The 61,577-nt window shown below is 38.2% G+C and overlaps 5 protein-coding genes, 1 long non-coding RNA gene and 2 other non-coding genes across 11 annotated transcripts; 5 read left to right on the forward strand and 3 right to left on the reverse strand.

Annotated features, from left to right (window-relative positions):
• Positions 1-17,038: 17,038 nt before the first annotated feature.
• On the reverse strand, positions 17,039-19,594 carry LOC133799392 (uncharacterized). The gene has a single exon (XM_062237412.1). The coding sequence runs from the start codon at positions 19,592-19,594 to the stop codon at positions 17,039-17,041; it is 2,556 nt and encodes an 851-aa protein (XP_062093396.1).
• On the forward strand, positions 18,933-19,036 carry LOC133803026 (small nucleolar RNA R71). The gene has a single exon (XR_009877759.1). It is a non-coding gene; the product is annotated as a small nucleolar RNA R71 (small nucleolar RNA).
• Positions 19,595-24,133: 4,539 nt separating the features above from the next.
• Positions 24,134-28,477, forward strand: LOC133801059 (disease resistance protein RPM1-like). 4 transcript variants are annotated; one of them, XM_062239187.1, is made up of 3 exons: positions 24,134-27,021; positions 27,280-27,390; positions 27,844-28,477. In XM_062239187.1, exon 1 carries the CDS (start codon positions 24,243-24,245, stop codon positions 26,511-26,513), a length of 2,271 nt encoding a protein of 756 aa, XP_062095171.1. In that variant the 5' UTR covers positions 24,134-24,242; the 3' UTR covers positions 26,514-27,021; positions 27,280-27,390; positions 27,844-28,477. The 4 variants fall into 4 exon arrangements, with proteins under 4 accessions (XP_062095171.1, XP_062095170.1, XP_062095172.1 ...); XM_062239186.1 differs by having other exon boundaries at positions 27,280-28,477; XM_062239188.1 differs by lacking the exon at positions 27,280-27,390 and having other exon boundaries at positions 27,849-28,475.
• An 879-nt stretch (positions 28,478-29,356) lies between these two features.
• LOC133801395 (protein DETOXIFICATION 42-like) lies at positions 29,357-30,206 on the reverse strand. The gene is made up of 3 exons (XM_062239586.1): positions 29,909-30,206; positions 29,695-29,816; positions 29,357-29,589 (listed from the first exon to the last, which is right to left on the reverse strand). The coding sequence occupies exons 1-3, from the start codon at positions 29,989-29,991 to the stop codon at positions 29,372-29,374; spliced, it is 423 nt and encodes a 140-aa protein (XP_062095570.1). The 5' UTR covers positions 29,992-30,206; the 3' UTR covers positions 29,357-29,371.
• Positions 30,207-32,405: 2,199 nt separating this feature from the next.
• Positions 32,406-34,610, forward strand: LOC133799393 (disease resistance protein RPM1-like). The gene is made up of 2 exons (XM_062237413.1): positions 32,406-33,621; positions 33,775-34,610. Exons 1-2 carry the CDS (start codon positions 32,406-32,408, stop codon positions 34,608-34,610), a joined length of 2,052 nt encoding a protein of 683 aa, XP_062093397.1.
• A 2,054-nt stretch (positions 34,611-36,664) lies between these two features.
• On the reverse strand, positions 36,665-37,796 carry LOC133800905 (uncharacterized). The gene is made up of 2 exons (XR_009876652.1): positions 37,473-37,796; positions 36,665-37,015 (listed from the first exon to the last, which is right to left on the reverse strand). It is a non-coding gene; the product is annotated as an uncharacterized LOC133800905 (long non-coding RNA).
• A 1,570-nt stretch (positions 37,797-39,366) lies between these two features.
• Positions 39,367-43,884, forward strand: LOC133799394 (disease resistance protein RPM1-like). The gene is made up of 3 exons (XM_062237414.1): positions 39,367-42,157; positions 42,369-42,418; positions 43,176-43,884. Exon 1 carries the CDS (start codon positions 39,367-39,369, stop codon positions 42,151-42,153), a length of 2,787 nt encoding a protein of 928 aa, XP_062093398.1. The 3' UTR covers positions 42,154-42,157; positions 42,369-42,418; positions 43,176-43,884.
• Positions 43,885-60,852: 16,968 nt separating this feature from the next.
• Positions 60,853-60,959, forward strand: LOC133802770 (small nucleolar RNA R71). The gene has a single exon (XR_009877516.1). It is a non-coding gene; the product is annotated as a small nucleolar RNA R71 (small nucleolar RNA).
• The last annotated feature ends 618 nt before the right edge of the window (positions 60,960-61,577 follow it).

Raw genomic sequence — 61,577 nt, forward strand, 5'->3', positions numbered from 1 at the left:
AGGCCCCGGACTATCTAGTCGAAAGTCCTTGGTGGACGTAGCAAAAGTGTAAAATGTGGAGATCATCCTCCCTGCTGTAAAACACGTGCCTAGCAGGCTAATTTAATGAAACACGGATAGATTCACTCCACTTTTACTGCACTTTTTATCCCTGTGTTCGAAGCTGCGTTTTAACAAGTGACCACGCGGTCCGGAGACGTCCGGACCCCACGCTCACTTGGGGGGGTATACATGGCTAAGGCATAGCCATACGCCCCTTGAACAAAACATACACAGAACACCACTTATGTGCTAGTATTGTGTTTGAACATTTTAAATTGTTAAGCTTAGGTTAATTTGTTGCCATGAACATGCTTGCATTACGTGTCATGTGTGCATTATGTGTTTATATGAAAATTGCCATTGAAATGCCTGCCATTATGCATCATGAAAATTATCTCCTGTGTAGCCCAGCGATGAACAGGACTGGGGGTTGGGGCACATTCAGAGAGCTACGCCGAAACACCCCCAACTCCCTGACAAGTCCTTTGCAGAATACTCCGCGATCGCTGTAGAGCTTTGCTTCGCAAGCTCTAGCTCCAGGTCCCGCAAGGCGAAAGCTGGCAAGATCCGCGACCGTTGTAAGCCTTGCTTCGCAGGCTCCAGCTCCGGATCTCACAAAATAATGCATGGCGAGCTCCTCGACCACTGCAAGTTTCAGCTCCAGGAGCAGATATGATCGATCCCCCAAGTACAGCAGGCCTTGCTTCGCAAAGCCCCTGCTCCGGGATCGCACATGGTGGGCGTGGCAATTTCCCCGACCGCAACGAGCCTTGCCTCACAGGGCTTCATGCCAGGTCCCTGAAGTCAGCCACCATGAGGTTCGCAACGACAGTTAGTTTTGCTTCGCAAAGATCTAACCTTAAGTCTAGCGACGCTCACCAAAAGAACTCCCATTCCGAGCCATGGAACGGCTCACCTTAGCAATCCCAGCGAACGGTATAACTATAAGTCCCGGGATTGGCTATTCGCCTTAGGAAAACTAAAATACGGTGGAAGGAGTCTGGCCGTTGGAACCAGGAAACCTTCATAACCTAGAAACTACGTGGGAAAAGACATCAGCTGTTAGAGCTTCAAGTGGGAAGTGCATAGGTTCTGGCCGTTGGAACCAAAGCCTCATGCGCCCCTACAACAGTTTCTACCGTATAAAAGTCTACCCTAAACACAAAGTTAAATAAAGAACTCGGCAGAAAATAAAGGAGAATGCTATAATTATGGCAAATATGTCTACAATGAAAAACTCAAATGAAAAGTAATTAAAGATAAAACCCCTTCAAGCATTGGGGGTGGCTGCAGCTTCCACGACCGCGGCCTCGGGGACATCGGCTTCGACTGAGGCTGGTGGAGTCGGCTCATTGGAAGGCGGAACTTTGTCACGAGAAGGTTCAGAGGTCCCCGCCTCTCCGGGATCACCTGCCTCAGGAGCTCCAGCACGTTCGTCAATGTTGTAAGTTTGGACGTACACCTCTGGGCCTTGATCCCACACCTGTAGCTTCTCCCTCATGGCGTCGGCATCCTCTCCCAGATAGCCTAGTACCTCCGGGTTCACTTTCCAGAGTTGATGCATGAGGACCACATGCGATATATTAATCGTCCTGTTCAGTATCACCTCGGCATTCTCCTTCTCCTTCAAGCGCTCCGCCTCGGAGGTTGCCAGCTGTGCCTCCGCGACAGCTAAGTGAGCCCTTAGTTTGTCCATCTCGGCCTTGGAGGCATCCCGCTCTCCCTTAAGAGAATCAATCTCCTTGCGCTGCTCCCTATTTTGGCTCAGCACGGATTGCTTCTCGGTCACATGCCCCCTGGCAGTGAATTGCAAGGCTCCGATCTCTTTATCCTTCTCGGCGAGCCCCAACTCCAGCATAGACACGAGATCCTTGCTCCTCTTATGAAATTGCTCCTCCTCGTGCAGCTTACTCTGAAGAATGGAATATTCCTCTTGCTGCTTAAGGAGGAGATCATTTTTTGATTGCAAGCGGGCTTCCAAGGTATCCTTCTCCACCCTGGCTTGGGACAGCTCTTCCCGGAGCTGGGAGTTTTCGGCCTTCATCTCATCCGACCGCTGTCTGAACTCATTCTCTGCGTTGGCCCGGTACTCTCGATATTTGGCAAGATATTTCTTCTCCGCCTCTTCCTCAGCCGTGCGCCGGACCTGATCAATCTTCTCCGAAGCCTCCAAGGCCTGTTGGGTCAGTTTCTGCTTCTCCGCCTCCAAGGCCTGGCGAGCCAGATGGCTCTCCTCCAGCTGAACCAGAACTGCACCGACCTCCCGGAAGATCGTTCTGCGATCATAGAGGCCTGCAAGGAAAGACAGCAGAATGAGGTAAGCCGGACCAAAAGACAGATGATCCCAAAAACACAACAACTGACGGCTTACCCCGGACAATTGCTGCTTCACGGCATGTGTCAGCAACAGCGGATCCTTACTGCTACTGATGGCCCATTTCTCAGAATTGAGCTCGCACAAGCTCAGGGCCATGTCCTCCATCATCTCCGCTCCGAACGGTGCCAATGCACCTCCAAGCCTAGGCACCAGCCTCTTCTCCAAGGCTGGGCCATCCAAAACCGCTCCAGCCGGGTGAAGAGACCTCACCCCCTCGGCCAACTCAGCCCTCTTCACGGCAGACAAGTTGTCTGCCCTTCCCTGAGTAATGGCCTTCTCAGCCTCCAACCGTCTCTTCAAAAAATTATCGGCCCGTCTTACACCCTCCAGGAGGGTAGCGGGGAAACGGGTTGGTTTCTGCGGGAAGTGGAACTTCAGGCCAGGCAGAGGAAGGTTTGTTGGCTGAGAAGAAGGAGACCCCGAAAGGGTGGACTCCCTTTGGGCTGGAGGAGGAGGCAGACGGGGTATTAAGGCCCCGGTCTGTTGTTTTTGCTGCTGCGGTGGCGGAGGTGACTGCCTTTGTTGTTTTTGTTGCTTTTGCTGCTGCGGCAGCGGAAGTAATTGCCCTTGTTGCTGCTGCTGGTTTGGATGTTGTTGTTGCTGCCGCTGTGGCGTTGGTGATTGTCTCTGTTGTTCTTGTTGCTGCTGTTGTTGTAGTTGTGGTTGCTGTTGTTGCTGTTGTTGTTGCCTTCGACCAGGAGAAGAGTGTCTAAGGCGTTTCTTCTTAGCGCCCTCAGCATCTTCTCCGGGACGCTTGCTCACCCCAGTTGTCTTCACGGGGAACACAAGCCCTTCCCCGTCGCTGCTGCTACTCGAGACCATCATAGTCTCGGAAGGCCCGTCGACAGGAGACTTCTCTACCCCCGGAGACGCTTGCGCCTCGCCACTTGTCTTCTTGGGGGTGGCAGCTTTACCTCCCCTACCAGCCTTGGTCTTCCGTCCTTTCCCCGTGGACGGGTCTTGGCTGGTGGCAGCCTTCTTAATGAGCAAAGTAACTCTCCCCAACATCTTGGCTTCTGGATACTCTGCAAGAAACATACAAAGCAAGGTTAACGAACCAACAAGCAATGAGAAAGAAGATAAGCGGAAGACAAGACAATCAACAACATAAAAGCACAAACAAGCCCGCCAGCAGAGAACAAGAAACAAAAAAAAGAAAAGTTTGAAAGGGACGACCATGCACGAGAAACGTGGATGGCCTTCCCCGAGCAAAACAAAACACCACTTCCTGCTCCAGGAAGCTCCCGTACTCCTTGAAGTCCGGGAATGACATGCTGAGGGAAGAAGGGTCAACCATGATGACACCTTCTGGCAGACTACCGTCACTCAGACACCCGAGGAGCTCATCTACCCTATCGCAATATCTGTCAAAGGGTATCCTACGCGGATCTAGCCTAAGGAAGCGGGGATCGAACCCCATCTGAGAGGTCCGGGAAACCTCAGACAGGCTGGGGGTGTGGATCAATCGAAAACTAGTCTTACCTCTCCCGGAGGTACTAGCCCCCGGAGCCCCTTCGTTAGGGTAAGCCGCGGCGTGGCGAGCCTCGATCTCCTCTTCCTCTGGCTGGGGGTCGGGGAACCTCTCCGCCCAACTAGGAGATAAAGTATTCTCATCCCAGGCTGCTTGGGTAATCACCTTGGACAGCTCCAGGGCAATCTGCTCCCGGATGTCCGCTGACACCTGACTTTGCCCCCTGCCACTCACTGGCTCAATGTTTTGGAAAGAGGCGAGTAGCCCATACTCCCTCAAAGATTCGGAGGTCACAAGTCCCTCCACTTTCAACTCTTCCTCCGAAAGCCCTTCGTAGAACTTGGACCTCCTTATCATCTCCGCACAGCGAGGTGTCCACGGAGCGACTTCTGCAAAATTCAAATACAAGCATTAGAGATCCTCCCAAAAGGCAAATCAAACGCAAAGAAACAAAGTTGAAAAGGAGAGGAAGGAGCACTTACCAGGGATTTTGAAGTCCAAAGATAGGGCTGGTACCCTCTTCAGTGGGAAGCCAGTCGTCAGGAACCAGTACTCTCGAAGGTCAGGAACCCTCGCGGTATGACAGGTGGGACACATCACGTCCGGGTGCCTTTCCAGCCTGTAAAATCTCACCTTGTCTGAATGACCCCTCATAGGCTGAGACTTCAACCCGTAGAAGTACAGCACCTCCTCCGGGGTAGGAGCTTCCAGTTTCCGGGACTTGCAAAAGATGAACCACCCCGCTAGGAGCTTGTAGCTGGGGGGAATCAACTGGAAGGGGGCAATCCCCGCCTTCGCACAGAAATTGGCAAAGTAACTTCTTAGGGGCAAGTGCGCCCCACACACTATGTGTGCCCAGCTCCAGGCACCAAAGCCCTCGTGACTCTGGCTAGCCGACTCGCCCAGCACCGACAGACGGTGCCACATCAGACCTGGGATGTTCTTCAGGCCTGCCTCGGAGGAGTACAGCTCCAGCATGCCGTAATTCCTGAACAGGTTCGGCTTCTGGTCCATCTCCCAGATTGAACTGTTGGAAGCCGGCGGGCTAGCCGCGACCACTTTTGCCTTTCCTTTCCCCTTTGCACCAGCGACAGGGGAACCCTTCTCCTGGGCAGAATCAGCCTCCACCACAGCAAGGAGTTGTTCCTTTGAGATGTTCGTCACTGAACAAAAGAAAGAAAGAAGAAAACACTCTAAGCAGTCAGCACCCTTGTCATACCCTAGTGGTATCAAAGGCGTCGGGGAGACCCTCCCCGAAAACTGCTTGGAGAGGCTCCCACCGAGCTTGCCGAGGGGTTGGCACCATGCCACCCGAAGGGCAGCAAGGAACCAGACTCAGACTCCGAGCCTAAGCCCACCAAAAGAAGTGTTTTTCCAGAGAAAGACACCCTAAAGGCGTTCATGCTTATGCCCTAAAACAGCAAACCAGAACAATGCAAGCAAAACAAGGAACGACTTTCCAAACGCAAATCGTCAAAGCATGCAAAAGAGACTACTTATCGACTCACATCAATCACATGCCTACCAAAGCCCTATTCACGCATGCACATAGGCGATAATGGCAGAAACCTCAACTCTAACAACTACCAACAACCTAAGGTTTGGGAGGAAAGAGCAAAGTAGAAATACTTACTGGTATTCGAGTAGTTGGAGGTTGAAGGAGTAACCGGATCACTGCACAGCACGATCGCGAGAAGTAAAAGCTGCAAAGACGAACGGCGATTCAAACCCTGAACTTCGGCGAATAAACCCACTGCCAAACCAAAAGAAAAGTTTCTAGATCCCTTACCAAAAGAAGTGGCAAGTTCGAAGGAATGAAAGCTTGGAAGCCTGAGAGTTCGAAGGTTTTCAAATCTGAAAATCCGAAAGATAGAGAATTTGAAAGCGTAAAGAGGAAGAAAGGTCCGTTCCCTCGTTTTTATAGCAGGGAAGAAGTCGTTTCGAATTCCTCAAATGGACGGTCCCGATCTTCCCATTCCGTGTGCATCAGATCCAACGGCTGGAGATGAAGCGACGATCCTATTTATGACTCCTCGGATGGGAATAAAGTATTTATTTCCCATCATTATACCACCTCGGGCCCGGAGTACCATTAAAAACCGTCAAATCATTACTCAGATGACTGACGCACGCATACTCAACCAGTCACCTCACGCACACGTCTGGGTCGCAGAACCATTCCCAGCATGACGCGTGGTCCTTGCCGCACTTGAGTACTTGAGTTCAAACAGAAGAAATTCCCTTTCTTTTTCATACTAACACTCAGGCGGGAAAAAGGAACCCATCCGGGAACACAGAAGGTGGCCCCTCGCCTAATCTAAGAAACCGAAATACCCGGAGGACTGTACAAGCTCCCGGATCTCTCAAAGCTCCGTGACCTTGGGGGGCAAATGTTATCCAGATTTTCGGATAGCGTTTAGATTGATATCCTCGGGGAAGCAGAATTACCAATGTCTTTCACGGTAGGTGACCAGAGCTCGCGGATGGACAGAAAGGCTTCGCCTCTCCTGTTTAGTGTCCGGATTACTCTTCCAAGCAAACACGACACGGAAACTCGTCAACCCTCTCGGACTCCCGAAGGGGTATCCTTCGGGGAAGCTCCTTCCAGGAGAAGCTCTTCAAGTGGTCTTCGCGGAAACAGTTCCGTGCCTCGCACGGAACAAAACCAAGCGGTCGAGTCATGGAGGAGGCATATTTGGAATGATATCCACCTGACACAGGATCCCGCTTGACACGCCCGACAGGTCAAAGCCGCACACATCCCAGCACGCCTAAGGGTACCTTTTCGCCTACTGTTCCGCTGACAACTTGGAAAAGACGGCTGACTTTGTGTGTTCCCCATACTTTCACGTAAATATACCCACATAGAGTCTTGTAGCCATGCTACTACAGTAATTGTATCCCCTATTTATGGCTGGTGTAATTAAGACTCATGTACGTAGAGAAAAACCCTAATCCAAAACCCTAGCTATAAAGACCCCTTCATTTTACAAGAAGAGGGAGAACCAACAGATCACATAGCAAGAACTCTACAAAAATCTCTCTAGCTTCATCTTCTTCAAGAGAACCCGAGAGAAACACTGTGAGTGTGTGAAGTTCTTGTACACCAGCCATCTTACTGTAATCCTTTCCAAGTATAATAACATCGACTCGTGGACTAGGGCTTGTTAACGCCTGAACCACGTAAAAACACTGTTTGTTTAGTTACATTTCAGCACTTCTACAGTTCTTATCTTTTTATTATTCTGTTTGTATTCGTTTCCGAAAAACTCGGTAAACACACACCTATAAGAAAATTTGCCTACAGAAAACATTATTGGAGAACATAAATTAAAGCAATAATCTCCATATATAGACAGAACCAAATAAGTAGTGATTTTCAATCAAAGAGTAAGATCAAGAAACTTTTCTTACATGATTGAATCACCAACCAACCATCACTATAATAAAGTATAGTTCTTTCTCTAGTTAAATAAATTATATCTTCAAATATAATACTCCAGCTCCACTAGGACGAGAATATTTTTATTTATAAAATGGAGTTGGTAATGGTCATGCACTTTACAGTTGTCTTACACAATAATACACACCATTAATTAATTCCTCCATTTATTTTAATTAATATATATTATTAGAGTAAGAAGACTTATTATTGAGTCAAAAAGTATATGCAAAAGTGAGTGAAACAGGGACCAAATCAGCTTAAATAAAGGTTGAGTAAGGTCCAAGTCAAAGATAACAATTCTAACTAACAAGAAACAGAATTGGTTAAAACCAAGAAAGCTAACAAACCAAGCCTAACTAATTAACCATAAGCTGGACTCTAATAGACCCCTCAAGATGAAATGTACAAGTTTTTAACTTTCATATTGGATATTAAGTCCTTAAAATGAGCTGGAAATAAAGGTTTGGTGAGCAAGTCAGCTAAATTGTTCTTTGTAGGGACATGAATTAGTTTGATGCAGCCTTCTTGAATTTTGTCGCGGACAATGTAACAGTCTATGTCGATGTGCTTTGTTTGCTCATGAAAAACAGGATTTTCTGATATATGGATTGCAGCGGTACTGTCACAATATAAGATAGCTGGATTGTTGTGAATGACTTGGAAGTCTTTGAGTAAGGCAATCAACCACGTTACTTCACAAGTAGCATTGGCCATAGCACGGTACTTAGCTTTAGCGGAAGAGCGGGACACAGTGGTTTGCTTTTTGGACTTCCATGAAATGAGAGATTGGCCAAGGAATATGCAGTAGCCTAAAACTGAGCGACGAGTATCAAGACAAGATCCCCAATCGGCATCTGAAAAAATTTTAAGACTGAAATCTGAAGTATAATTAGATTGAGCATGAGCACTTAAGTGGGGTGTAGAAGATGAGTGAAAAAAAAGGCCTTGGCCCGAGGTACCCTTTAAGTATTGAAGGATACGATGGGCAGCTTGCATGTGAGGCATTCTAGGAGAAGATAAAAATTGACTTAAATGATTCACAGCAAAGGAGATGTCAGGACGAGTTATGGTTAAGTAAATTAATTTGCCAATAAGTCGTCTAAAAGCTGTAGGATGAGATAAGAGAGGACCTTCATCCTTACTGAGTTTAGTATTTGGCTCCATAGGAGTGGAGGAAACTTTGGTGCCCATATAACCTGTGTCATTTAAGAGCTGCAAAGTAAAAGGACGCTGAGATACAGAAATACCACTATTTGAGCGCCCAATTTCTAGTCCCAAAAAGAAACGTAAAGGACCAAGGTCCTTTAACTGAAAAACTAAGTTTAGTTGTTTTTTAAATAAGGAAACAACATCGTCATTGTTAGAAGCAATAACTATATCACCAACATAAATTAATATAGCAATGAAGGTGTTGTAAGTACTCTTGATGAACAAAGAGTTGTCAGAATATGATTGCTTAAAACCATTTGAAATAAGATATGTGCTGAGTTTTGTGTACCATTGTCTTGAGGCTTGTTTTAAGCCATATAGACTCTTGGTTAATTTACAAACAACATTGTTTGGTAGAGGTATTTTGGGTTGATAACCCTTTGGTAGTTTCATGTAGACATTTTCATTTAAGTCTCCATGAAGGAAGGCATTGTTAATGTCTAACTGAGATAATGACCAATTTTTTATTGCAGCAAGAGCAAGTAATAATTTGAGGGTATTAAATTTTGCAACAGGGGCAAATGTGTCAATGTAATCAATACCTTGTTTTTGGGTGTAGCCTTTGGCCACTAATCTAGCTTTATACTTGTCAATGGAGCCATTGGCTTGATATTTTACTTTGTATATCCACTTGCTGCCGATGGTATGATATCCAGGAGGAAGAGAAACTATTGTCCATGTGTTGTTATCTTCTAAAGCCTTGAGTTCAGCAGCCATCGCTTGCTGCCATTCAGGAATGACAGAGGCAAGTTTGTAGCTAGTGGGCTCCATAATAGTATTGGCAGCAAGAATGGCAGCCCGAAAAGATTCATTAAGCCTATCATAAGACAAAAGTTTGGGGTAGGGATTTCTTACGAAAGTTTTCTTTTGTTTTGTAAATATGTGTTTAGAGTCGGGTTGTTGTGAGTCGTGTTCGAATCAAGTCAATAATAAAAGTCAAGGTTAAGTAATGAATGCTATGAACATAAAGTTAAGAAATAAAACCACTTTGAATCCGTGTGCTTGATTTTGTCTGTTGCCATGGTTGACTAATATATGAGGAAAGATTGAACTTTTTGCCATGATTATTAAATTCGTGCTAATTGACTGTGTTATGCATGTTAAATGGGATTTGTGGAAAGATTTGGTTGATTACTCTAGAATTTGTGTTACTTGTTATTTGAGACGAAATCCTAGATAATGTGTGCTTAAGAAGATGATGTAGGCAATTTTGTTTGGTCCGTTTGAGCCTTTCTAGCCAACCCGAGACAAAATTGTATCCTTAGTCACCCTAATTGAGCCTAGGCCTATTTTTGTTGAACTCCAAAACTGTTGAAACCTAACGAAAATCTTATCAAATATCCTAACCATATTAATATCATGAGCATACAAAGATAATGTGGGAAGGGGTTTTGTAATGGAAAGTAGTTTGGGTTTTCAAGAGAGGAAAAGATGAATGAGAGAAAGTTTCTTCTAAAAAAAAAAAAAAAGAGAAAAATTTCATCATGGAGCCTCACTCCCTTAAGGAAATATATTGTATACACAAATTTTTGGGGAGTGAATGTTAAAAAAAAAAAAAACTTATGGAATAATATGGATTGTGGTATGACTGTGAGAATTTGATGTGCATAACTATGTCAATTACTTGAGTTTTAATCATTATGGTAAATAGTTAAAGGATGTGAATGATAATTAGTTGATTATGGCAATAGTTGAGATTGAAATTCTGGATTGTGTTGTTGGGATATTTCTGAAGCTTTATGTGAGCATGGTATTAAGGAAATTGAAGCTTGATTATTATTATTGGATTGATTCGCATTGTGTGAGTGTGTTTAGTTTTTCTTATTTAGTTTTTGTTTTGAGTATTACTCGAGGGCGAGTAATTTTCAAAGTTTGGGGGAGTTTGATAAGTGAATTTTAGATTCACTTATTAGTGTCATTTTATATCTAATTTGTAGGTGTTTAGGGTGTTTTTGTTTGGTTTTATGCTTGTGTTTTGTTTGTGTAGGGTTCAAGGAAAAGTGGCGAGAAATTGGTACAAAACGGGAGTGAAACGAAGAAAAATGCAAAATTCGTGAATTAGGGCCGCAGCCCCATATTCAGGGGCTGCATCGCTATTTCTGGGCTGAATTAGGGCTGCAGCGCCTGACTGAAACAGAGGCTCGTTTTTGGCACAGTTGAAGCGCAGCAGCGCCCTTAAGGATGGCGCTGCAGCCCTAATTCAGCCCAGAAATAGCGATGCAGCCCCTGAATATGGGGCTGCGGCCCTAATTCACGAATTTTGCATTTTTCTTCGTTTCACTCCCGTTTTGTGCCAATTTCTCGCCACTTTTCCTTGAACCCTACACAAACAAAACACAAGCATAAAACCAAACAAAAACACCCTAAACACCTACAAATTAGATATAAAATGACACTAATAAGTGAATCTAAAATTCACTTATCAAACTCCCCCAAACTTTGAAAATTACTCGCCCTCGAGTAATACTCAAAACAAAAACTAAATAAGAAAAACTAAACACACTCACACAATGCGAATCAATCCAATAATAATAATCAAGCTTCAATTTCCTTAATACCATGCTCACATAAAGCTTCAGAAATATCCCAACAACACAATCCAGAATTTCAATCTCAACTATTGCCATAATCAACTAATTATCATTCACATCCTTTAACTATTTACCATAATGATTAAAACTCAAGTAATTGACATAGTTATGCACATCAAATTCTCACAGTCATACCACAATCCATATTATTCCATAAGTTTTTTTTTTTTTTTAACATTCACTCCCCAAAACTTTGTGTATACAATATATTTCCTTAAGGGAGTGAGGCTCCATGATGAAATTTTTCTCTTTTTTTTTTTTTTTAGAAGAAACTTTCTCTCATTCATCTTTTCCTCTCTTGAAAACCCAAACTACTTTCCATTACAAAACCCCTTCCCACATTATCTTTGTATGCTCATGATATTAATATGGTTAGGATATTTGATAAGATTTTCGTTAGGTTTCAACAGTTTTGGAGTTCAACAAAAATAGGCCTAGGCTCAATTAGGGTGACTAAGGATACAATTTTGTCTCGGGTTGGCTAGAAAGGCTCAAACGGACCAAACAAAATTGCCTACATCATCTTCTTAAGCACACATTATCTAGGATTTCGTCTCAAATAACAAGTAACACAAATTCTAGAGTAATCAACCAAATCTTTCCACAAATCCCATTTAACATGCATAACACAGTCAATTAGCACGAATTTAATAATCATGGCAAAAAGTTCAATCTTTCCTCATATATTAGTCAACCATGGCAACAGACAAAATCAAGCACACGGATTCAAAGTGGTTTTATTTCTTAACTTTATGTTCATAGCATTCATTACTTAACCTTGACTTTTATTATTGACTTTATTCGAACACGACTCACAACAACCTGACTCTAAACACATATTTACAAAACAAAAGAAAACTTTCGTAAGAAATCCCTCCCCCAAACTTTGAAACAAACATTGTCCCCAATGTGTAACTACAAAGAAAAGGAAAGAAACTTACAAAAAGTCCATGCTTACGGATAAGGAGAAGGTGGTGGTGGTGGTGGTGGATCTTGCATCCCTTGAAACGGAGGAGGATAAGAGAAATAGTTATTCTGTCCTCTGTTCAACGTCCACTGAGCTACCAACAAATTTAGTTGATCCACCTGATTATGCTCATATGCCTCCCGAGCAGCCAAATAGTTATGAGTGATCGTGTTTTGTTGAGCAATGTAGCGCAGCATGTCATGCGAGTATTGCATATTACGATCAATTGGACCACCAAGAGCCAAAGGAACATCCACATTCATTGGCTCCTCTACATTCTCCGGAACACTATCATCCTCTTGATTGTCAAGGTCCTCGTCATCACTCTCCCTCCTTCGTCGTTGGCCTTGTCGTCGTGGAGGTGCGGCTGGTGCTACTAAAGATGCATTAGGATAACGCGCAATTCTTGCTTTAGTAAGTTTCCCTTTGACTGGCACCACTATATCAGTTTTTTCCCTTGGTACTTCATACACTACACACATATCGGTGATAAATGATCCAAACGGCAATCCCCCAGTAGTGGTGCCACGAAGAACAAACCTCATACCCTGACGAATAATTCGTCCAACATCGATGGCCTTATAACTCCCCACTGGTAGCCATTTTCCTCTCACAAAACATTCCCCCTTCTCATTCAACTCCGGAAAATTCGCATAAAATTCATACACCCAAGAGATATTCATTTTGATTTCCGGTTGTTTCACAACAGATTCCCACTGCCTACCTTCTATGTTGGCTCTAATTGGCTCAAAGATAGCACACGAACTAGGTTGAGGATCGTATTCAATACCTCTCTCCTTGAGCACCGGTTTCCCCATAAAAGAAGTATATCGATCTTCCGCCTCCTTACTAACGAATTTGGTGGTATCAAATGGTGGTGCCCTAGAGGATGAGGGTCTTGAAGATGATGGTCTTGCACTATTTCTCTTAGGTCCCATGGTTACTCGGAACAACCCACCAAACACCCAAACAATACCTCACCTCTCAACTAATCACGTATTTACCCCCCTAACAACTAAACAATCCCGCCAAACTTAATTCATAACTTCTTCCTTACTATAATTAAGCAAAAATCACCAAGAACAGTCACTTAGGCAATTTCTCAAACACTTGGTGGGCATCAATTATTCTCACTCTTCCCTTCCACTTTTCTCTCAATCTTAATTCCCCAAATCACAATAGAACTTCAAAAACTATCCAATAATCATCAATTTCAACACATCAAGTCACACATTCATCAAAATCAAAATTGCCCCTTACATGAAATATCCATTCAAGAACTTAAGTGCTCCAAAGAGATGAGTGAATGACTTACTTGATGAATGTGAGTGTCTTGTGATCTTCAATGAACTACTCCCCTCATAAAATTCGGCCAAACACCCTTTAAAGGTCAATGAAAACTTGATTACAATGGAAGTTGATATGGTATTGATGATTAGGGTAAGGAAGAAAAAAAACTTTGAAGCAAAAATGGGATGAGAGATTTGATGATTTGGGATTAGGAATGGTGATGAGAGGAGTAGAATTGGATGATTTGAAATTTAGGAATGAGGAAAGAAAGTAGAGTTAAGGGTGTGGGATGTTGATTTTTCGGAGTAGGGGGAAGAGAAGAAGAAAAATGGTGGTTAGAGAGAAAGAGGGAAACAAAAAGAATTTAAAAAACAAGGTTTTTTTTTTTTTTTTTCTGTTCGAAGTGGCGCTGCGGCGCCACTAACTGGCGCTGCGGCGCCATAGGCCCTGATGCTCCAGATTCTCCCTCGCGAAATGGCGCTGCGGTGCCTAGGAATGGCGCTGCGGCGCTTGAGAGCTGCTCAAAAACACCCTCTCTGTTTGGGTGTGGCGCCGCAGCCCTTAAGGGAGGCGCTGAGGCGCTAAATCTTCCCACAATTGCGCTGCAGCGCTATGAAGTGGCGCTGCAGCCCCTGGAACATGCTTTTCATTCATTTTTTTTTTCACGATTTTCACGGCTCAAAATAAACTTAAAATTTACAAAATAAAGTCTACTAAAATAAAATAAAATAAAATAAATTAAATAAAAATAACAATACTAAAACAATGGGTTGCCTCCCATTAAGCGCTTAATTTATCGTCTTTAGCTAGACATTGATGACGCTTCAGTTGCTGTCTTGGAGATACATCGTCTCCACCTTCTTGTGAATTTCACCAAAATAATGTTTCAACCTTTGTCCATTCACTTGAAAAAGCGAACCGTCATTATTTCTTAATTCCACAGAACCAAAAGGAGAAACTTTGGTGACAACAAACGGACCAGACCATCTTGACTTTAGCTTACCGGGAAATAACCTCAAACGAGAATTGAAAAGTAAAACTTGCTGCCCCGGCACAAATTCTCGCTTTAATATCATTTGATCATGATATTTCTTTGTCCTCTCCTTGTAAATACGAGCATTTTCATATGCATCATTCCGGAACTCCTCCATTTCATTCAGCTGCAATAACCTCTTCTCACCCACTGCTTGGTAATCAAAATTAAGCTTCTTGATCGCCCAATAAGCCTTGTGCTCCAATTCTACTGGTAAGTGACAAGCTTTGCCAAATACTAGTCGATAAGGAGACATACCGAGAGGAGTCTTGTACGCTGTTCTGTAGGCCCATAAAGAGTCATCAAGCTTTTGAGACCAATCTTTTTTATTTAAATTCACTGTTTTCTCCAAGATAGACTTGATCTCTCGGTTTGATACCTCAGCTTGGCCATTAGACTGGGGGTGATAGGCCAAAGCCACCTTATGTCGAACTCCATATTTCACCAAGAGTGGTTTAATAACTTTGTTGCAGAAATGTGTTCCTTCATCGCTTATTATCGCTCTTGGAGTTCCAAAACGATTAAATATGAACTTCTGCAGAAAATAAGAAACCACCTTGGAATCATTTGTAGTAGTGGCTATCGCTTCGACCCACTTTGAAACATAATCAACAGCGAGTAAAATGAACAAGTTCCCGAAAGATGGTGGGAAGGGCCCCATGAAGTCAATGCCCCACACATCGAATAATTCCACCTCTAAAATCACATTCATAGGCATTTCATTTCTTTGCGAGATATTTCCAACTCGTTGACATCTATCACAGGTCTTGACAAAAGTGTAACAATCTTTAAAAATTGAAGGCCAATAAAAACCTGATTACAAAACTTTCGCTGCTGTACGCGATGGCCCGAAATGCCCACCGTAAGGCGCCGAATGACACTGCTCTACTATTGATTGAGTCTCTTCCATTGGTACACAACGACGAATTATTCGATCCGTACTCATTTTGAACAGGTATGGATCATCAAAGAAGTAGTATTTACAATCATGAATCAATTTCCTCTTTTGATGTGCATTAAAATCAGGAGGTAACTTGCCACTAACCAGATAATTCACGATATCGGCATACCATGGAAGTTCTGTTGATACAACCAGCAGTAACTCATCCGGAAATAATTCTTTGATCGAGTCTTTACATTCAGCATCTTTATTCTCTAATCGTGACAAATGATCTGCCACAAAGTTCTCTCTCCCCTTCTTATCCATAATCTCAATGTCAAACTCTTGAAGTAACAATACCCAACGTATCAGTCTTGGCTTAGCCTCCTTCTTTGCAAACAAATAACGCAGTGCTGCATGGTCTGTGTATATAATAACTTTGGAACACAAGAGATATGGTCTGAATTTATCGCATGCGAACACCACCGCTAATAGTTCTTTTTCAGTGGTTGAGTAATTTCGTTGAGCATCATCAAGAGTCTTGCTCGCATAATAAATAGCTCGAAAAATCTTCTCTCTTCGCTGGCCCAAGACAGCCCCTACCGCATAATCACTAGCATCGCACATAATCTCGAATGCTTGACTCCAATTCGGGACACTCATAATAGGGGCTGAAACCAACTTCTCTTTTATCGACTCAAATGCCTTCTTACACTCTTCATCAAAAATAAAATCAGCATCTTTTTCTAGGAGATTGCATAGTGGCTTGCTGATTTTCGAGAAATCCTTGATAAACCTCCTGTAAAAGCCCGCATGCCCCAGAAAACTTCTTATCCCCTTGACATTCACCGGTGGAGGAAGCTTCTCAATGATGGCTATCTTGGCTCGATCTACTTCAAGACCTTCCTTTGAAACTCGATGCCCCAAGACAATCCCCTCTTGAACCATGAAGTGACACTTCTCCCAATTTAGCACAAGGTTCTTCTCTTCACATCTACAAAGGACCAATGCCAAGTTGTGCAAGCACTGGTCGAATGACGACCCAAAAATAGAAAAGTTGTCCATAAATACCTCCATGATCTCTTCTACCATATCTGAGAAGATGGCCATCATACACCGCTGAAAAATGGCAGGTGCATTACAAAGTCCGAAAGGCATCCTCCTGTAAGCAAAAGTGCCATAAGGACATGTGAAAGTTGTCTTTTCCTGATCTTCAGGAGCGATTGCTATTTGATTATAGCCTGAATAGCCGTCTAAGAAGCAGTAATGTGTATAGCCAGCCAAACGATCGAGCATCTGATCGATAAATGGAAGTGGGAAATGATCCTTTCTAGTCGCCTTGTTCAACTTCCGGTAATCAATACAAACTCTCCACCCCGTCACTGTTCTTGTCGGAATCAATTCATTGGCTTCATTCTTGATCACTGTCATTCCCCCTTTCTTTGGTACAACTTGCACAGGACTAACCCAACTACTATCCGAAATAGCATAAATGATCCCAGCATTCAATAGCTTCAGTACTTCTGCCCTTACTACTTCTTTCATGGCTGGGTTCAATCGCCTTTGATGCTCAATCGAAGGCTTATAATTTTCTTCAAAAAGAATCTTGTGCATACAAACAGTTGGGCTTATTCCCTTCAGATCTGAAATTTCCCATCCTATGGCAGATTTATATCTCCTCAAAACTCTTAGCAATTTTTCAGTTTCACATTCTGAGAGTTTTGATGAAATGATCACTGGGCAAGTGAAATTCTCCCCAGATACTCATAACGCAAGTGCTCTGGGAGTTGTTTCAAATCTTTCTTTTCCACCACTTCCCTCTCGACTCCTCCTTCCTTGGCTTGACAAAGAGTTTCTTCCACTTTAATACTGCTAGCACAAGGAATAGCACTGAGAGCCATCACACATTCAGCCACTTCGTCACCCACAAGCTCACCATTCACCTTTTTCAAATCAGCCTGAGTAATACTAGAATTAAGGCAGTGTTGTAAAGGATCAGCACATAATTCTTTTCTCATCGTCTCTTCTACTACTACCTCAATAGAATCCACACGGTGACATGTGCTCGTGTTGTCATGCTGCTGTAGTGCTTGATAAATGTTAAATTTAACCTCTTCATTGTTAACCCTCAGTGTCAAATGACCACCTTGTACATCAATAAGAGCTCTTCCAGTAGCTAAGAATGGGCGACCAAGAATAATGGGGATTTCATGGTCCTCCTCCATATCCAAAATCACGAAATCAGCGGGAAAAATAAATTTGTCCACCTTAACCAACACGTCTTCAATCACTCCCCTAGGATAAGTAAGTGACCGATCTGCCAATTGAAGAGTAATGGTTGTGGGCTTCACCTCTCCTACCCCCAATTTCTTGAAAACTGAAAGTGGCATCAGATTTATACTCGCTCCAAGATCACACAAAGCCTTATCAAAGGACGACCCTCCAATAGTGCATGGTATAGTAAAGCTACCCGGATCTTTCACCTTTTGAGGCAACTTCTTCTGTAGGATGGCGCTGCATTCTTCTGTTAACTTCACAGTTTCAAAGTCTTCTAATCTTCTTTTCTTAGACATAACTTCTTTCATGAATTTCACATAATTAGGCATTTGCTCAAGAGCATCTGCAAAGGGAATGTTTATGTGAATTCGTTTGAAGATTTCTAGAAACTTTGCAAACTGTTCATCTAATTTCTTCTTCTGAAATCGTTGAGGGTATGGAATGGGAGGTTGATACACTGGAAGGCTATCTTTCTTCATGTCATTCTGGTCACTTCCACTCTGCTTCTTGGCTTGCTCTTCTTTGTCTACCTCTCGTACCACTGGCTCAACTTTCTTCTTTGAACTAGCTTGAACATCACCCTCTTTAAGCACCTTACCACTTCTCAAAGAAACTGCTTGGCATGATTCCTTTGGATTTACCACAGTGTCACTAGGAAAACTTCCCTTCTGATTCGAATTCACCGCATTAGCTAATTGCCCCACTTGAGTCTCAATTTTCTTCATTGAAGCACCCATGTTAGTCATATGGGTTTCTATATTGTTGAGTCTTGCTTCATTCTTTCCGAACCTCTTGTTAGACTCCAAAATAAAAGTGCCCAAAATGTCTTCCAACGACTGCTTTTCCTCTTGTTGCGGTTGAGAATTGAATCCCGGAGGTGGTTGCAGCACATTTTTATTATTGGCATAAGAGAAATTCTCATGGTTTCGCAATCCTGGATGATAATAATTAGGCATGTTGTTGCTTCTGTAATTATTGGGGAAGGAGCGGTTTGCCATAAATTGGGCTTGTTCTGGACTCATTTCTTGCCCCTGCATTGCAGCAGCCGCTGCTACACTCTCCATAACCGTTGGATTATTTTGCGCTGATAGAGCAGCCATTTGGGTTTGTAGAGCAGCAATTTGGGCATTCAAGGCTGTCATTTGATCAACTTCATACAACCCAGCAACTTTCCTTGGTCCTGACCTCTCATTAGGCCACTGATAACTGTTGGTGGCCATTTCCTCCATCAAAGTGAAGGCTTCATCCGCAGTCTTGGCTAATAGAGCACCCCCTGCAGCAGCATCAACTATTGTTCGTGTTGGAGCGTTCAACCCTTGATAAAAAATCTGAACTTGCATCCAATTTTGATAACCATGTTGTGGGCAACGTCGTAATAATTCCTTAAACCTCTCCCAAGCCTCATAGAATGGTTCTTGATCTAACTGTCGAAATTGTCCAATATCGTTGCGTAACTGGGCTGACTTGGAAGGAGGGAAAAACTTAATCAGAAACTTTCTTGCCATCTCATCCCATGTCGTAATTGTTCCAGGCTGCAAAGATTGCAACCAACTCCTGGCTCTTTCCCTCAAGGAGAAAGGGAAGAGACGCAATCTGATGGCGTCATCAGTAACGCCATTCATCTTCACTGTGGCACATACCTCCAGAAATATGGCCAAGTGAATGTTGGGGTCTTCAGTAGCTAGACCCCCAAACTGATTTTGTTGCACCATGTTGATTAGTGCAGGCTTCAGTTCGAAGTTGTTGGCAGCAATGGCTGGATTTGCTATTCCAGTGAGATTCTTATTCACAATAGGCATGCAAAAATCACGCACTGCCCGCTGCGCTGGATTAAGAGGAGCCCCAGCAGCTGCTGGTTGATTGTTATTATTGCCATTGCCACCGTTGTTGTTCACCCCGTTGTTGTCCATATTAAGCTCTTCAGTCCTTTTCTTAGTTCTCAACTGACGGAGTGTGTGCTCAATTTCAGGATTCAGAGGCTCAACAGGTGTAGAACTCCTAGTCCTTCGCATATACTGAGAACACAAGAACAATCTATAACGTTAGTAACAAAATAAATAAAAATCTAATTTAAAATCAAGACTTAAAGTTTCAATATTAGTAAAATTAATTTTAATCCCCGGCAACAGCGCCAAAAACTTGATACAGAATTTTTCTACCGCAAGCGTACGGTGTATTGCAATATAGTTTTAAATTAAAAGATGTCGAACCCACAGGGATTAAATATTAAATTCACTAATTACTACTACTGTTAAGTCTATAATTTTAATTAGAAAAGCCAATAAATAAATTAACAATTAACTAAAGAATATGAAATAATAAAATAACCAAATCTTATGCTCTTGAAAAGTGATTAAATAGAAGATAAATGTACTAGAGTAATGATTTCATTATTCAATTATGAACATAGTTTCTTTATTATTCTAATCAATTCTCCTCATTTGTAATTTCTAGAATTATAATATAATGCATTTATCTTTCTCAAGCATATATGCAATTAATCTCAATTAATCAATATGATATCTCTATTCGCTATTAATTAATCAAGACGTCATTAAGCAATAGCTATTCTAAACCAAATTCATAGAGTTCAAGGAATCTCTCAATCTCACAATCACTCTATGTCAAATCTTCTTATGTCCAATATATGTTTATCTTTCTCAAGCATAAACCCTAGATTTCAATTCACAATAATGATGGCCAAACATTAATATGATAAAAGTAACTCAAGAAGATATGAACAAACGAGAAGAATTTCATAGAAATAATAATAGAAACCACAATTCAATAATCAAAATAGATTCATCTAATACTCTAGCACAAAAAGAGTTTAGTTCTCCATTATAAACATAAACATAATAATAATGTATTTGTTCATAATTAAAAAACTAGAATGAAAGGAAGAAGAAATAAACTAGATGTAATGGTGATGATCTTGATGATGTCTAGCCTCCTCTTCTTCTCCGAGCCTCTAATCTCTGTCTAATCTCTTCCAAAAACCGTGCTTAGACCCTAATTAAACTTTTCCTTATATATCCCTTGCAAAAAGCCCTCTTTTGCCCTTCAAAAATCTCAATTTACGATTTCCGTACGGCTCCCGGCGCTGCAGCCCCATAAACAGGCGCTGCTGCGCTTCAACTGTGCCAAAAACGAGCCTCTGTTTCAGTCAGGCGCTGCAGCCCTTAAGGATGGCGCTGCAGCCCTAATTCAGCCCAGAAATAGCGATGCAGCCCCTGAATATGGGGCTGCGGCCCTAATTCACGAATTTTGCATTTTTCTTCGTTTCACTCCCGTTTTGTACCAATTTCTCGCCACTTTTCCTTGAACCCTACACAAACAAAACACAAGCATAAAACCAAACAAAAACACCCTAAACACCTACAAATTAGATATAAAATGACACTAATAAGTGAATCTAAAATTCACTTATCAAAGAGCAAGTAATAATTTGAGGGTATTAAATTTTGCAACAGGGGCAAATGTGTCAATGTAATCAATACCTTGTTTTTGGGTGTAGCCTTTGGCCACTAATCTAGCTTTATACTTGTCAATGGAGCCATTGGCTTGATATTTTACTTTGTATATCCACTTGCTGCCGATGGTATGATATCCAGGAGGAAGAGAAACTATTGTCCATGTGTTGTTATCTTCTAAAGCCTTGAGTTCAGCAGCCATCGCTTGCTGCCATTCAGGAATGACAGAGGCAAGTTTGTAGCTAGTGGGCTCCATAATAGTATTGGCAGCAAGAATGGCAGCCCGAAAAGATTCATTAAGCCTATCATAAGACAAAAAATCATGTAAGGGATGCGCAGTAGAGGTAGTTAGATTACAAACATAATCATCAAGATATTTTGGGCGTGATAGAACACGTCCAGAAGTAGACGAATGAGGAATAGGTGATGAAATGTGAGAATCTTGTTGCTGATGTGAAGCTTCAGATTGAGAAGAAATAGGCTGTAAAGAAGAGTTAGTCCCTGCATTGGGCAACCTGCATTGGGCAACATGGATTGAGAGAACAAAGAATCAATGTTATGATGAGTTAGATTATTTTTAAATGGAAAAATATGCTCATGAAAAATTACATCCGAGAATGAAAAATGTGATGGCTTTCTATGTCAAGAAGAGTATATGCTTTCATTCCGGGAGGGTAACCAATGAAGATGCAAGGTTTGGACCTTGGAGAAAATTTATGTCGCTTACTATCTAAAGTAGATGCAAAGGCAAGGCAGCCAAACACACGAAGATGATCATAACAAGGAAGTTTATTATGAAGTAATTCAAATGATGTTTTCTTTTTGAGAAGCATAGAAGGGGTTCTATTGATAAGATAAATTGCTGTATTGATAATATATGACCAATAAGTAAGAGATAACTGAGATTGAAATAAAAGAGCACGTGCAACATTTAAAATGTGTTGATGTTTTCTTTCAACAACAGAGTTTTGTTGAGGTCTTTTGACACATGAGTGATAATGAACAATGCCTTTAGATGCATAAAATGTAGAAAGATTAAACTCTTTTGCATTATCAGTCCGAAGACCTTTAATAGAAGTCGAAAATTGAGTGGCAACAAGGTTAAAAAATTGAGGTATAATGGTTTGAACTTCAGATTTAGTCTTAAGCATGTAAACCCAAGTATATCTTGTGTGGTCATCAACAATAGTCAAAAAATATTTGTACCCTTCTAAACTCATGATATGGAATGCACCCCAAATGTCTAAGTGAATTAAATCAAAAGGAGAGGCAGCCATATTATTTTGAGGATTGAAAGGTAATCTTTTTTGTTTAGCAAGATGACAAATTGAACACACAGTATCTGAAGAAACATCTGAAAATTGTAAATTTTTATTGATAGTTTTTGAAACTTGTACAGAAGGCTGACCAAGGCGAAAGTGCCATTGGTTCAAATTATTACATGTGGTGTTCAAAGTATTATTATGACTAGAATTAAGTACAGCAGAAAACAGTCATTATGATCAAAGAGAATAGTGTTAGGACTGTTGTGAAGATAAGCAGATATAGAAAAAAGATTGAACCGAAATTCAGGGATGTAAAGAACATCAATTAATAATATGTCTTTGTTTACACGAACAGTACCAGATTTATGTATAAAAATCTTATGGCCATTAGGTAAAGTAACATATTTATCAAGAATGTTATTGGTAAAAGAGATAAAAAATTTGATAGAGTGGCAAACATGATGTGTGGCACCACTATCTACTATCCAAAAAAATGAGGGAAAAGATACAATTTTACCAGTGATATTGGATACTTGAGGAAGAGTATCACTTGGGGAAGAGGTATGATGCAGCTGTTGACTTAACAGAGCAATAAGTTGATGGCTGAGTTCTAATTGAGATGGTGTAAGGATGGGTGCACTTGGTGAAGAAGTGGAGACAAAAACTTGATTAGTCTTCACAGAATCAGATTTACGTCTATCACCATAATCCGGGGGAAATCCATGAAGGAAAAAACATTTCTCCTTGAGGTGCCCTGGTTTGAGACAATGAGAACAGGTGGGACACATTTTCTTGGTGCGAGAGGTAGAAGGTGGAACAGATGGAGGGACAGCAGCAATGAATGGGTGTTGTGAGATGGCCGAAGTCTTCTTTGATTTTCTTCATGAATGATCATAGAAAACACTTTTGAAAGAGAGGGAAAAGGATCTATCAATAATATTTGGGCTCTTACAGCATGAAAAGATTCATTCAAACCAGTGAGAAATTGAAGAACGTGTTCTTGGTTAAGAAAATCAAGAGTATCAGCAGAAGCAGCACAAGTACATGGAAGTCTAGGACGTAAATTAGTAATCTCATCCCATATAGCTTTGAGTTTGGTGAAGTAGGAACTTACAGAGTCATCACCTTGATGAAGGCTGATGAGAGAGGTGATGAAGGCAGCCCCTTTTTGTAGACAGATTCCCACAGATTAATCAAGAGATTTCTTTAGTTCTTTTCCTCTGTTTTGTTCTGTTTTTCTACTCAGTGCTCTTGCACTAATAGCACCTCACAGCTATTCAACATTCACATAAATTAAAATCTACTCATTCATTTCCAATGTAAAAACATATTTAATAAGGCCTATACTTACTTTCATAATAAAACCACAATTTCATCAAAATTCCACGTGATGTGTCTCCCCTCCACTTTTAACTCAGCTTCCTATAACAACACATTAGACGACCAATATTCATAAAGCAAAAAAGGTAAAGTTTCTTTATAATTAAAATAATATAAAATAAACAATTATTCAAAAAGTAATAATAATAATAATAGATTGCCAAGATTTATCTTATAAAAAAAAAAAAAAAAGAAAAGAAAAAAGGAATCCAATGTTTACACCCACTTCATATCCGTTAGATTCAATAAATAAATAAATAAATAAATAAATAATTGAATCCAATGGCTGCGATCCCTTCATAATAGAGAGACCCTTCAGGGAGAAAAGTAGTAGTTCGCTATTTCTCTAACGTGCATGGCACTCAAGTCTATATATTTATATAAATATATTTAAAAAGTGACCGACACTAGAGAATATAGAAAGAGATATATCGGTGGTGTTGGTAGGGAACCTTTCAACAACGACTCCAAGTCTTGCTTTCCTTCTTACTAGAGAATATAGAGTGAGATCACAGAACAGGCGAAGGAGATCGAAGCTAGTCATGGCAGAGAGTGTGGTGAGTTTTCTACTGGAGAAGTTTTCGTCCTTGTTGGAAGATGAGGCCAAGCTCTTGAGCGGGGTTCAAGATGAAGTTGTTTTCGTGAAAAATGAGTTGGATCGCATAAGAGCATTCTTGCGATCTGCTGATGCTAAGGAAGATCACGATGAAGAAATCAAAGTGTGGGTTAAGCAAGTTAGAGAGGTCGCTTACGATGCAGAAGACATCATCGATGATTTCTTGTATACATTTGAGCATACCAAGCGACATGGATTCTATGGTTATTTGTGTAAGATGGCTCGCGGGATCAAGAACTTGAAAGCTCGCCGTCGAATTGCCTCCCAATTGCAGAGTATCAAACGCAGAGTTACTGATATTTCTGAGGGGCGCCAGAGATATGGTTACAAACGGAGTAGTACGGAGATCGGGTCGAGTTCGGGAACTAAACCTTGCTACTATTCTGAGGTTAGAAGCGACGCACGGTTGCTGGAAGAAGCTCAACTAGTGGGCATTGAGTCAGACAAGGAAGGTCTTTTGAGTTTTCTTGTGGAGGATACCCCTCAACTACGAGTGGCTGCAGTGGTCGGAATGGGAGGGCTGGGCAAAACTACTCTGGTGAGTTCAGTTTATAACGATTCACTAGTAAAGAATCATTTTCATCAAATCCAAGCTTGGGTCACTGTTTCACAATCGTTCAAGCTAGATGAAGTTCTGAGACAAATTATCCAGCAATTTTTCAAGGCCACCAATCTGCCTGTTCCTGATGAAGTCGAGAAGTCCACAGACACACACTTCTTAAAGACAACCATTGTTGATTTTCTTAGGGACAAAAAATATTTGGTTGTATTGGATGACATATGGGATGTGAATGCATGGGAAGCAGTCAAAGTTGCATTTCGGAACAACAACAATGGTAGCCGAGTAATGATCACTACTCGAATTGCAGATGTGGCCTCTTCCTCTACCAAAGATGTTGGGGGTCAGATCTTAACCTTAAATCCTTTATCTTCTGAAGATTCTTGGACTCTATTTTGTGCAAAAGCCTTTCAAGGTAATGCGTGTCCTACTCATTTAGAGGAAATTTCAAGAGACATCCTGAAAAGATGTGAGGGATTGCCTCTTGCCATTGTTGCAATAGGAAGCATGTTGGCCACAAAGGACATCAACAGGGTTGATGAATGGGACATTGTTCACCGTTCTCTGCGGGCTGAATTACAAGACAATACAAAACTGAAAGGCATGCAAGCCATACTTTCACTTAGTTTCAATGATTTGCCTTACCACTTGAAGCATTGCTTCATGTATCTAATTTTATTCCCTGAGGGTTACTCGATTAAACGCAATGTCCTGATTCGATTGTGGATTGCTGAAGGTTTCATAGAAGAAATTGAAGGAAGAACATTAGAAGAAGTGGCAAATGGTTGTTTCAACGAGCTTCTTAACAGAAGCTTGGCCCAAGTAAATGATAGATATGATGATGGAAGATTTAAAAGTTGTCGAGTGCACGATATTGTAAGGGAAACTATGCTTCTAAAATCGAAAGATCAAGGCTTTGCAGCAATAACTAATAAAGGGAGCAGTAAAAGGCTTCCAGAAAGAGTTCGACGCCTATCTGTGCATGAAGGAACAAATATAGATGCATCGGGGGACAAACAACTGCGCTCTTTGCTCTTATTCACCGAAGAAAAAGATGTCTGGAATAAATTCATGTCTTCATTTTCTGACCAGAGATCAAGACTTGTCAAGGTGTTGGATTGTACACGTGCACCTGCGACTACATTTCCAGAGAGTATCACAAAGCTATACCACTTGCGATACCTATGTTTAAGAGATACCGCTGTAAGTTCAATTCCACCGTCTATTGCGAATCTTCGACATCTTGAAACGTTAGACCTCAAAAGGACTCTTGTGCGAGAGCTCCCTAGTGAGATTTTACGATTACAGTGTTTGCGACATGTAATAGTTTATGATTATAGAAGTTATCCGACATGGCATGGCTTTAAGGCTTTAAAAGGAATGGAATCCCTTTCTTCCTTGAGAAAACTCATGTGTGTTGAGGCAAAACAGGGTGAAAATGAGCCTATGGTATCCTTAGGAAGGCTAACACAACTGACGAGGTTAGGCATCCTAAAGCTTGGAGCTGAGCATGGAGATGCACTATTCTCTTCAATTCGTGAATTAAAGCTCCTTCGTTCATTAGCTTTGGATTCAAGAACAGAGGATGAAGCCCTTAGTTTCCAATTTAAATCCTTCTCATCTCTTCCATTGCTCTAGAGATTATATATAATAGGTCCTGTGGAGAAGTCACTAGAAGGACTACAAAACCTTAGAAACTTGTCTACATTAGTTCTGAGTGGTAGTAGGTTGCAGGTAGATCCGCTAGAGTCATTACAAGATTTGCCCAATCTAGTATCACTCGAGTTGGATAAAGCTTGTGATGGGGAGTCACTATGTTTTAAAGTTGGGAGTTTCTTAATGCTCAGAGATCTCAATATTTCAAAATTGGAAAACTTAAGAATGGTGACAGTGGAAGACAAAGCATTGTCTCATCTCGAACGTATGAGTTTGGACGATTGTAAATTACTGAAGGAAATACCATCAGGAATTGAACGCCTAAGAAACCTCCAACTACTTCAATTGGTAAATATGGCCGCAGAATTGACCACAACTATATATCGTGGAAGTCAACATGTTAACTACTCAAAAGTAATGCACATTCCACATGTTTTCATCAGCCAATGGAATATTGAAACGGGACGTGATGGTTATTGGCTTTAGAGATGTAAGTTTCATTCTTCTTCTTCTGAAAACTAATGAGCTTTTTTATTTATTTATCTATTTATTTTATTCTTTGGTTTGTAAATTATATTTTTGAAATTCAATCACGAGAAAAATTGTTTATATTGGATTATTATGATTTTTATATTCAACCTTTGAAATTTAATATCACCTCCTATAACATAGATATTCTTGAATCTAAGCTAAAAGAGACATTGAGCTGATCAAAATAAATAACTGAGACCATTTTAATTTTACATAGGTATTGAAGATGTGAGTTCGTAATGAGAAGTGGACTTTTACCTCTCTATAATTGTTGAGTACTTACTAAATGTTTTTGAAGAAGTTAGGTTTGATGTGAAAAAAGTGGAAGGTGAATTTCTTCATAGACCAAAATATGATATAATATCATGGTTGGATTCATTATATTTTGGCTGTTATCTTGTTTTTCAAGGACTTTCCAATTCTATTGTGCTAAGAACAAAGATGACATTCTATTTGACAAAACTAGTTATCTTTTTATTTGATTAATTGGATTCATGTTCTTTTGAGCCTTTGTAGCTCTTGTTCTCAACTTAGTATGAATATTCTTTCATCATTTTCTGTTCATCGTGTGGTGTCATTGTGTTGGCTACTAGTGCCTCTTTCTAAGACTAAAGAAGTATCAATTTTCATAATATTAGTGTCAATTATAAATTCATTCTTCTTTTTTAAAAAAAAAAAAGTAAATGGAGATATTACCAACAAAAATATCGTTTCAGTTTCAAAAGTTCTACTTATGTTCCAAATCTAACTTTTATTGTCTGATTCTCATAATTTGTTACAGTATAGTGAGGCAGCTTTCAAGGTATTTCTCATTAATTGCTTGTGTGCCATCTAGCAACCTCTGTTGGGGCATAATCAAGTTGTTGATTGAGCTTATAATGATTGGGAGGCACAGGTCTTTTGATGATGAGAAAGAAATAGATTAAGAGTTTGACATGTTGTTGAGCGAAGTTCTGTGTTTGGGGTCGATTTTGAGATATCAGAATCTGTCTTTCTTGAGACTTGCCTTAAAATTTTTGATAAAAGCTGTTCAGAATGGTGTTCAAAATGTGATTGGAAGACACTTTTGGTATCTGAAGTTTCTGGAGATAATTCTGCTTAGTTGAGATTCTGTAATGTCAAATGTCATGTGTAGACATTTGTTGTAATAAACTATTTTGAGTTCTGATATTCCTTGAGTTTTATGCTTTGGTTTAGTTTTTAAAGTTACTTGACACTATCTAGATGGATTTTTTAGTTGTTTCATTCTAATTGATTCAATATAGACTACTGCGTTTTTTGTTTTGTTTTATTTTCTGTTCTGTTTTTTCTTTCTTTGGTTTTTGTTAAGGTAAAAAGTTTGACCTTACTAAATATTACATGCAATTCTGGTTTGAGTTGCATATATAATATATATTGATACAAGAGCCCCATTAAAATGCTCTGTCATATTTAAGTAAACAAATTTTTCATTACTTTGGTAAAGTGCTTTTTGATTTTGTTTTTTGATATCTATGCTCTTTTAAGCAAATTTAAATTACATGAACTATATTACATGATAGAATTACTTTATTCAACCAAAAATAAATAATTAAAAAAAGCTTTCAATGATTAGTCAAACTATTTCAGCCTATAGTATTAAGCTTCTTTAGCACCAAAGCAAACAAACTATAATTCAGACTTTTGAAACTTTTATATTGAAAAAAAATATAACATCGATATACATAAGACATACTATCTTTGCTACAACTTGAATAGTGATAGAAAATATTTTACATATTCAAATGTTCACATCTGATTTAACTTTAACTTATAGTATTCTTAGTCATGGTTTACTCTTAAAATGTATTCTGACTTTAGGTGGCTTGATGTTAACATCTCTCGATATCTAAGACCAAAACACCATACATTTCTGTACAAGAGCATGCATGGAATTTTCTAAAATTATTTTTTCAGATAACAAAGGTCCCAGTAGTAGTAGAGAATAACAGAGTTCAAAAATAATAATATTTGTTCTAGATTCTGAGAGCATATAACATTCTCATGCCACAACATAGAATTTTCATATTTCTTTATATTTGTTTGCTGCTTTTTCTTTGTGAAGTAGAGAAGAATCCATGAATTTTCTTATCTGGACTTGGTCCCATAGAGTAGGTGTTCATCACGAATCATGTAAAATTGCTTATGTTCTTATTTTGGTTAATTACTGTTAACTTATCTTGACTAAGTCTTCTTAGATTTGGTAAACACAAAAGTAGCAAATCAAACATTTTCAAGAGAAGTAAGCAAGTATGCAAAATAGTCAAGAATTGCATGCAAGGCACATGGCCCTAAAGAAAGGGCATACTATTTTCTGCTATCAAGTGTTCTTGTTCAAGGTTCTCAGTCTCCTCCTGTGGTTGCGGTTGTGGTTGAGGTTTCACTCTTCCAATGGTGTCTTCTTCAGCAACAAAAGAGGTTGTGACACTGACAAGTGGGAATATCGCAATTCGCGACACTTGATTGAACAAAGCAATAGAAACTCCAACAGCAGCAAGCCCCACTGAACCTGTATGGACCCAAGAAACAATAATTTGTCTCAACAAGCATAGAACTCATCTAACAATGCTACAGAAACATGAAAATCTTATAACAAAAGAGTATAAGGATGAACCGATTTGGCCTATGAATGCTGTGTCCACTAAAGAAGCAATCGGATCAGCTGTCAAAGCCAGTGCAGCTGGTAATGCAATTGAAGCTATTTCCACACCAAGTTTATCTAATTTAAACACAAATCTGCTCATACAAACAGAGATTTTATCATAAGCACTTATATATATATACATCATTAGAGAACAGAAAAAGATCAACTTAATTGAAAATAGTACCTGGCATCCTTGAAGAAAATGCATGTGGGAAGTCTCATGCTCTTATCACATGGATATGATGAGTCCTCTTTTTCAGCCAGCATTTGGTACAGTTTTCAGAAGATTGTCTTCCACAGCTTCTGAAACTGAACTATTAAGCCAATATAAGTACAAGTTTTAATGCTAAGAAAAGACTGATTTCACTAGAATCACTACCCACCAAACTAAGAGTCTGGCTTTGAAATCAACCAACTTTTAAAACTCATTTCTTGCTAAGAGTGATAATATCAGACCATCAAGTATACAAATATATATACACAAATGAAGAAAGAAAGTCTCTGAGATCGTTTCCACTGTCTTTGAAAAAGAAGTTTCCCTTCAAAGAAAAGCTCATCTGCAGTTATCATGGTGGTGTGCCATACTTTGATGATGATGATTATCTGCATTGTTCATATATGGCTTATAAATATAAAAGCTGCTTAGTGGCCAGAGTGGCACATATAATGATACAAGGGCCACCATCAAAATGTTCTGTCATATCAAAAACTTTAGAATCCTTCCATGCACAGTTTACTTCAAGGCTTCTATTTCAGCTTTTTCATTGCTGGCTATCATCGTGTCTTGGACTTTGCCTCAAGTCGTTCAAAGATGTTTCAAGTGAATAGGATTTTCATTTTTTCTCAAATTCTTCCTCAAGCTCTCTAAAATTCACTAGCCCTGCAAAATATTTATGCACTTTTAAGCAAATTAAACTACATGAACCAGTAGCATATATTACAGTCAAGAGCTCATTCACTTAAGCAACACATAACAAATAACACCAGCTGAAGCTAATTTCTGTAGCTTATTATAGAGCTTAATCATTTTAAATTGAGCTAAAGCATAGAGATTTTTTCTGCCATCTTGTGCATGGAAAGATGTTTGCTTTGTCTAATTGCTTTATATATATAAGTTGCCATGCTATGAAGTATGAAAAACCAAACTAACTTGTACTTTGTATGAAGAGCATATTATTTCCAAACATGTTGATACACAATTATATACTCCTGTATCTTTAGTAGATGAATAATTGACTTCTGAAAAGATCGAGAAAATCAAACATATACAACATAATAGTGTATCAAGGCAGTAACAGTCATGGTGAATAAAGTGAATACAGCAGACTGAGTTGATGAAAGTTGATACATTTATTCTACCAACAAAGTAAATATTTCAAGTAAGAGTAAAAAGTAATGAGACAAAGTAAAAGTAAAAATAGTAAGAAAGCAAAATCAGAAAAACCGTGCTGTGTTTTGTTCTCCATAATCAACTTGCTCTCCTTTGAAATAATACAACAGTTCTGTAACCCTGAAATCTAAAAGCTCTATTTTGTATGATAGCTTAACTTATATGTAAAGGACATGACCCAATTGGCAAGATGTTGGCTTTGTCTGATTGCTTAGGCAGCAAGCAAGTGCATACTGCATATTATGGAAAGAAGAGAATCCATGCATGGAATATTTTCAGTGTTTGGTCCCATGAATCAGCGTTAGAAACACCCAACTTAACTAACTTCTCTTTCTATACATATAACTCTGAGCTTTATAACAACTTTGTAAACGAGTCTCTCTCTCGCTACTTAGTTTCTTCTTCCAAACCAAACAGAAGCTTTGGCTCAGACCGTAGATGGTCTAAGCCAAGTGGCAAGAGCATGCAAGTCCCAGGAACCAGTGTCAGAAAGATTTAATAGGACAATTGGTGCTACTAAGTATAGACTCTTTTGATGAAGTAAACTCTTTTGAGTTCTGATATCCCTTTGAGTTTTATAGACTCTTTTGATGAATCTTGTTGTTGTTTCATTCTAATTGATGAAAAAAAAAAACTACTAGATTTCTTGTTTTCTTTTCTGTTGGGCTTATTCTTTCTTTGGTTTTTGTAAGGTAAAATATTTGAGTTGCATACATAGTATATATTGATACAAGAGTCTCATCTCAAAAAAAATTTGTCATATTTTACTTAAACAAAGTTAACCTTGCTTGGCATAACAGAATTACCTAACTTAACTACCTTCTCTTACAATATATATAAGTGACTTTCAATCAAAGAGTAAGATCAAGAAACTTTTCTAACATGATTGAATCAGCAACCAACCATCACTATAATAAAGTCTATAATAAAGTGATCTTAATTTATAATAAAGCTATATAGATCTTTCTCTAGTTAAATAAATTATATCTTCAAATATAATACTCCAACTCCACTAGGACGAGAATATTTTTTATTTATAAAATGGAGTTGGTAATGGTCATGCAATTTACAGTTGACTTACACAATAATACACACCATTATTATATATATATATATATATTATCTCATACAAACCACTAGACAATGAAAAAAACAAGAAGAACCAACGTCGTCTCTCGTAGACTCAAAAGTCTTTGTTTGTTTATGCCTATAGAAAGATCAGAGAACAGGCAAGGAGATTGAGGTTCCAAAGTAAAAAGCAAAACAACCGATTAATAGATCGAAACTAGTCATGTCAGAGAGTGTGGTGAGATTTCTACTGCAGAAGTTTTCGTCCTTGTTGGAAGATGAGGCCAAGCTCTTGAGCGGGGTCCGAGATGAAGTTGTTTTCGTGAAAAATGAGTTGGATCGCATAAGAGCATTCTTGCGATCTGCTGATGCCAAGGAAGATCAAGATGAAGAAATCAAAGTGTGGGTTAAGCAAGTTAGAGAGGTCGCTTACGATGCAGAAGACATCATCGATGATTTCTTGTATAGATTTGAGCATACCAAGCGACATGGATTCTATGGTTATTTGTCTAAGATGGCTCGCGGAATCAAGAACTTGAAAGCTCGCCGTCGAATTGCCTCCCAATTGAAGCTTATCAAACTCAGAGTTACTGATATTTCTGAGGGGCGCCAGAGATATGATTACAATCTGAGTAGTACGGAGATCGGGTCGAGTTCGGGAACTAAACCTTGCTACTATTTTGAGATTAGAAGCGACGCACGGTTGCTGGAAGAAGCTCAACTAGTGGGCATTGAACCAAAGAAGCAAGGTCTTTTGAGTTTTCTTATGGAGGACACCTCTCAACTACAAGTGGCTGCAGTGCATGGAATGGGAGGGCTGGGCAAAACCACTCTGTTGAGTTCAGTTTATAATGATTCACGAGTAGAGAATCATTTTCATCAAATCCAAGCTTGGGTCACTGTTTCACAATCGTTCAAGCTAGATGAAGTTCTGAGACAAATTATCCAGCAATTTTTCAAAGCTATGAAGCTGCCACTTCCTGACGAAGTTGAGAAGTCCACGGACCCCCACTTCCTAAAGACAACCATTGTTGATTTTCTTAGTGACAAAAAATATTTGGTTGTATTGGATGACATATGGGATGTGGATGCATGGGAAGCAGTGAAAGTTGCATTTCGGAACAACAACAATGGTAGCCGAGTAATGATCACTACTCGAATTGCAGATGTGGCCTCTTCCTCTACCAAAGATGTTGGGGGTCAGATCTTAACCTTAAATCCTTTATCTTCTGAAGATTCTTGGACTCTATTTCGTGCAAAAGCCTTTCAAGGTAATGCGTGTTCTACTCATTTGGAGGAAATTTCAAGAGACATCCTCAAAAGATGTGAGGGATTGCCTTTTGCCATTGTTGCAATAGGAAGCATGTTGGCCACAAAGGACATCAACAGGGTAGATCAATGGGAGATTGTTCACCGTTCTCTGCTGGCTGAATTACAAGGCAATACAAAACTAAAAGGCATGCAAACCATACTTTCACTTAGTTTCAATGATTTGCCTTACCACTTGAAGCATTGCTTCATGTATCTAAGTTTATTCCCCGAGGATTACTCAATTAAACCCAATGTTCTTATTCGATTGTGAATTGCTGAAGGTTTCATAGAAGAAATTGAAGGAAGAGCATTAGAAGAAGTGGCAAATGGTTGTTTCAACGAACTTCTTAACAGAAGCTTGGTCCAAGTGAATGAAAGATATAATGATAGAAGAATCAGAAGTTGTCGAGTGCACGATATTTTAAGGGAAACTATGCTTCTAAAATCAAAAGATCAAGGCTTTGCAGCAATTACTAATAAAGAGAGCAATAAAAGGCTTCCAGAAAGAGTTCGACGCCTATCTGTGCATGAAGGAACAAATATAGATGCATCTGGGGACAATCAACTATCTCAACTGCGCTCTTTGCTCTTATTCACCAAAGAAAAAGATGTCAGGAATAATTTCATGTCTTCTTTTTCTGAGCAAGGGTCAAGACTTGTCAAGGTGTTGGATTGTAGATGTGCACCTACGACTACATTTCCAGAGAGTATCACAAAGCTATACCATTTGCGATACCTATGTTTAAGAGATACCGATGTAAGTTCAATTCCACCCTCTATTGCGAATCTTCGACATCTTGAAACGTTAGACCTCAAAATGACTCTTGTGCGAGAGCTACCTAGTGAGATTTTACGATTACAGTGTTTGCGACATGTAATAGTTTATGATTATAGAAGTTTTCCGACATTGCATGGCTTTAAGGCTTTAAAAGGAATGGAATCCCTTTCTTCCTTGAGAAAACTCTGTAATGTTGAGGCAAAACAGGGTGAAACTGAGCCTATGGTATCCGTAGGAAGGCTAACACAACTGACGAGGTTAGGCATCCTACAGCTTGGAGCTGAGCATGGAGGTGCACTATTCTCTTCAATTCGTGAATTAAAGCTCCTTCGTTCATGAACTTTGGTTTCAAGAACAGAGGATGAAGCCCTTAGTTTCCAATTTAAATCCTTCTCATTCTTCCATTGCTCTAGAGATTATATATAATAGGTCCTGTGGAGAAGTCACTAGAAGGACTACAAAACCTTACAACTTGTCTAAATTAGTTCTGCGTGGTAGTAGGTTGCAGGTAGATCCGCTAGAGTCATTACAAGATTTGCCCAATCTAGTATCACTCGATTTGCATGAAGCTTGTGATGGGGAGTCACTATGTTTTAAAGCTGGGACTTTCTTAATACTCAGAGATCTCCGTATTTCAAGATTGGACAACTTAAGAAGGGTGACAGTGGAAGACAAAGCATTGTCTCATCTCGAACTTATGATTTTGAAGGATTGCAAATTACTGAAGGAAATACCATCAGGAATTGAACGCCTAAGAAACCTCCAACAACTTGACTTGGTAAATATGGCTGCAGAATTGACAACAACTGTATATCGTGGAAGTCAACATGATAACTACTCAAAAGTAATGCACATTCCAGATGTTTTCATCGGCCAGTGGAGTCGTGAAAGCGGAACTGTTGGTGATTGGCTTTAGAGAGGTAAGTTTCATTCTTCATCATCTGAAAACTAATGAGCTTTTTTATTTAATTATTTATTTATTTTATTCTCTGGTTTGTAAATTATATTTTGAAATTCAATCACGAGAAAAATTATTTATATTGGATTATTATGAGGTTGATCTGCTCATATATGGGATTCTCTTTCATCTCCAATTACTGCTGGCTTGTTTGATCAACTTCAGTATGAACCATTTAAACTAATAAAGCCTGGAAGGAATATAGACGACAATTGAATATGATTTATATATCATAATAATTTGATTCCAGAAATACAATTGCAACCTCGAATTAGAATTTGTCAAACATTATAATGCACAACAGATTTTTGCATAATCCTGGGTCTTAAAAGAAAATAATTCTTAGCCCAAGAAATAAAAGTTGCTATGGCCTTGCCAAGGGCAGAGCAAGCTTTCATAATACAAGATGAAATATTTCAAAGATGCTATAACATAAGGCATCAATAGCAAAAGAAGCTGCAATGGCTTCAAAAACGGCAGAATCAGAACATGAGATTTTTTTGGCTGCCATAATCGTCCCATTGTTGCTTCTTGTAGAAAAAGATGAGTAGACAATACAGAGCTTGATTTTTTTACCAAAGCATGCACTTGACTACTTGAGTATCTCATTTTCAATTTTGATTAATCTTCTAATTGTTTCATTCAATTGTGTCACTGAGACACTCTTTTCAGTTCAACACTCCTTGACAGCTTCTGCTTCTTGTCCATCCAAGACAGATTCGTTTGTTTAGATGCCAATCTAATATACAAGGACAAAAAGAATAAAATCCTATTCCTAGAGCAGTTTAATTTCACAAATGTTTCATAATATAAAGTTGAACATCCAAGCAAAGCAAAGCAAGGCTAGAGATATAGATTTACTTCATCTTATGAGCTCTAAAAATAAGAGTTATATGCTCCATAAACCAAATATATTACATAAGCAGGAGCAGCTAGAGAAAAATAAAGACCTATTATATTTGAACTGGAATAATGAAAAATAAACATGTTACATAGCCAGTTTAGTATCTATTTTGCACAATACTATACAGATAAAGAAACAACATCTGTTTAAAGCACTTAGCTTCATTCAAAGATAAAGGAACATTACGTGTTTTTAAGACAAGATTTTCTTTTGAAAAAGTTTAACTTTGTGGCTAGTTTGCTAATTAATAGACGCTGATCAACTCTAATATTAATATTTACTTGAGAATTCTACTGCAAAAATATGGGCTTATAGTACCGATATGAAGCAAGAAAATAGATGACATTCTTGTGGTTCAGTGAGAAAAAGGAACCATCTTTAAGCCTGCGTTTGGTAAGGAGGAAAGAGCGAAGAAAGAAAAATTTGGAGAGAAAAGTGAAAAGAAAGAAAAAAAAAAAAGCACTAACAAACACTTTCCTTCTGCTCTGCCAGACAGTAAATTGAGATGAATTTTTAAAAACATTCATATGGTGAGCCAAGCTTGAAAAGTATGTATTTCAAGTTACCATTTATCCTTGCATTTTAACAAATGATAAAAGTAACATTCCATAATTGTACAAGAATAGAGTAAACGTAATACTAGAATCTACTCATACCTACTGTTCAATACAAAATACAACATGAAATGACCATGCTTTTTAAGGTAGGGAAAACATAACAATTTTTTTATATGTTGAAGTATGAACTCATGTTTTCATAGAAACATACCATCATATCATATGCAGCCACATATTTCAGTGGTTTTCCAGCTTTCTCACTTTCAAATCCAGATTCCTTGTCACTGTTAGAACTTCTTTGGCTTCGGTTGCAATATCTTTTGACCTTAGATGCCAAAATCTAGATCAGTTAAGAGTGGACTTGTTTAGTACCTTAGAAAAGAAAATGTATCTAAAAGTGGAAATTTGCAGCAAACTAATAAAGTATTCAAGAGGACAGAAGGAAAAGGAAGCTAATGGTCAAAGCTATTAATCTATAAATCATTTAAAACCCAATGTATGATTACAAAGCATGACAAGATATTCAGCAATAACTTTTTAGCCAATGAAAAGCTGTCACTAGAAAATACAACAAATCAAATGACATACAGAAAATGAGCAAGGCACTACCACACTAGGGAAAAGTTCTCAAACACAAACATATTTAAACAGTTGGATGGTTAATAATGATACAAGTATATATAGACATATATAAATAAATATAAGACTAACTATTATGAAATGAATATCGGACTTGTAATTATGAACTGGAATATAAATCATCAAGAAGAATAATTATGTACCTTGACGATTCATTCCCTTCCCAACAAGCATAATTGCATTGGCATTTGTATCAATGTCAACATATCTGCATGTTCTTAGGTTTTCTTCATAGATTTTATTAAAGCTTCACTTCTGAAGCAAATACAATCAATCTGACAACATACTATTTTATTAATACAAAACAAATAAATATCTCTAATCAGATCATTGCAACATCCAACATCACTCCTGTTGACTGATAAATCTTGTAAACAAACCAAAAGGTGTAATGATAAATTAAGGTAGAAAAGAAGAAAATGTACCTTTAGATCATTGGGGCATCTAATTGATACGTTTATAATCCACCACCATAAGGTATTATATTTATGCATGTTGTGGTCACAGCCTTGGAAGACCCCACGTTTATTATGGAAAAAAACTAATAGTAAAGTATTTTATTGTTGATTATTATAGTTATAGTGGGGAGCATTAGACAAAATTGGCTCAAATGGAAGATTACATTTCATTTAATCATTATATCTAAACGCACAATTGGCTCTTTTAATGAAGGGACGGAAAGAATTAGTCAAAAAAAAAAAAAAAAACATGCCTAACTTTATTCTACGTATTTCTGGCTGTGGCTAATTCTTTCTCCTTTTCTTCTTAATTTTTGGCTTGACAGCCATTACCTTTGACAAGTCCCTTATTTTGTCTTATTTTTTACATTTAAAAAATATTAAAATAATTATATTTTTTCTATTACGACAGTACTCTTTAATTATATTTTTATTCTTATAATTTGTTACTGAACAGTGAGGCTGCTTCAAAGACATTCCTCATAAATTCCTTGTAACAATTGGGAGGCACAAACCTTTTGATGCTGAGTATACTATTATATACTCCTGTTAATAGTATCTTTAGTAGATGAATAATTGACTTCTGAAAAGACCAAGAAAATCAAACATTTCAAGGCAGTAACAGTCATGGTCAATAAACAAACAAAGATAAAATTTTGCATCATAAACTTACCTCGTTGCACTCCTATTTTCCTTCTAGTTTCTCACCCGAAATGACACATTTGAACTGGGCAAGTCATGAATTGAACATGTTAAAAACTTGGCAGAGCACAAATGCTAGCATTGAGAACCACTGTACTGTAATGTATTGGTGCACAGCAGACTGAGTTGATGAGAGTTGATACATTTATTCAACCAACAAAGTAAATATTTCAAGTAAGAGTAAAAAGTAATGAGACAAAGTAAAAGTAAAAATAGTAAGAAAGCAAAATCAGAAAAACCTTGCTGTGTTTTGTTCTCCATAATCAACTTGCTTCAACTTGCCATCCTTTCAAACAATACAACAATTCTGTAACCCTGAAATCTAAAAGCTCTATTTTGTATGATAGCTTAACTTATACGTAAAGGACATGACCCAATTTACAGTTGTCTTACACAATAATACACACCATTAATTAATTCCTCCATTTATTTTAATATATAATGTTGTGATGCGTTACCTAAACCCAATGATGTTATATTATATATATATATAAATATAATGTTGTGATACGTTAAACCCAATGATCTTATAATATAAATATATAAATATAATGTTGTGATACGTTACCTAAACCCAATGATCTTATAATATATATACATAAATATAATGTTGTGATAAATATATATATATATATATAAATATAATGTTGTTATACGTTACCTAAACCCAATGATCTTATAATATATATATATATATATATATATATTATCTCATACAAACCACTGGACAATGAAAAAAACAAGAAGAACCAACGTCGTCTCTCGTAGAGTCAAAAGTTTCGTTTGTTTATGCCTATAGAAAGATCAGAGAACAGGCAAGGAGATTGAGGTTCCAAAGTAAAAAGCAAAACGACCGATTAATAGATCGAAACTAGTCATGTCAGAGAGTGTGGTGAGATTTCTACTGCAGAAGTTTTCGTCCTTGTTGGAAGATGAGGTGAAGCTCTTGAGCGGGGTCCGAGATGAAGTTGTTTTCGTGAAAAATGAGTTGGATCGCATAAGAGCCTTCTTGCGATCTGCTGATGCTAAGGAAGATCAAGATGAAGAAATCAAAGTGTGGGTTAAGCAAGTTAGAGAGGTCGCTTACGATGCAGAAGACATCATCGATGATTTCTTGTATAGATTTGAGCATACCAAGCGACATGGATTCTATGGTTATTTGTCTAAGATGGCTCGCGGAATCAAGAACTTGAAAGCTCGCCGTCGAATTGCCTCCCTATTGCAGAGAATCAAACGCAGAGTTACTGATATTTCTGAGGGGCGCCAGAGATATGATTACAAACTGAGTAGTACGGAGATCGGCTCGAGTTCGGGAACTAAACCTTGCTACTATTCTGAGATTAGAAGCGACGCACGGTTGCTGGAAGAAGCTCAACTAGTGGGCATTGAACCAAAGAAGCAAGCTCTTTTGAGTTTTCTTGTAAAGGATACCTCTCAACTACAAGCAGCTGCAGTGCATGGAATGGGAGGGCTGGGCAAAACCGCTCTGGTGAGTAAAGTTTATAATCATTCACGAGTAAAGAATCATTTTCATCAAATCCAAGCTTGGGTCACTGTTTCACAATCATTCAAGCTACATGAAGTTCTGAGACAAATTATCCAGCAATTTTTCAAAGCTATGAAGCTGCCACTTCCTGATGAAGTTGAGAAGTCCACAGACCCCCACTTCCTAAAGACAACCATTGTTCATTTTCTTAGTGACAAAAGATATTTGGTTGTATTGGATGACATATGGGATGTGGATGCATGGGAAGCAATGAAAATTGCATTTCGGAACAACAACAATGGTAGCCGAGTAATGATCACAACTCGTATTGCAGATGTGGCCTCTTCCTCTACCAAAGATGTTGGAGGTGAGATCATAACCTTAGATCCTTTATCTTCTGAAGATTCTTGGACTCTATTTTGTGCTAAAGCCTTTCAAGGTAAGGCATGTCCTTCTCATTTGAAGGAAATTTCAAGAGAAATCCTAAGAAGATGTGAGGGATTGCCTCTTGCCATTGTTGCAATAGGAAGTATGTTGGCCACAAAAGACACCAGCAGGGTAGATGAATGGGAGATTGTTGATCGTTCTTTGCGGGTTGAATTACAAGGCAATACAAGACTGAAAAGCATGCAAGCCATCCTTTCACTTAGTTTCAATGATTTGCCTTACCACTTGAAGCATTGCTTCATGTATCTAAGTTTATTCCCTGAGGATTACTCGATTAAACGCCATGTTCTGATTCGATTGTGGATTGCTGAAGGTTTCATAGAAGAAATTGAAGGAAGAACATTAGAAGAAGTGGCAAATGGTTGTTTCAACGAACTTCTTAACAGAAGCTTGGTCCAAGTGAATAAAAGATATAGTGATAGAAGAATCAGAAGTTGTCGAGTGCACGATATTTTAAGGGAAACTATGCTTCTAAAATCGAAAGATCAAGGCTTTGCAGCAATAACTAATAAAGAGAGCAGTAAAAGACTTCCAGAAAGAGTTCGACGACTGTCTGTGCATGAAGGAACAAATATAGATGCATCTGGGGACAAACAACTATCTCAACTGCGCTCTTTGCTCTTATTCACCGAAGAAAAAGATGTCTGGAATAATTTCATGTTTTCTTTTTCTGACCAGGGGTCAAGACTTGTCAAGGTGTTGGGTTGTAGATTTGCACCTACGACTACATTTCCAGAGAGTATCACAAAGCTATACCATTTGCGATACCTATGTTTAAGAGATACATCTGTAAGTTCAGTTCCACCCTCTATTGCGAATCTTCGACACCTTGAAACGTTGGACCTCAAAAATACTCTTGTACGAGAGCTGCCTAGTGAGATTTTACGATTACAGTTTTTGCGACATTTAATAGTTTATGACTATAAACATTGTTCAATGACGCCAGGTTTTAAGGCTTTAAAAGGAATGGAATCCCTTTCATCTTTGAGAAAACTCTGTAATGTTGAGGCAAAACAGGGTGAAACTGAGCCAATGGTATCCGTAGGAAGGCTAACACAATTGACGAAGTTAGGCATCCTACAGCTTGGAGTTGAGCATGGAGATGCACTATTCTCTTCAATTCATGAATTAAAGCTCCTTCGTTCATTAAGGTTGGCTTCAAGAACAGAGGATGAAGCCCTTAGTTTCCAATTTAAATCCTTCTCATCTCTTCGATTGCTCCAGAGATTATATATAACAGGTCCTGTGGAGAAGTCACTAGAAGGACTACAAAACCTTACAAACTTGTCTAGATTACGTTTGGTTGGTAGTAGGTTGCAGGTAGATCCGCTAGAGTCATTACAAGATTTGCCCAATCTAGTATTACTCTGCTTTTATAAAGGAGCTTATGATGGGGAGTCACTATGTTTTAAAGCTGGGAGTTTCTTAATGCTCAGATATCTCCGTATTTCAGAATTGGAGAACTTAAGAAGGGTGACAGTGGAAGACAAAGCATTGTCTCATCTCGGACGTATGGTTTTGAACGATTGCAAATTACTGAAGGAAATACCATCAGGAATTGAACGCCTAAGAAACCTCCAACAACTTCAATTGGTAAATATGGCTGCAGAATTGACAACAACTGTATATCGTGGAAGTCAACATGATAACTACTCAAAAGTAATGCACATTCCACATGTTTTCATCGGGCGGTGGAGTCTTAAAAGCGGAGCTGTTGGTGATTGGCTTTAGAGATGTAAGTTTCATTCTTCTTCTTCTAAAAACTAATGAGTTTTTTTATTTATTTATCTATTTATTTTATTCTCTGGTTTGTAAATTATATGTTGAAAAATTCAACCTTTTAAATTAAATATCACCTCCTATAACATAGATATTCTTGAATTTGAGCTAAAAGAGACATTGAGCTGATCAAAATAAATAATTGAGACTATTTTAATTTTACATAGGTATTAAAGATGTGAGTTCGTAATGAGAAGTGGACAAGGATCAAAACAGAGTAAGTTGACTTTTACCTCTCCATAATTGATGAATGTTTAATTCAATGATACTTACTAAATGTTTTTGAAGAAGTTAGGTTTGATATCTGTATAAATATCAGGGTTAGGCTGACAACGCATATATACTTATATTTATATATATATATACACACACAGACAATTTAGTTCTACTTTCTATTAGTCAATTGTATTATACATCGTTAGTTGAATGACGCATTTTACTGTATAATTTGATGTGAAAAAAGTCGAAGGTGAATTTCTTCATAGACCAAAATATGATATAATTTCTTGGTTGGTTTCATTATATTTTGGCTGTTATCTTGTTTTTCAAGGACTTTCCAATTCTATTGTGCTAAGAACAAAGATGACATTCTATTTGACAAAACTAGTTATCTTTTTATTTGATTAATTGGATTCATGTTCTTTTGAGCCTTTGTAGCTCTTGTTCTCAACTTAGTATGAATATTCTTTCATCATTTTCTGTTCATCGTGTGGTGTCATTGTGTTGGCTACTAGTGCCTCTTTCTAAGACTAAAGAAGTATCAATTTTCATAATATTAGTGTCAATTATAAATTCATTCTTTTTTTTTAAATAAAAAAGTAAATGGAGATATTACCAACAAAAATATAGTTTCAGTTTCAAAAGTTGTACTTATGTTCCAAATCTAACTTTTATTGTCTGATTCTCATAATTTGTTACAGTATAGTGAGGCAACTTCCAAGATAATTCCCATAAATTGCTTGTGTGCCATCCAGCAACCTCTGTTGGGGCATAATCAAGTTGTTGATTGAGCTTATAATGATTGGGAGGCATAAGTCTTTTGATGATGATGATGATGATAAAGGAATTGATTAAGAGTTTGACATGTTGTTGAGGGAAGTTCTGTGTTTGGGGTCGATTTTGAGATATCCAAATTTGTCTTTCTTGAGACTCACCTTACAGGATGTGCTCAAAGTTGTTTAGAATGGTGTTGAGGAGTACAAGAAGGAAGTGGATAAGATTGGAAGACACTTTTGGTATCTGAAGTTTCAAGAGATTCTGTAATGTCAAATATCATGTGTAGACATTTGTTGTAATAAACTCTTTTGAGTTCTGATATTCCTTGAGTTTTATGCTTTGGTTTAGTTTTTAAAGTTACTTGACACTACCCAGATGGATTTTTTAGTTGTTTCATTCTAATTGGTTCAATATAGACTACTGAGCTTTTTGTTTTGTTTTATTTTCTGTTCTGCTTTTTCTTTCTTACCATTTGTTCTAGATTCAGAGAACATATAACATTCTCATGACACAACATAGAATTTTCAGATTTCTTTATATTTGTTTGCTGCTTTCTCAGAAATGGCTCTCTGTTTGTGCTATCTAATTTAGATATTGCTAAGTCAAATTTACTAACAATGACATGCTATGCAAAATGTCTTTGGATTTGGATTGCATAGAATGCTCACATATTAAAGTCATAGCTGAGATCTCAGCTTCAAGACCAGACCTTTTGGATTGATTAGCCAGAGAGAAATGAGCTCTCAGATTTTACAAAAGCATTGATTTAGTTATTATAATTGGATTAGATGAAATTGGAACTTTAAAGTGTAGTGAGAGTATACACATTAATCTATCTTTGTTACATGAAGTTAGTTCTAAACTGATATCAGTAACATACCAGGATAGCCTTATCATAACAGAAATACCTAATTTAATTTTTGACTACCTTATCTTACCACCATTGATATATAAAACTCCGAGCTTTTAAGATCTTATTTGCAAACGACTCTCCCTCTCTCTTTCTCCCTGCTTTCTTCTTCTTGCACTCTTCCACTTACATTATAAACTTGTTATCATAATCTCTCTCTCTGCCATTCTCTTTAATACCAAACTTAACCACCATCAAATGTGAATGGTAATGATGATCAGTCTCTATTTTCTGATATCATCATACACAAAACAAGATAATTCAAGAAGTTTTCAGTGAACGAGCGGATGAATTACATACTAAATACTTTTGTTCAGATTCTGAAGATGGAAATGGCAGCCATTACCAATCTCAAGATTTTTCCGAAGCTGAAGAGCAACAAGCGAATCGGATCGATGAGTTAGTGCTTTGGAATCCAATTAAGTTGGAATGGTAATATTAGGACATTTGATAGAATAAACTCTTTCTTTTGTTTAGTTTTGTTATGCTTTAATTTCCATGTCATGATGATTTGTAACGTTGGCTCTAGGAGATTCTGTTCATTGTTTTTTTTTCTTTGTGGTTTCTGTGTTATGATAACAATTTACCATAACACATTAATATTATTTAAACATTTTAATAAACTCATTGATATAGTACAAAAGCCATTTGTGGATTCATTCCATTTATTCAAACATTTTAACAACTCATTTATGCAAGTTTAAACATTTTGAGTTATGGTCAACACGACACACATTTTGTATATTTTTCAAGCAGAAAGTTTTTCCACTGCTTGGATCTGATTAAGCTAAAAGGAGATTAAGCCCTTTAGGGGGTTAGAAGTGCAGTCACTAATTCTGGAATTGTTACTGATCCAAGGTGGAGATTTGTTAGTTATTTGGCTCAGTCAACATTCTTTTATAACAACCTTCTAATTTTTTATAATTCTGATTTGACAGTTAGTCTTGTAATAGTCGGTTGTTACTACTATATATAGCCTTTATTGTACCTTTTTTAGAATAACAGAAACACTGAGATAATACTTGTAATTTGAGAGATTCTGTACTTGAGAGAGAGTAGTGAGATCTGTACTCAAAGAAAGTTGGAGTTTATAAAAGTGACTGCCCGTGGATGTAGGTTAGAGTTGTCTTGGCTCTAATTCGAACCACGTAAAAGACTGTTTGCATTGTGTTTTTCAGTTCTGTTTTACTGATTTGTTTGCGAGTTCTTGTTACTTGATACTTGCATTTTAGTTGTGAATCTTGAAGGCTTGGTTTCTGTGGTGTACTTGTTTCTTGCCTTGAAAAACTTAAGTTTTAGCCTATCTTTCCAGTTTTACAATATTCATCTAGATTTTATCTTGATTTATGCTTGAACATTAACAACACAATCATAAGAGTTGACACACGAAATTACAAACTTCGTCTGCACTACTGAAAACTCATTCCAGCCGACTAGTACTTGGGTTCCCTGAACCAGGGTAATAACTCTCACTATATTCAGAAGTGATTTTACATTAACCAGTTCAAGAATCAATATGTAAAACTATACAATCTATCTCAAAATACAGTGAAGCTTTTTACCCTAAACAACCAAATCCTTTGGTTATAGATGCAAGATCCCCTTGCATCAATGTTGAACTCCCTTCAACAATATCTCATATCAGAAAACCTTCGGATCTATAGCATCAAGACCCAGCTGAACTCCTTCAGCAATCACGGCTTGATTCCAGAGCTTGCACAGAAACCTTCAACCATCTTCAATGGAGTTTCTTGCCAAAATCTGCAAAAATCAATAGAAGAAAAAGAAGAGAAAATACAAAGCACACTATGCAATCCTCCGATCATAGAAAGTTGGTTATAACTAATTAACCAGCCAATATATATACTTAGCTGCAATTAGGTATAAACCAAAAAACAAACAACAGCTGTTAATCACTAACAACCTTGCTGTACACACAAGCTGACGTGGACACTTACTAAAAAACGAACAAACTCCAGACATAACATAAGACCATTCTAGATGCGACTGGACCTAATTTGTCATACTGAAAATATTGGTCCTTACATGCCTTAACACTTATGATGGGCAGTCACTATGTTTTAAAGCTGGGGGTTTCACAATGCTCAAAGAACTCTATATTGTAACAGTGGAAAACTTAAGAAGGGTGACAATGGAAGACAAAGCATTGTCTCATCTCTATTTTTTGTGGTTGGACAAGTGCAAATTACTGAAGGAAATACCATCAGGAATTGAACGCCTAAGAAACCTCCAACAACTTTATTCTTATAATTTGTTACAGAATAGTGAGGCATAGGGAGTTTGTTGATTGAGCTTATAACAATTGGGAGGCACAAACCTTTTGATGCTGAGGAGGAAGAAGAAATTGTACAAGAGTTTGACATGTTCTTGAAGGAAGATCTGTCTTTGGAGTGATCTTGAGTTATCCGAAACTGTCTCCCTTGAGATAAAAGCTGTTCCAAATGGTGTTGAGGAGTGCAAGAAGGAGATACTTCTGTTTTGTTGGCAAATGTCATGTGTAGACATCTGATGTAATAAACTCTTTTCAGTTCTGATATTATTCCTTTGATTTTGTTACTTTATGAAAGTTGACTTTGACTACACCCAGATGAGTCTTTTAGTTGTTTCATTCTAATTAATTCAAAATGGACTACTAAGTTTCTTGTATCCTTTTCTGTTCTGCTTTTGACCTTACTATTCTCAGCATCAATTCTAGTTTGAGTGGCACATATAATGATACAAGGGCCACCATCAAAATGTTCTGTCATATCCAAAACTTTAGAATCCTTCCATGCACAGTTTACTTCAAGGCTTCCAGTTCAGCTTTTTCATTGCTGGCTATCATCGTGTCTTGGACTTTGCCTCAAGTCGTTCAAAGATGTTTCAAGTGAATAGGATTTTCATTTTTTCTCAAATTCTTCCTCAAGCTCTCTAAAATTCACTTGCCCTGCAAAATATTTATGCACTTTTAAGCAAATTAAACTACATGAACCAGTAGCATATATTACAGTCAACAGCTCATTCACTTCAGCAACACATAACGAATAACACCAGCTGAAGCTAATTTCTGTAGCTTATTATAGAGCTTAATCATTTTAAATTGAACTAAAGCATAGAGATTTTTTCTGCCATCTTGTGCATGGAAAGATGTTTGCTTTGTCTAATTTCGTTTTATATATATATATAAGCTGCTATGGTATGAAGTATGAACAACCAAACTAACTTGTACTTTGTATGAAGAGCATATTATTTCCAAACATGTTGATACACAATTATATACTCCTGCTTTTTTTTTAATTGAGAATTATATACTCCTGTTAATAGTATCTTTAGTAGATGAATAATTGACTTCTGACAAAACCAAGAAAATCAAACATTTCAAGGCAGTAAAAGTCATGGTGAATAAACAAATTAAGATAAAATTTTGCATCATAAACTTATCCTATTTTTCTTCTAGTTTCTCACCCGAAATGACACATTTGAACTGGGCAAGTCATGAATTGGATTTTGTAAGGTAAAATATTCTAATTAATGTTTTTGTAACCAAACAGAAGCTTTGTCATATTTTACTTAAACAAAGTTAACCTTGCTTGGCATAACAGAATTACCTAACTTAACTACCTTCTCTTACAATATATATTTCTCATAGCTTTATAAACGTTTCTTTCTCTCTCTCTCTCTCTCTCTTTCTCTCTCTGCTTTCTTCTCTTGTTTATACACACCTATATGCAGATTTGCCTACAGAAAACATTATTGGAGAACATAAATTAAAGCAATAATCTCCATGTATAGACAGAACCAAATAAGTAGTGACTTTGGATCAAAGAGTAAGATCAAGAAACTTTTCTAACATGATTGAATCACCAACCAACCATCACTATAATAAAGTGATCTTAATTTATAATAAAGCTATACAGCTTACATGTACATATATGGCACTTGCTTAATTTTCTTTCTCTAGTTAAATGCATTATATCTTCAAATATAATACTCCAACTCCACTAGGACGAGAATATTTTTATTTATAAAATGGAGTTGGTAATGGTCATGCAATTTACAGTTGACTTACACAATAATACACACTATTAATTACTTCCTCCATTTATTTTAATATATATAATGTTGTGATGCGTTACCTGAACCCAATGATGTTATATTATATATATATATATATATCATCTCATACAAACCACTGGACAATGAAAAAAAAAAAGAAGCACCAACGTCATCTCTCGTAGACTCAAAAGTCTTCGTTTGTTTATGCCTATAGAAAGATCAGAGAACAGGCTGTTGAGTAAAATTTAGAGTACACAACTCTAAACTTACTAATATTGGACCCAAACAAGTAAACAAATTACTTGTATTATACCACAATAAAAGACACTACAACACTTTCCAAAGACCACTCACAATTTGAAGAGAAATAAACACTCATTAGGAAGCTCATAACTTACACTCAAAACACCACACTAAGAATACAAAGACTTATTTTTTTTTTGAGGGATGCATAACCCAAATGCAAGGGAGGGTATTTATAGTCCTCACCATGCAATCTACACCATACAAATATTAAATTGAGAAATAATCCTAGGCATACATTATTACCACATTCTACACACTTCTCCTAAAAAATCTACTTTCTACATCCTTCTACAATTTTCTCTTAAAAATATCTTTCTTCCACATTTGTTGAGAAGCTTCCATTGTCTTGGCTTTAGATAAAATGGATTGGGCTTTTATTTACCTTTGGGCTTGGACATTTGGACTTTTTGGGCTGACATTGATTCTTAACACTCCCCCTCAATGTCAGCTCTTATTCTTTGTACTATGTGAAGCTGTTGACGAAACTTTTTGAGCTTGCCTGTACTTAGACTTTTTGTGAACAAATCTGCAACTTGATCATCCGTCTTGATTTGTTTCATCTCAATTTCTTCTTGCAGAACCTTTTCTCTGATAAAGTAATAGTGCACTTCAACATGCTTAGTTCTTGCATGAAAGACTGGATTCTCCGCCAAACGAATTGCCGACTGATTGTCACAGTACATCGAAACTGCATAATCTACTAGTTGATGTAGATTATTCATCAGTTGTATCAACCATGTACTTTCTTGAGCTGCCATTGCTGCTGCTCGATACTCAGCTTCAGTGGTTGACAATGATACCGTTGGCTGTCTCTTGCTACACCAAGAAATTGTTCCGAAGCCAAGCTTAAACACATACCCAGTTGTTGATCTCCTGGTGTCATGATCTCCTGCATAGTCAGCATCACAGTAACCAACTAACTTGCAGTCTTCACCTTTCTTATACAAAAGACCATAGTGTTGCGAAATTTTAAGCTATGCAAGTGCACATAGTCGCAATTTGTAATAATATGGTAAAAACCAAGTATTGTCCTCAAGGACTGAATTCTCAATTACCAGTCAATTAATTTCTCTTTCTATTTGATCAATTAGAATTCTTGATTCTTATAGACACAGCTAAGGAAACTATAATATTCAGAAACAATAATTAAAAATTAAATAAAATAACAAATAATAGCAAAACCTTGGATTTAAACACTGAAGAAATAATTAGGATATTTAATCTCATCAACTATCCTCCCTATCATTTCCTAACGCAAAATACTAAATTCTTCTTCATTCTGCCTAATTCAATTAACAAGTTGATAAAGCATCCTATAATCATACTATGAATTATAAACTCAACCTAGGTGACAATTTCCTATATTTCTATGGTTAATTGAACCACAAAGGTAGCATTAATCTCGACAACTTAATAAACAGTTACACAATTAATATGGATACTTTCGTTCCAAATTAAAATTATGTCCAATGTAACCACAGCAAATTCAAATCTCACTTCTCAGATTTTGATTTAAAAACATATATATAATGACTATAGATGGCCAATCGATAATCAATCAATAAGAACAGGTTATATGGAATTGAAGAAGAAGAAAATTGAAATTGCATTAATTCATAATAGGGATTCAAGTGATTCAATTAAAAATCCTAAACAGAGAATTAGTTCATAATCATAATGCTAATCACAAAGACAATTAAAGATAACATCAGAAAGTAGAAGAAAAACATGTAGATTGAATACTCCAAGCCTTCCAGCCTTCAAGAATTTTCCACCAAAAATCGTATATCTTTTTTTTCTCTCTTTCCTCTTATAAAAACCTAAAAATTCAGCTTTTGAAGAGGCGGGCCGCGGCTCTATATGTACCATGCCGCGGCTCGTGTCTAAAATCTTTCACGAATACTGCCTTGCCATGCCGCGGCCCTTCTCAGCCATGCCGCGGCCCGCGTCTGCACTTTCTGGGTTGTTGCCCTTCTATGCCGCGACTCTCCTTAGCCATGCCGCGGCCCAAAGTTCTCCTTCAAAACATTGATTCTGTTTCACTAGCTAGCCGCGGCTCTACTTTGCTCATGACGCGACCCTTAAGAAATCTCTCAATTCTTCAAGATTTTATCCCAAAAATTTACCAACACCTCCAAATCATGTTGAGATCCATCCTTTCTCAAAATATGTTATAAAACTTGGTAATTTCTTCTCTTTCTTTGACATTTTCCTCCAAGTACTCAATTCTTCCTGATATTCACAAGGACAAACAAGCACAGCATAAACCCGCACTAAATGAAAGAAAAATGAGATAAAAAAACTACTTAAAACACCACCTAAACATGACAAAAACTAGACTCAACAAACTCCCCTAAACTTAACCTTTACTCGCCCTCGAGTAAAGATTGACCCTAGACTTAAAACAAACACAGCACACAAACAATTAAACCTCCGCTTTGTCCACAACACATTGTCATCATTTGCGAAATATCAATTGCGATTTTCAACCAGAATTTCAGTATAATCACTCTCACAATTAACCCAAATGCCTCAGTTGGAAATTAGAATATGATTTGTAAATAACAAAATGTGCAATTAGAATACATCATACATGTTATCTCTTTCAGCAGTCCACTCACCAAAATTCAATATGCTTGGATACTTGCCTTTCTCCACTAATGTTAACAACACATGTTTTGGAATCAACATGACTTTCAAGGTTCATGCATTTTTTTGGCTTGGGTAAAGGTAGATAAAAAGATATTTAGGCTTCATTATACCATAAGCACCTAAAATATCAATCAAACAAAACCCACATTGCGTTTAATTGCCAGCCCAAAATTCACCCATTTTTCATCGATTGAGAACTCATAATCAATACATCAACATCACTTTATTTTTTTTTTTGTTTTTTTTTGTTTTTTTTTTGAAGACAAAAATTGAAACTGATTTACAGTGATGTTGCAAGTATATATATATATATTTTTTACACTTTACACTTGTCTCAACTGAAAAATTACATTGTACATCCACTCACACCAATATGTTTTTTTTTCTTCTTTTTCTCTCTACCCAATCACAAATTGTTCCCCTAAACTTATTTCTAACCTTATGGCATAATTCACAGGACAGGGAAAAACAATTGGTACAGTTTTGGCTTAATGAAGTGGTTGAACAATCAATAAAACAAGTTAAGGCACAAATGGGCAAACTAGGGAAAATAATGATAAGGGTAAGCTTGAAAGGCCCAAACATTTAAAAAAAAATTGCCTATATCATATTCCAAAACACATGTCATCAAGGATTTCGTCTCAAAAGACAAGTAACGCAAGTTCTATCATATTCCACCATTCATTCCTCATACCCAAGTAAAACATATATAGCATAAGCTAATTGTCCCAATTTACACAACATATTCAAATTTCCAACAAAACATTAAAATCAATCCCAAGAGTAATCAACCAAGCACACGGTTATTCACACAATTACTATTTCACAAATTGATGACAAATGATATTAAAAACAAATTATCGACTTAACTGCTCAACAGTGAAAATAAAACTAAAATTAACAGAACAAAGATAAAAAAAAAATAACTGATAAGCCCCTCCCCCAAATTTAAATTTCACATTGTCCCCAATGTGACATGAAGAGTAAGGAAAGAAGACTTACCTCAAAAAGCACGCCACGTCAGTATGGCGGAGGTGGTGGTGGCGGGTTGTATGGATTGAATTGAGGCGAAGGAGTGAAGTAATTTTCGTCAGCAGAACTCATAGTCCACCTCGTGACTAAGGCATTGAACTCCTCTATATGAACCCACCCATACTCATTCTGTTGCGCCAGGAAGTCATTATAATGCTGATTTTGTGCATGATGCGATTGGATTAAATATTGATTTTGGCGAATAAGGTAATCCAATCGATCATGCGTGTGTTGCGTGTGCTCATCAATAGGCCCACCAATTGCCAAATTCGAAGGTGGGTTACTAGGGCCCGCTTCATTAGCTCCTTCCTCCTCCACTTGATCAGTGTCAGCTACATCATCAGCCCGTCGACGCTTATAATGCTGCCCAAGTGACGGCGGGGTAAGAGAGGCCGAAGGAAACGCAGTAAACAAGGTCTGATTAATTGGCCCCATGGGTTTCCGAACGAGATCGCTAGCGTAGACCGGTACATCATAAGTGTCACATAGGGTCGAGATAAAAGTACCATGGGCAACACCAGCAGTAGTATTGAATCTACTGATGTTGCGAATGCTGTAACGGTTGATTTGGCCCACATCAATTGTCATCTTGGTCATGATAGCATAAACCAACAAACAACACTCTCTATCAACAGTGGAAAGATGAGAGGTTGGCAATAAGCGTGAACTTACAAAATAAACCCACGCCTTAGCAATTGGGTGCTGCCACCGGTTCATATCTTTTGGCTTGCCATGATGATAATTAAACCGACCCCCTTCCATACTCAGTACTTCAGCCACTGCATTATAATCCGGCTCGCTAAAGTGGGCCAATTGCCAATGCTCGTCATCAAGCGCAGACAATGTAGGGAGGTGCAGCAATTGGTTAAATGAATAAACTTCAGTAGGCACCTTTTTACCTCTAATAAAGTTTTGCTTGTCTGCATCAAGATATGGGAAATTTGCGTAGAATTCAAACATTTGAGAGTAGTTGGCCATTCCAACACGGGTAGAGTCGCAGAAGAAAACCCAATTACGTCTCACTATCTTAGCCCGAATGAGATCATAGGAAGGATTATTTTCAAATGGTTCATCTTGAAACTCAAATCCCCGCTCCCTCACCACAGATTTCTCATGAATTCTTTTAAACATGTCGGCCGCTTCCTTATTGACAAATAATCGAGTATCATAATCAGCAGGAGGAGGTGGTGTTGGTTGAGTTCGGGATGAAGAGGCTTTCTTCGAAGAGGCATCTCTATGAGGATTTCTCTTAGGACCCATTGTTTTTCAATACAAAAACAAACTAAACCCCCTAATTGGTTTAAAAGAGATTGAGTATAACTTCTCCTTGGTTTCACTCCCCCAAAAATTACTAAGTTACCATAAACAAACAACCCAACCACTTACACCAGGAAAAAAAAAAAACCCCCTAGATTTCTCACAAGAAAAATATAAAACAATCCACAATGCCAAAATGTAATCTATCTTCCATTCAGAAAGCACTAGAATAGATGTGAGACACTTACTTGCATGTCACAAGGCTTCTCCTTTTTGTCTCCTTGGCTGATGAAATCCTCAAGATGGAGAAGGGGTTGTGAGAATTGAGAGAGAAAAGAGGCTTTGAGTGTTGGTAAAAAGGAAATTGTGAAAGTGAATGAGAATGAGAATGAGGGCAAAATTAGGGCTTTTTACCCCTGATTTCGCACACGGGCCGCGGCATTAGCCATACAATGCCGCGGCCCGCATCAAATTTTACTGGGAATAATGCCGCGGCATTATGATTTCCATGCCGCGACCCGCCTCTTTCTTCTGGGAAATCTGGGTTTCAATGCCGCGGCCCTCCTCTGCCATGCCGCGGCCCGCCTCATTCCTTCAAAAATCGTGGGCCTCTGGAACCAGCAATGCCGCGGCTCAATGTATCTATGCCGCGGCCCTTAAGGATTCTTCATTTTTTTCTTTTTCTTTAATTTTGTTTTTCTTCATTTTTCACGTTTTTCACGATTCTAAAAGTCCAAAAATAAACCAAATATCCATTGTTTACAATTGCAAAAGTAAAAAAATAATACATAAAAAATAGGGTGCCTCCTACAAGCGCTGTCGTTAACGTCATTTAGCCGGACGCTGAACTCCTCTTCAGAGAGGCTTCAAGAGAAGGATTGACTTTGCTTGATCAAAATGACCACCCAAGTAGGGCTTCAATCTCTGACCATTGACCTTAAAAGAATCACCTGAGTTACCCTGAACTTCCACAGAACCATATGGAAAGACCCGAACAATAGTGAATGGTCCTGACCATCTTGACTTCAATTTGCCAGGAAAAAGTCTCAATCTTGAATTAAAAAGAAGTACCTTATGCCCGGGTTGGAACTCTTTCCTGATTAAGTTCTTGTCATGCCAAGCCTTTGTTCTCTCTTTATAAATCTTGGCATTTCGATAAGCCTCATTTCTGAACTCATCAAGTTCATTCAGTTGCAACAACCTTCGTTCACTGGCTGCACTCCAATCAAAATTCAACTTTTTCATAGCCCAGAATGCCCTATGCTCCAACTCAACTGGTAAATGACACGCTTTACCAAACACCAACCTGTAAGGAGACATACCTATTGGTGTTTTGAATGCAGTTCTGTAGGCCCAAATCGCATTATCTAACTTCTTCGACCAATTTTTCCTCGAACTGTCAACGGTCTTCTCAAGGATACTTTTGATTTCTCTGTTTGAAATTTCAGCTTGCCCATTTGATTGAGGATGGTAAGGCAAAGCTTTTCGATGATATACTCCATAACGAGCCAGTAATGCATCAAGTTGTTTATTCACAAAGTGTTTCCCTTCATCTCTAATAAGAGCTCGGGGAGTGCCAAATCTAGTAAAAATATGTTTATGAAGAAAATTAAGCACAGTTTTACCATCATTGGCTCTAGTTGTTGCAGCTTCCACCCATTTAGATACATAATCTACTGCCAATGGAATATATTCATTGTTGTAAGATGGTGGAAAAGGCCCCATGAAATCAATGCCCCATACATCAAAAAGTTCCACTTCAAGAATTCCATGTAAAGGCATCTCATTTCTCCTCGAGATATTACCAGTTCGCTGACATCTATCACAAGCCTTGACAAAAACATTAGCATCGTTGAATAATGAAGGCCAATAGAAACCACTTTGTAATACCTTGGCTGCCGTTCTGGATGCACCAAAGTGCCCACCACATTGCTGAGTGTGACAATGGTTGAGAATTGACTGCATCTCTTCTTCAGGAACACACCGTCTGATAATTTGATCAACACAATGCCTATAGAGAATAGGCTCCTCCCAATAGTAATGTTTCACCTCAGAAAAGAATTTCTTTAATTGTTGACATTTCAGGAGGCACAATCTTGGCAACCAAGAAGTTCACTATGTCAGCAAACCAAGGGACAGCTAATTTCTCACTTACCCCAAACAACTGCTCATCAGGAAAGTAATCATTGATTTGCACTGCTTTCTTATTTTCAGTCTCCTCCACTTCAAGTCTAGAGAGGTGGTCAGCTACCACATTCTCACTGCCCTTCTTGTCACGAATTTCCATGTCAAATTCTTGAAGTAAAAGAATCCATCTAATCAGGCGGGGCTTGGCATCTTTCTTTGACATCAAGTATTTATTGGCAGAGTGATCAGTATAGACAATCACTTTATTACCAATCAGATACGGTCTAAATTTATCACAAGCAAACACAATAGCTAGCAACTCTTTTTCTGTAGTAGCATAATTCAGTTGAGCATCATTTAGAGTTCGACTAGCATAATAAATAGACCTGAATACTTTGTCAATTCGCTGTCCCAAAACTGCACCCAATGCATAGTCACTAGCATCACACATCAACTCAAAAGGCAATTTCCAATTTGGAGCTATCACAATTGGAGCAGAAATAAGCTTTTCTTTCAAGAAATTGAAAGCCTTCAAACATTCATCATTAAAATCAAAGACAACTCCATTCATAAGCAGATTCGAGAGAGGCTTGGACACTTTAGAAAAATCTTTTATGAATCTTCGATAGAACCCAGCATGACCAAGAAAACTTCTTACACCTTTGACTGAAACTGGTGGAGGAAGCTTTTCAATGGTAGAAATTTTTGCTCTATCTACCTCAATTCCCTTACTCGAAATTTTATGGCCAAGAACAATCCCCTCTTTTACCATAAAATGGCATTTCTCCCAATTCAACACCAGATTTGCCTTTTCACAACGATTCAACACGTTTTCCAAGTTACCCAAACAGAGGTCAAACGATGAGCCAAAAACAGAGAAATCATCCATGAATTTCTCAATACACCTTTCTACCATATCTGAAAATATAGCCATCATGCACCGTTGAAATGTTGCAGGGGCATTACATAGTCCAAATGGCATTCTCCTGAAAGCAAATGTGCCATAGGGACATGTAAATGTTGTTTTCTCTTGATCCTCTGGTGCAATAGCGATCTAATGATACCCTGAATACCCATCCAAGAAACAGTAGTAGCTATGGCCTGCTAATCTGTCAAGCATTTGATCAAGGAAAGGCAAAGGAAAATGATCCTTCCTTGTTGCCTTGTTGAGCTTGCGGTAATCTATACAAATCCGCCACCCCGTTACAGTTCTTGTTGGAATGAGTTCGTTGTTTTCATTTTTTACCAATGTCATACCACCCTTTTTAGGTACCACTTGCACAAGGCTCACCCATGCGCTATCAGAAATTGGGTAGATCACTCCGACGTCCAACCATTTAAGAATCTGCTCCAGTAAGACTTCCTTCATGGCTGGATTGAGTCTTCTCTGAGCCTCTATGAATGGCTTACTATTCTCCTCTAATAAGATTTTATGCATTACTGTTGATGGGCTTATTCCTCTAATATCCGCCAATGTCCACCCAATGGCCAATTTATGATCCCTTAAAACCCTCAACAATTTTTCCAATTCTATCTTTGACAGGTCAGCTGACACAATTACAGGTAAAGTTTCATTCTCTCCCAAATATGCATATCGCAAATGATCTGGAAGAGCCTTCAATTCCAACTGCGGTGACTGCTGAATGGATGTTAGCAGTTTATCAGGCGCGTCTGCTAATTCTTGAAACTTCTTCCAGTATGGTAGGTCGGAATTTATCCAGTTTACATAATCTGTTATCTTAGCATCATCATCGTCGACCTCATCACCTATTAATACTGCCTCTAAGGCATCACTATTCATCCTTCTTTTCGAGACTGCCTTCTCTGTCACATCCACACTATAGCAACTGTCACTAGCCACCGGATACTTCATGGCCTTGAAGACATTAAAGACCACCTCATCTCCTTGAACTCTAAGCTTAAGCTCTCCTTTTTGAACATCAATAAGAGCTTGACCTGTGGCTAGAAATGGCCTACCGAGAATAATTGGTACATTCATATCCTCTTCCATGTCCAGAACGATAAAGTCGGCGGAAAATATAAACTTATCCACCTTCACAAGAACATCTTCAATAATACCCCGTGGATGAGTCACCGATCGGTCTGCTAGTTGTAGAGTGACGGTTGTTGGTTTTGCCTCCCCCAAACCAAGTCTTCTGAGCACAAATAAGTGTTGGAAAAACTTATACAGGATCTTTATTTATTTTCATGTATATCTAATATTAAACAAATTAATACGAGATAGCCTAAAACATGTTTCTAAAATTGAATTCAAAGAGAAACAAAAATAGAATACTTACAGTATACGCAGCGGAATTAAGAGTCCTTCCTTCAGTTTCTCTAACTCTTGCATCCTTTCTGTCGCAGAGTATTATCAAGAAACTGAACCGATCTTCTATTTTCTTCACGATCTTCCAATGTATCCTTAGAACCACCTAGACTAGTGTGGGCAATTCTCAACACATGAGATAGATATAGAGAGAAGAAGAGAAAATACAAAGAGGCTTAGAAAAGGACTTGTGTTTAGAGAGAATATAAAACTATCAGAAAATCTGACTTATCAAAAACCCTTTTTTAACTTCTCTATAAGCACTCATTTTATAGACTCAATTAGGTCATTTAATTTAATTAAAAAATCAATAAAATAACAGCCATTTTGAAGCCCTAGGTCGAAATTATCATGGGCTATAGGCCCGTGAAATTTCCCATTTGATTATAAGCCCATTGGACTTAAAATCAAGGCCTGTGTTATTTTCTATTGATTTAATTAATTAAATAATTATTTAAATCCTTTATCAAATTAATTATTTATAATTTGAACCTTGATTTAAATTTATTTATTAATTTAGATACCAATTTATCTTAATTAATAAATCTGCCATAATTTCTCTTTTCTTCTCAAAATTACATAACTCTGTGAAACTATCCAAAATTGACCTGGTCAACTTTGATAATTCTAATTGATGATTAAATCAATTAATTGAGACTATCTAGATGATTTTATCCAAGGTACAATGGGGACCATGGGCCTATGAAACCAAGCTCCAATAAGTTATCATAAATCTAACAAATAAATTTACTAACTTATTAATTCCTCATGACTCCACTATAGACTTGGAATTGCACTCTTGAATTCATAGAACGCTCTATAACAAATATAGATACGCTATTAATTATCCATTGTTACAACCATAATTGTGACTCAATCCTCTATAGACGGTCTACAATGAGACAGGACTAAAATACCGTTTTACCCCTCATTGTATTTTATCCTTAAAACACTTAGTTCCTTGTAAATGATATTTCAGTAAACTAATTTAATTACTGAAATGAGATCTCTATCATTTAACACCTTGAACCAAACTAAAAGGAAACCATCGTTTCACTTCTTCATCAGAAGCTATAGATGTTCATATCTATGATTAACACTCCCACTCAATTATACTACCGAGTTCCCAAGATGTAAGTATGGGCTAGTCCGTAGGGTAAGCTGGTAACGAACAAGTCAAAGAACTCAAATAATACAATCAGTTAGAATACTAACCACTCAGAATTGAGATTGAATTGACCTATGGTCAACTATATGATATAAATAGAATAGATAATAACGGTATGTTTACTTATCTTATCAACTGTCAATATCGGTCCTGTCCGATGTAACAAATACATCCGATCTTATCTACTTTGCTAATGTTCTGGAAAGAACATAACACTGTAATGTGTAAGTAGATCATATCGTAGATTGGCAAGTCAGTGTAAATCCGGTGCACTGACTAATCTTAGGACTAACTTATTTTGAACATATAATCATATTTATATTCCACTGTGATTACGTCACTATAAATAAGATTAGCTATATGCTCGGGATTTAATAGAAGTTTATATTAAATAAATAATCATGAAAATAAAACATGTGAGCAAAGTGATTGACCAAGTCAAAAAATGATTTATATTCTTTTATTGATAATAAAATGAGATTACAAAGAATTTGGGTTTTAATTAGGGCATAAAACCCCAACAATAAGGGCATCAGATTAATACTCGCCCCCAGATCACATAAAGCGTGTTTACATTCAAATTTGCCAATGGTGCAAGGTATGGTAAAGCTCCCCGGATCTCTCAACTTTTGGGGTAACTTCCTCTGTAATATTGCACTGCACTCTTCAGTGAGTGCTACCGTCTCATAGTCCTCCATCTTCCTTTTCTTGGACAGAATCTCCTTAATGAATTTCACAATGCTGGGCATCTGCTCCAAGGCCTCAGCAAAAGGAATATTTATATGCAGCTTTTTAAACACCTCTAAAAACTTAGAAAATTGTTTATCCATTGTAGTTTTTCTAAGCCTCTGAGGATATGGAACTCGAATTGGCTGCTCATCAACAACTGGTTGACACTTTTCTGAACTCTGGTGGTCTTTAGTAACTTCTGCTGAATCAGGCTGTTCACCCATCTCTTCATTCTGAACCACTGCCTGTGGAGATCTAGGCTGCTCAGTTTGCTTCCCACTCCTCAGAGTAATTGCCTGAACTTGCTCCTTAGGGTTGACTTCAGTATTACTAGGCAAATTTCCCTGCAGTCTGTTATTAAGCATATTAGCCAACTGCCCTACTTGTGTTTCCAGGTTCCTGCTAGAAGATATTGCCTCTGTCATGAACTGAGTTTGAGTGTTGGTGAGGGTCAATAATGCAGCTTGCAATTCATTACGCCTTTCAGGTGGAGCTTGATTCATTAATTGTTGAGGCCTAGGCTGTTGTGATGAAGAGGCTTGATGTATTGGTGGCTGAGGCATATTATTCTGAAATTGACCCTGAAACTGAGGTTGCTGGCCCTGATTATTCCTCCAAGAAAAATTAGGATGATTTCGCCACCCAGGATTGTAAGTATTGGCGAATGGATTATTTACTGGCCTCTGAAAGTTTCCCACCGCTTGAACCTGAGCTTGATCCATCGGAATGATATTATTAATACTGGTAGGGCACTGATCAATAGAGTGAGAACCACCACAAATTTCACACCTAGCTGCCATTTGAACCGCATTAGCAGATACAGTGCTCTGGTGTAATTGTTTAGTGAGTGTAGCTACCTGAGCTGTTAAAGCAGTAATGGCATCCAGCTTATGCACCCCAGCTACCTTTCTGACCCCCGATGATCTTTCCTCATACCACTGATGATTATTTGTGGCCATGTTCTCCAGCAGCTCATAAGCACCAGTTGCACTCTTGCTCATAAAAGTACCACCCGTTGCAGCATCAATAATGGTTCTAGTAGTAGGACATAAACCATTATAAAAATTCTTCACTAACATCCACTGTTCAATGCCATGATGAGGACATCTTCTCAAAAGTTCTTTGAACCGTTCCCAAGCTTCATACAATGATTCTTCATCATTCTAGCAAAAATTATTGATTTCTCCCCTCAATTTAGCAGCTTTGGAAGGAGGGAAGAATTTTGACAAAAACTTCTGAGCCAAATCTTGCCAGGTGATAATAGAGTTCGGTTGCAAAGAGTTCAGCCAACTTTTAGCTCTATCCCTCAGAGAAAATGGGAAAAGCCTAAGTTTAATAGCCTCATCACTCTCCCCATTGTATTTAAAAGTTCCACACAGCTCCAGAAAATTAGACAAATGGGTGTGAGGATCTTCAGAAGGCAACCCATTAAATTGAACAGAGGATTGCACCATTTTTAGAATAGCTGGCTTGATCTCAAAGTTGTTAGCCTCTACAGCTGGTGGGCGTATACGGTTTTGTACTCCCGTCAGAGTGGGCAGTACAGAGTCTCTCAGGCTCCTCTCAGCATTGTTCTGAGCCTGACCCCCTTGTGCAATTACAGGAATTAAAACATTCCTGTCATCCCCATCATTCTGTGCCATCTTCACAGACTTCTGGGCTTCCCTCTTGTTCTTTATGTTTTTCTTGCAAGACTTTTCAATCTCGGGATTCAAAGGAACAAGACTGTCTGCTCCTCTTCTGCTACGCATATAACACAATTCACCTGAGGCGGGCCGCGGCTCTATATGTACCATGCCGCGGCCCGTGTCTAA

Source organism: Humulus lupulus, chromosome 9, assembly GCF_963169125.1.
Source record: "Humulus lupulus chromosome 9, drHumLupu1.1, whole genome shotgun sequence".
Classification (NCBI taxonomy): Eukaryota; Viridiplantae; Streptophyta; class Magnoliopsida; order Rosales; family Cannabaceae; genus Humulus; species Humulus lupulus.

Bases quoted from the DNA above. Each gene is read 5' to 3' on its own strand.
- LOC133799392 (XM_062237412.1), bottom strand. From the start codon at position 19,594: ATGCGAAGGACTAGGAGTTCTACACCTGTTGAGCCTCTGAATCCTGAA.
- LOC133801059 (XM_062239186.1), top strand. From the start codon at position 24,243: ATGGCAGAGAGTGTGGTGAGTTTTCTACTGGAGAAGTTTTCGTCCTTG.
- LOC133801395 (XM_062239586.1), bottom strand. From the start codon at position 29,991: ATGCTGGCTGAAAAAGAGGACTCATCATATCCATGTGATAAGAGCATG. The intron at 29,817-29,908 runs GTACTATTTTCA...TTGTATGAGCAG, and splicing joins ATTTTCTTCAAGGATGCCAG to ATTTGTGTTTAAATTAGATA. The intron at 29,590-29,694 runs GTTCATCCTTAT...GGGTCCATACAG, and splicing joins AGCATTCATAGGCCAAATCG to GTTCAGTGGGGCTTGCTGCT.
- LOC133799393 (XM_062237413.1), top strand. From the start codon at position 32,406: ATGTCAGAGAGTGTGGTGAGATTTCTACTGCAGAAGTTTTCGTCCTTG. The intron at 33,622-33,774 runs GCAATACAAAAC...GAATTGCTGAAG, and splicing joins TCTGCTGGCTGAATTACAAG to GTTTCATAGAAGAAATTGAA.
- LOC133799394 (XM_062237414.1), top strand. From the start codon at position 39,367: ATGTCAGAGAGTGTGGTGAGATTTCTACTGCAGAAGTTTTCGTCCTTG.